The following is a 72,089-nucleotide window of genomic DNA, read 5'->3' on the forward strand; positions in this document are numbered from 1 at the left end:
ATACATTTTTAAAAGATCACACGCGCACCAGCTGTCAACGAGCTCCGCGCTACCTGCTCTTCTCTATGCCGAGCTGAGGCACCCTTCTCCTTAAGGGGGCCTGGCTACTGCAGAGCTGTCCGAGCTGCCAATAGAGGCGCAGCTAGTTTAAGAACCGTCAACGCTGGCCAATAGGAGTGTGGCTACAGAAGAGTCGTCACAGCTAGGCTTCAGGGGCGTGGCTACGGAAGAGCCGTCCAAGCAGACAAATAGGACCATGGCTACTGCTGGCCCATAGGGGTGCGACTAGAGAAGAGTCATCCGAGCTGCCAATAAGAGCGCGGCTACAGAAGAGCCGTCCGAGCTGCCAATAGAAGCGTGGCTACATAAGAGCCGTCGAAGCTGGCCAATAGGAGGGCGGCTACAGAAGAGCTGTCCAATCTGGCCAATAGGAGCATGGCTACAGAAGAGCCATCCGAGCTGAGCAGGGGATGCACAAGCCCGAGGGATTACTAGATTATGGCGTTCTTTCAGAGGCATGCACTTCTTCGGAAAGAGTTGTCTTTAAAACTGTGTAGTGTTAAGCCTGTCATCTATCTTTACACAGCTGCCAAGGTTTCAGATTGCTTATGTGTGACATTTTCATAATTACAGAGTAATTATGAGTGACATTCAACAACTAAGAGTGACATTTTCTGGTAAGCAAAATCAAGCAATGAAGACAAGGGAAACATATAAATATCGGAAATTACACCCACTTGTGCAACAAGAACGTCTGTGGAGATCTGCAAACCTCTGCAAAGCACCAGAAATGAAAGGGCACTCATAGCTGCCAAAGTTTAAGATTGCTTCTTTGTGACATTTCCATAATTTTATCGTGCTTATGAGTGGCATTAAGTGACCACATGTGTGAGACTTAAGAGTGATATTTTTTCATTTCATGAGTAGAAGGACACACTCTTTCCAAACATTAAAGATTAACTCGAAGGTACGAGTAGGACGTTAATTCAAGGGGGAGAGAAGTGGGAGAGAAGTGGTGCTTTGATTATCTTTCTGTTTCATAAAGCATTTCTAACATTATTTGTTGTTCATGTAAGAAAACAGAAGCTTTTTATTGCAAGCCTGGTAACTTCGCTGTGTGTACCACACATTTATTCTCTGTGTGTAATTGTGCATCTGAAATATTAAGAAAAAAACATTCCTCTTGGTTATCAGCGCAACTCATTGGAAGGGCGGCCTAGTAGGTTAATGCACATGCTTTAGAGATCAGACACATGAACTTCAGTGCAGAGAGAGAGAGAAAGAGAGAGTGAGAGAGAGTGAGAGAGAGAGTGTATGCACGGCTTTAAGTGGGATAAAAAAACAAACTAGGGGGTCTCTCAAAGGGGCGTGGCCATTGTAATTAAGGGCATGGCTTAAAAACATGGGGGAAGATCTGCAAGGAAGTTCCACAGCGCTGCAACGCAGGCCCTTTGGCTGCTCCACGCTGCGGCACTTCTGAAGCACACAAATGCAACATATTTACAATAATATGTTGCATTCCTGTGCTCTCCCCTGCGCTGGCGCACAAACAGCAGCCATGCACCGGCTCAGGCACCCTTGCACCCTGGTGCAAGGATGGATGCGTCATGGGGAGATTGTTTTGTGCAGGAAGGGGCACCTTTATGCACAAAACAATCACAAAAAGCATTTTCCTCTTTCAGTATATGCTGTAGAATGCAGCACGCGTTGAAAGAGGAAATAACGAGGAGAAATTAAAACATTTCACCTCGTTGCGCCTCGCTGGAGCATTGACGCACATTTCCAGATTCACAATTCCTCCTAAACCTGGAAATGTGTCGCGCTCCATGGGTGTTGCGTGGGAACACCCACAGCAACACCCATTGAACTCCCCTTCCCTGGAAAGTGCAGCGTGTGAAGGGGCCGTATTTACAAGGAAAGGAAAAGTCAGGCAGGGTGGCTTTTCCTCTCCTTTTAAATATGGAGAAGTGAAATGCGCCTCCAGTACGTCACGTTCATTAGGTGAATCAGCATGAGCCAGGTGCGCTGCTGGCAGCGTACAATGCACAAACTGTGTGCTAACTGACCACAGACTGCTGCACAGTATGGAGATATTTAACAACAAGGGGTGGTGATGGACAGAGTCTCTGAATTAAGCAGAATACTCTCACCCAGTCAAGAGATCAGGGCTAGATCCAACACCGTTTTTTTAGCTCACTGCACCATCCCAGCTCAGAACCTGGCTATATGCAAATTAGTCTGTTCCTGTCCCAGTGCATGATGGGAACAGGGCAAACCAAACTACTAGCCAATTCTTACACTGGGAAGGAAACAAGCTTCCGGGTACCAGTTTCTGGCATTTCAGCCGTCGTCGGCCCGGCTTGCTTGAATCCTGATGGTGCAATGAGCAAGGGACTCACATCTGAGTCTACCCTTCCACGCTTAGGGTGGACAAAATATTTAACAACAAGGGGTGGTGATGGACAGAGTCTCTAAATTAAGCAGAATACTCTCACCCTGTCAAGAGATCAGGGCTAGATCCAACACCGTTTTTTTAGCTCACTGCACCATCCCAGCTCAGAACCTGGCTATATGCAAATTAGTCTGTTCCTGTCCCAATGCATGATGGGAACAGGGCAAACCAAACTACCAAGCCAATTCTTACACTGGGAAGGAAACAAGCTTTCGGGCACCGGTTTCAGGCATTTCAGCCGTCGTCGGCCCGGCTTGCTTGAATCCTGATGGTGCAATGAGCAAGGGACTCACATCTGAGTATACCCTTCCACGCTTAGGGTGGACAAAATATTTAACAACAAGGGGTGGTGATGGACAGAGTCTCTGAATTAAGCAGAATACTCTCACCCAGTCAAGAGATCAGGGCTAGATCCAACACCGTTTTTTAGCTCACTGCACCATCCCAGCTAAGAACCTGGATATATGCAAATTAGTATGTTCCTGTCCCAGTGCATGATGGGAACAGGGCAAACCAAACTACCAAGCCAATTCTTACACTGGGAAGGAAACAAGCTTCCGGGTACCGGTTTCTGGCATTTCAGCCGTCGTCGGCCCGGCTTGCTTGAATCCTGATGGTGCAATGAGCAAGGGACTCACATCTGAGTATACCCTTCCACGCTTAGGGTGGACAAAATATTTAACAACAAGGGTTACTGATGGACAGAGTCTCTGAATTAAGCAGAATACTCTCACCCAGTCAAGAGATCAGGGCTAGATCCAACACCGTTTTTTAGCTCACTACACCATCCCAGCTCAGAACCTGGCTATATGCAAATTAGTCTGTTCCTGTCCCAGTGCATGATGGGAACAGGGCAAACCAAACTACCAAGCCAATGCTTACACTGGGAAGGAAACAAGCTTCCGGGTACTGGTTTCTGGCATTTCAGCCGTCGTCGGCCCGGCTTGCTTGAATCCTGATGGTGCAATGAGCAAGGGACTAACATCTGAGTATACCCTTCCACGCTTAGGGTGGACAAAATATTTAACAACAAGGGGTGGTGATGGACAGAGTCTCTGAATTAAGCAGAATACTCTCACCCAGGCAAGAGATCAGGGCTAGATCCAACACCGTTTTTTAGCTCACTGCACCATCCCAGCTCAGAACCTGGCTATATGCAAATTAGTCTGTTCCTGTCCCAGTGCATGATGGGAACAGAGCAAACCAAACTACCAAGCCAATTCTTACCCTGGGAAGGAAACAAGCTTCCGGGTACCGGTTTCTGGCATTTCAGCCGTCGTCGGCCCGGCTTGCTTGAATCCTGATGGTGCAATGAGCAAGGGACTCACATCTGAGTATACCCTTCCACGCTTAGGGTGGACAAAATATTTAACAACAAGGGGTGGTGATGGACAGAGTCTCTGAATTAAGCAGAATACTCTCACCCAGTCAAGAGATCAGGGCTAGATCCAACACCGTTTCTTAGCTCACTGCACCATCCCAGCTCAGAACCTGGCTATATGCAAATTAGTCTGTTCCTGTCCCAGTGCATGATGGGAACAGGGCAAACCAAACTACCAAGCCAATTTTTACACTGGGAAGGAAACAAGCTTCCGGGTACCGGTTTCTGGCATTTCAGCCGTCGTCGGCCCGGCTTGCTTGAATCCTGATGGTGCAATGAGCAAGGGACTCACATCTGAGTATACCCTTCCACGCTTAGGGTGAACAAAATATTTAACAACAAGGGGTGGTGATGGATAGAGTCTCTGAATTAAGCAGAACACTCTCACCCAGTCAAGAGATCAGGGCTAGATCCAACACCGTTTTTTAGCTCACTGCACCATCCCAGCTCAGAACCTGGCTATATGCAAATTAGTCTGTTCCTGTCCCAGTGCATGATGGGAACAGGGCAAACCAAACTACCAAGCCAATTCTTACACTGGGAAGGAAACAAGCTTCCGGGTACCGGTTTCTGGCATTTCAGCCGTCGTCGGCCCGGCTTGCTTGAATCCTGATGGTGCAATGAGCAAGGGACTCACATCTGAGTATACCCTTCCACGCTTAGGGTGGACAAAATATTTAACAACAAGGGGTGGTGATGGACAGAGTCTCTGAATTAAGCAGAATACTCTCACCCAGTCAAGAGATCAGGGCTAGATCCAACACCGTTTTTTAGCTCACTGCACCATCCCAGCTCAGAACCTGGCTATATGCAAATTAGTCTGTTCCTGTCCCAGTGCATGATGGGAACAGGGCAAACCAAATTACCAAGCCAATTCTTACACTGGGAAGGAAACAAGCTTCTGGGTACCGGTTTCTGGCATTTCAGCCGTCGTCGGCCCGGCTTGCTTGAATCCTGATGGTGCAATGAGCAAGAGACTCACATCTGAGTATACCCTTCCACGCTTAGGGTGGACAAAATATTTAACAACAAGGGGTGGTGATGGACAGAGTCTCTGAATTAAGCAGAATACTCTCACCCAGTCAAGAGATCAGGGCTAGATCCAACACCGTTTCTTAGCTCACTGCACCATCCCAGCTCAGAACCTGGCTATATGCAAATTAGTCTGTTCCTGTCCCAGTGCATGATGGGAACAGGGCAAACCAAACTACCAAGCCAATTTTTACACTGGGAAGGAAACAAGCTTCCGGGTACCGGTTTCTGGCATTTCAGCCGTCGTCGGCCCGGCTTGCTTGAATCCTGATGGTGCAATGAGCAAGGGACTCCCATCTGAGTATAGCCTTCCACGCTTAGGGTGGACAAAATATTTAACAACAAGGGGTGGTGATGGACAGAGTCTCTGAATTAAGCAGAATACTCTCACCCAGTCAAGAGATCAGGGCTAGATCCAACACCGTTTTTTAGCTCACTGCACCATCCCAGCTCAGAACCTGGCTATATGCAAATTAGTCTGTTACTGACCCAGTGCATGATGGGAACAGGGCAAACCAAACTACCAAGCCAATTCTTACACTGGGAAGGAAACAAGCTTCCGGGTGCCGGTTTCTGGCATTTCAGCCGTCGTCGGCCCGGCTTGCTTGAATCCTGATGGTGCAATGAGCAAGGGACTCACATCTGAGTATACCCTTCCACGCTTAGGGTGAACAAAATATTTAACAACAAGGGGTGGTGATGGATAGAGTCTCTGAATTAAGCAGAACACTCTCACCCAGTCAATAGATCAGGGCTAGATCCAACACCGTTTTTAAGCTCACTGCACCATCCCAGCTCAGAACCTGGCTATATGCAAATTAGTCTGTTCCTGTCCCAGTGCATGATGGGAACAGGGCAAACCAAACTACCAAGCCAATTCTTACACTGGGAAGGAAACAAGCTTCCGGGTACCGGTTTCTGGCATTTCAGCCGTCGTCGGCCCGGCTTGCTTGAATCCTGATGGTGCAATGAGCAAGGGACTCACATCTGAGTATACCCTTCCACGCTTAGGGTGGACAAAATATTTAACAACAAGGGGTGGTGATGGACAGAGTCTCTGAATTAAGCAGAATACTCTCACCCAGTCAAGAGATCAGGGCTAGATCCAACACCGTTTTTTAGCTCACTGCACCATCCCAGCTCAGAACCTGGCTGTATGCAAATTAGTCTGTTCCTGTCCCAGTGCATGATGGGAACAGGGCAAACCAAATTACCAAGCCAATTCTTACACTGGGAAGGAAACAAGCTTCTGGGTACCGGTTTCTGGCATTTCAGCCGTCGTCGGCCCGGCTTGCTTGAATCCTGATGGTGCAATGAGCAAGGGACTCACATCTGAGTATACCCTTCCACGCTTAGGGTGGACAAAATATTTAACAACAAGGGGTGGTGATGGACAGAGTCTCTGAATTAAGCAGAATACTCTCACCCAGTAAAGAGATCAGGGCTAGATCCAACACCGTTTTTTAGCTCACTGCACCATCCCAGCTCAGAACCTGGCTATATGCAAATTAGTCTGTTCCTGTCCCAGTGCATGATGGGAATAGGGCAAACCAAACTACCAAGCCAATTCTTACACTGGGAAGGAAACAAGCTACCGGGTACCGGTTTCTGGCATTTCAGCCGTCGTCGGCCCGGCTTGCTTGAATCCTGATGGTGCAATGAGCAAGGGACTCACATCTGAGTATACCCTTCCACGCTTAGGGTGGACAAAATATTTAACAACTGGTAAGAGTGGTCTGCTTAATTCAGACACTCTGTTCATCACCACCCCCTTTTCTGAATCGTTTTTGGCCACTATAGGTGTGGCAGGGTATACTCAGACATGAGTCCCTTTCTCACTGCACCATCAGGATTCAAGCAAGCCGGGCCGAAGACGGCTGAAATGCCAGAAACCGGTCCCCGGTAGCTTGTCTCCTTTCTGGTGAAGAATTGGCTTGGTAGTTTAGTCTGCCCTGTTCCCATGATGCACTGGGCCAGGGACAGACTGATTTGCATATAGCCAGGTTCTGAGCAGGGATGGTGCAGTGAGATAAGTAACGGTGATGGATCAAGCCCTGATCTTTGGACTGGGTAAGAGTGGTCTGCTTAATTCAGACACTCTGTTCATCACCACCCCCTTTTCTGAATCGCACAGTATGGAGAAGCATTGCAAACTAATTTATCGTTTGATCAGGATACTAATCCTTGTTGCATACTGCAATTTGCATGTGTTAGCTTTGCAAACAATTTAGCTGTGCCGTGCTGTCATTTTCAAAGTACAGGGATGCATAAAATTAACAATAGGGCTTCCAGTTTTCCGTTTTTATTTATTTTTACAGACAAATACAGACAGAAAACAATGGGGCATATGTAAAATCCCCTATTGCCATCACAACGTAAATTTTCTGATGTTGTGGTGGCGATAAGGAATTAACCTTATTTACAAGGCAGATCAACTTGAATACCAAGGGGTGCTTGAAACATGCACCTCGTCAAGGGAAACATCCTTTACAATGCAACTTTTACCACGCAGTGCTTTTACATCGCAACTTTTACAACGCAAACCGTTACAACGCATTGCGCTGGGGCGGGCGATCTAGGATAGGGAATAGATTTAATTTACTATCCAACACCTTCCCTACTATCCACGGGGACTGGAGTTGGAATAGTAAATTAAACTATTCACTATCCAGCACCCCTCAACACTATGCTTTGTAAAGGCATGCGTTGTAAAAGTTGCAATGTAAAAGCATGCGATGTAAAAGCTTGCGTTGTGATGTCATACATCCCTTCGTCAATCATCAATCCTTTGTTTCCTGTCTCCAAACCAGACAATACATATCGTCTAGTTTTGGATTACAGACATTTAAACTCTTGTTGCAAAACTTTTGCAATACCAAATGCACACAGTGCAGTACTAATGAATAACATTGTGCGTAAAAAATATAAAACCACATTAGATATTTCTAACGGTTTCTTCTGTCAAAACATTGCACCAGAAAGCAGGTACTTGACGGCTTTCTCAATTATGGGGACACAGCGTCACTTCTGTCGTCTCCCCAAGGGATTCGAGAATAGTCCAGGGTTATTTTCAGCCAGAGTAACTGAGTTACTACAAATGTATCTTATGTTGATGACATCTATCTAACAGACGATGACTTGGACAGGCACTTGAACAGAGTGAATACCATAATACTTGGCTTTGCATCTGAAGGGTACAAATTCAATTTTAAGAATTCTCAAATTGCCCACCTCAACTTCCTATTCTTAGGATACGAACTATCAAGTGAAGTATCCTAAGTGAAGTCAAAAGCCTGAAGTGAAGGCAAAAGCCTGGCAGCAAAATTTCTAAGGAAATGTGCGCTGCTCCAACCTCCAAAAACGCTGTAAAACTTACAGTCAATTCTAGGTTTCCTGAATTTCGGAAGAACTTACATTCTAAATTACAAAGAAGGGTTAAACCTCTCTACGAATTAATCAAACCTGATTTCAAGTCAACTAATTGTCCAGAGATGGCCAGCACTAATCTGCACCCACCTGGTGAAACACTCAAGACTTTCGAAGTGTACTCGCTTGTCGATCTGAACTGCATCTACTTTGATGCCCAGGGGCGACTCTGCTGGGAGGTGAAGCAGTGTGCTCCCACACCAGTTTATTACTTAAAGGCTCCCTCGAGCCGCTTTGAGCTGACGAGCTCGTGGAGAGGCACCTGCGCGCCTGGAGAGATAGCACCATGGTGCAAGGATGGCTACGTCATGGGGAGATTGTTTTGTGCAGGAAGGTGCCCCTTCCTGCACAAAAACCATCACAAAGAGCATTTTCCTCTTTCAATGTATGCTGTAGAATGCAGCACGCTTTGCAAGAGGCAATAACGAGAAGTAATGAAAACATTTCTCCTCGTTGCGCCTCGCTGGAGCATTGACGCACATTTCCAGATTTACGATTCCTCCTAATTCTGGAAATGTGTCTCGTTCCATGGGTGTTGCGTGGGAACACCCACAGCAATACGCATGGAATGCCCCATCCGTGGAAAGTGCTGCGTGTGAAGGGGCCTTATTTACAAGGAGAGGAAAAGTCACGCAGGGTGGCTTTTCCTCTCCTTGTAAATATGGAGAAATTAAATGAGCCTCCAGTACGTCATGTTCATTAGGTGAATCAGCATGAGCCTGGTGCGCTGCTGGCAGCGTACAATTCACAAACTGTGCGCTAACTGACAACAGACTGCTGCACAGTATGGAGAAGCATTGTAAACCTATTTATCGTTTGATCGGGATACTAATCCTTGTTGCATACTGCAATTTGTATGCGTTAGCTTTGCAAGCCATTTAGCTGTGCCGAGCTGGTCATTTTCAAAGCACTGGGATGGATTGTATTAACAATAAGGCTTCCGGTTTTCCGTTTTAATGATTTTTACAGACAAATACAGACAGAACACAATGGGGCATATGTAAAATCTCCTATCGCCACCACAAAGTCAATGTTCTGTTGTTGTGGTGGCGAAAGGGGCTTAGCCTTATTTACAAGGCTGCATTGAGCCACTCAATGTGGCTTAACGCTGCCTTGAAATAAGGCCCCCTTTCATGCTATGGTTAGTGTGAAAGGGGTGGACAGTGGGTGTTGCGGTGGGCTTTCCACCTCAACACCAGTTATGTTTGACGCTGCCCCCTAGGTACAAGGGGGTGTACATAGGAGGCAGTGCCAAAATTAAGACCAGGGAAAACCTGGTCTAAAACTTGGCGAAACGAGGAGACATGCATAATGTCTTCTCGTTTTTGGCTTTTTCCCCTGTGTGCTTCCTTGTGCAGCACACATTAAAAAGCAAACTGCCTTGGATTGTTTATGTACAGGAAGGTCCCCCTTCCTGTATATAAACAATCTGTAAAATAAATGCCATTTGGTGACTTTTATGTTTGCTGCATGAAGCAGTACACATAAAAGTGATTCTTTAATGCCGCCAGATACATGACTACAATATAGCCAGCCCAGTACAGACACCATTGTTAGACAGCATTAGACTTTCTACATATACTTTTAGTCCTTATTTATTTATGTATGTATTTTATGGCTTAGAGACCATACCATGCTTTGACAGTAATCTATACTACTATTATAAAGAGAGAACAGACACCTTTTGGCAAGGTAAACTCGGGAACTACAGCGCCAATCCACACACCCAATACAGCGTTGGAAAGGGCAGTTGCATCCGAAGGACATAGGCTATGCAGACGCCCACCATATACATTTAAAAGGTAAAAGAACCGTGCCAGCAAAGTAGTCCCTTGTGGGCGTGTCTGCATTGTGCTGTGGGTGTGTGCTGGGGGCGTGACAATCGCTGGGGGCATTCCGTCACGAGTGTTGTTTTTTCTTCCCAGGTTCTATACATTCCTGCTCCCTTTAAATAGTAATTCAGTGGTGGTCCTATTCTCTTAGAAGCACCCCAAGCACAGTTATGGGCAAAAATACAACTAAAAGGCCCTGCAAAGCATTATGGGATAAGCTTAGCATAATTTTTAGCATTCATGAAAGGGTTTCAATGTTTTTGAATTTTACTCATCAGGGACATATTGGGACGACAAAGTGAACTGCAGCTTGATGTATAATATTTTAAATGCGATGGCATTTGCCTCATCAGGGACATCTAGGGACGGCGAGGTGAACTGCAGCTTGATATATAATATTTTAAATGCTATTGCATTTGCATCATCAGGAACATCTAGGGACATGAGGTGAACTGCAGCTTGATGTGTAATATTTTAAATGCTATTGCAATTGCCTCATCAGGGACATCTAGGGACCATGAGGTGAACTGCAGCTTGGTGTATAATATTTTAAATGCTATTGCATTTGCCTCTTGGGGACAACTGGGGAGAGCGAGGTGAACTGCAGCTCTTTGTAGAATTATTTGGATACTATAATATTCACTTCCCACTGCTAATCTCATCCCATAATGGTTTGCAGGGGCTTGATCTCAAAATCATCCCCTCTCTCACTGCTTGCTCACTGCTTGCTGGAAGCTAATTTCACTTTTGTGAAATGACTATATGCATTTTAGCATGTAGAAATACTTGTTATTTTACCTTGAATATATGAGGTTTCTGTTTTAATAATTGGAAATCTGACGGAACGAAATATTGCGGATTTATTGTACCAAGTTCGCGCCAATTCCGCCCACCCCTACTTTAAATGCCCCTGCACCCCATAATCATAACCCACCCTTACTCTATAAAATACCCCAACACCCTTAAACACTAACCCATCTTAACCCTATAAATATACCCTGTACCCCAAAACCCAAACCTATCCCTAAACCCTAAAAATACCCCTGTACCCCAAAACCAAAACATAGCCCTGACCCCTATAAATACCCCTGTACCTCAAAACCCAAACATACCCCTGAACTCCAAAAATACCCCTGTACCCCAAAACCCAAACCTACCCCTGAACCCTAAAATACCCGTGTACCCCAAAACCCAAACCTAGCCCATAACCCTTAAAATACCCCTGTACCCCAAAACCCAAACCTACCCCTGAACCCTAAAAATACCCCTTTACCCCATAACCCAAAACTATATCTGAACCATTAAAATACCCAAACACCCCAAAACATATACCTCAGTACCCCAAAACATATACCCCTATACCCATACTTGCCTTATCCCAAAAAATGTTTAAAACATGCTTTTACCATTCATGCATTTACAACGAATTTCGTTGTAAATGTATGCGTGGTAAAAGCATATAAAAAGTAATGCCATGCGTTATAATGGCATTGCGGAGTCATGGTACTTTCGTAATGAAAGTATGCAGAGTGATGGTATGCGGAAAGAAATTTGCGGAATAATAGGTGTTTACCCTCCCCCGTAAGTACATTGGTGGCACGGTGGCCCACATCTCCAGCAGCATACTCATATTTTTTCACCACCAATTGGAAAAATGCACAGGTCTCTCTCATTGATGCCCAGCACCGACATACACTTTTAGACACACCTCCCACCACAAGTTCTAGAATTGCGAACTTTAGAGATGGGGAGCTACGTTAGAATCTCGGCATCAGCTCAACATCCTGTGATTCCAGGCAAATCGCTTTGTCTCCCCGTGCCTACCACAAATCAATGTGTTCTTCTGTAATGTAAATTGTGCTCATGCCATGTTGTCGAGTTTGCGCTATATAATATTGCAAGGAAAATAAAGTAGGGAAACTCGAGTTCACACACTACTGAACGCGCACTCTTAAGTGCATCAGCAGTGCACTGTGAATCGGAGCGTTTCACAGGCCTGTCACAGATAAGAAATGCTATCAAAATGAAATCCTACGAAACAATATACTACTGGCCGGCAGCAATTCATACCCGGACAACGTCGGGACGGGCTGCTAGTATTTTATATTTCTCTTCTTGCTGTACGTATTATACTTTGCAGCCAGTATTACAATTGTAGCAGTTCATTTCTTCTGCATGAGAAAGAAGACTGTTCAATAAATACTATTTTTTGAAAACGCCATCTCTCTATTTCTCTGCACCTCTGGTGAAACGAAGCATGCACGAATGACTGAGTAAAATATCTATCTATTGTTTCCACGACTCTGAAGATACTTTTTATCTTGGAGAAACAAAGTTGGCATGTTTATGCGGTTGTCAGAAACGAATCCCTTCTTGTTTATTCGAGAAAGTTTCTAGTGACCTCTGAGCTAGCTGGCACTCACCATTAAGTCTAAAATATTCGATAGAGACCTAGTTGACCTAAGTCCTACGTCAATTCTATAGGATATATTATTCCGATGCGCAGAGCCTATTGGGAATATAGGAACTACACTCCACTCCACTTGGTAAGCTTTCCCGCTGTCAGGTACAGAACATCTTATTTGAAAAAGGTTTTATTTCATTGAAAAATATAATAAAGGTGTTTAAAGAAATCGAGATGCTTCGACGCTGCAAATGTTTGAAGGTGTGTTGTGCTACAAAAAATCTGCACATTAGAATGTATTCCCCCGGGGGGCTTCACAGAAGCAAACCTGCAATCTGCAGAATAGGGGATTAGAGAATATATTTGGAAATGAGGACAGAAGTCTTTGGCATTTCCCTTTATGCACTAAAAAAGAAATCTCCAATTGTCAATGTCTTGCAAAAAGGTTTAAAAAAAAAATCTGTGAAGCCTTAGAATAAAGGCGTAAACAAATTACTCTTCTGAGACGCCCGGACCTCTGCTGAAATACTCGGTTATTTATCTTCTGGCGGCAGAGGTTGCAAAGTATAATCCCCGGCAGCCTAAGTTTCCCAAAGATTGAAGTGAAGGGAACTTATTGCATTGGACGGCCTGCTACTATTCAAAGACATCCTAAACAGATTTAGAGTCATTACGGATCTCGCGCAAGGTATCACTTTTGGATCGGAAGCATTTCTCAGAAAAGGCCTTTGGTAGACTTAGCAAACTATGCCTTAAAGGCCCTAAATAACCTATATTGAGAGTGTTCAAGGCAGCACTTTAGAGCTACAATGAAGTCAGGATGGCTCAGTGACTTGAACACTCCTTACTGAACAAAGATGATATTCCGATTACTTACTGATATTCGTCAATACCACTCACAGCGTCTCTTCTGTACGCGTCCTCCAGGGAACCTCACCAGAACACATCATGGCAGAGTTTTTTCTGTGGTGCTTGGTATTTTTAGACGGCACTCATTATTGTGATGAAGGGCCTCAGATTTCAAAGAGAAGAAATACTTTTCAGTATTGTGCAGAGAGAGGGAAAAAGGCATTCTACGCAGTCCTAGCGTAAAGAGTGAGTCGCACATTGCATAAGTAAGGTCTGGGACATGGACGGCAGATGAGATTGATGCCCAACAATCACCGCCCTAGCCATCCATCTGAAGTCGGTAATTTGGGAACCGTATATAGGAAATACTGCCACCATATGTAAACAAGCAGCGCCAAAAGTCAATGATGTCAAGGTTTATGTCACCCATCTTCCACGCCTTAGGCGAGGAGAACATCCATGAACTGAAGACATTCAAAATCCGATATTTCTCTTGCTCTTGCTTACTAAATATTATTGAAAGTGGCAACAATATTGTTATTATGATTTTGCGAGTAGCCGAAGAGACGCCCATCTCAAAAGCATGTTTAATTTTAAAACCAAAACAATCCATCAGCAGACCTTACACACAAGTGTAAACACGCGTAACTTCTGGGCCATTTTACACACACAGAAGGCGGACGAGCAGACTGGCCGGTCAGAAATCCTAGACTACCAGGGAATTCATGGAAATTACAGCCTAAAGAGCACACATCACACAGCTATTCCTTTTATCTAGGTCAAAGAATATTGATGACATCAGATGAGCGCTCCACTTTCTGGAGAAACACATACACTTCCCAAGTGTGAAAAAATGCAATCACTCCAGAGGTTAATTAGTGGAGAGAAAGATATGCTCCCTCAGTGGATGTTTGATCTCCTATTACCCACAGGCTATTCTATATTTAGGAATGACAGAATTGACAACGTTGGGGGAGGTGTTGCAGTCATCTTTAGAAACTCCCTTCAACTTAAGGCTTTTCCTATCAGCTCCTTCCACACTTTTGAATGCCTTTCTCTTGAGGTTTAATTGCACCACCGCTCACCCCTCAGATTCCATGCCATTTACCGCCCGCCTTGTAGCGGCCCTTCGTTTATGGAGGAACTCACTGACTTCATCAGCGAACAATACTCGCAAAGTGACAATCAGACCTTCGTGGGTGACTTCAATCTCCACTGGGGCTTACCGCAAGACTCTTCTGTGAACTCGCAGAATCAACACACTCTAAGGGCTCAATCCTGGACCTTGTTATTTCTAAAGCAGGCATGTTTTCTGTCACTACCCCAATTCATGTAGACTGGTCTGGCCACCTCCTCATCCCATTTTCTCTTCACCTATCACACTCTATAACTCTTGGCCAACCTAAGAGGGCTACCTCCTGGTTCCGAGATGTTACAAATATCGATGTTGGTTCGCTCTGTGAATCAACTTTGTTATCACTTCCAAGGCTAGACCCGAACCTAGATGTTGACGAACTCACCTCCCAATGCCTCACAGTCCTTGCAGTCAAAATCAATAACGTCGCTCCTCTCCAAAGCAAAAAGAGGAGGCCCACTCCCTCAGCTCCTTGGTTCAACAAATCCCTCCATGAAGAAAGGAAGCAGCTAAGATTCCTGGAGAAACAATGGAGGTAAGCGCCCTCCACCGAGAATTTGGCCACGCTTCGTTCAACAAGATCCAAGTACCACAAGCACATCTTCCTTGGGTAAGCGTTGAACTTCAAAACCCTCCTTGACTCAGTCAAAAATACACCCAAAAAACTATTCGATCTCATCAAGAATCTTAACTGCTCTCCCCCAACCTCCAAGTTGGAGGATTCTACAAAGAAAGCAGCAGATTTCGCTATATTCTTTGACGAAAAAGTGAAATCCCTTGTGGATCAGGTCACTCATCTTACCCCTCCAGTGGAGAGCAAATCCTTAGCCATTTGGCAGAACTTTGACCCCATCTCTGAAGATTCCCTCCTCAATTGCATCCTCAAAACAAAGCCCTCCAACCATTCTCTTGACCCCATCCCCAGTGCCATTGCCATTGCCTTCTATACCCATTCCCTTTCCTATTGGACCACTCTGGTCAACCTCTCCCTCTGTCAAGGCTCCCTTCCTATCTCCTTCGAAACTGTGCACGTCACCCCTCTGCTTAAAAAACCCACTGCTGATGCGAATGACCTCAACAACTTCCGCCCCATCACTAACCTACCCTTTCTTGCGAAGATCACAGAAAGATGTGTAGCGAAACAACTCTCTCGTCATATCAAGGACTATGATCTTCTTGACAATTGTCAGTCCGGTTTCATCCAAAACTGCAGCACTGAAAAAGCCCTACTGCAAGTGATTGATGACGTGCTGAGGATACTCGATTCGGGGAGGGGGGGAGGGGGGGTCCTGTCTTCGAACTCACTTCCGCTTCAGCTCCGGACCACCACCTCCTCCCAGGCCTTCAAACCGGACTTCAAAGTTCTCCTCCTCCAAAGACACCTCCAAATTTAATTCACACCCTCTCTATTATCTGAAGGAAGACCTCCCATTATTGAAAATTGTATTCTCCATGACTTTGGGAGTGCCTTCCCAGTGTGTTCTTGTGGTTGGAGTGTTTGCCATTTATTGCAGTATTATCCTTATACCTGTGTTTGGTACTCTTTTGTAACATGCACACGTCACTTTTCTCTTGTAACACACTGTTTGCCAACTCTCACATTTTGTTTGCTTTAGATACTTGCATAAGTGCCACCATTGTGAGAGAGCGCAATTTGAATGTAAAGTATATCGTAGCCATATCTAGACGTATATGTTATAAACGTAGGAATGAAATGCATATTGTAATGTAAAGTTGGCGATTATAGCCTAAAGGCCAACTAATGTGATAACATGGTATAGGAAATGTAAATGTATTTACGTGTTAAAATGCATTAGATTTAGAAGGCCCGTATACATGATGGGTAAACATAGGAATGTGTAGAAATGCTTAAGAAATGTAGAACGTGCACAGTAGAATTCGTGTACGTGTGTAACTTTAAATGGAGAAATGTGGAGAAATAACGTGGATAAATGTATAAGAGAACGTACATAACGATGTAACCAAGGAGAATGCATAAGTTATACTCTACGCAGTCGTATTCTATGTATTCTATATTCGATGTAAAATGTATTCAAGTATAACTAAGACTTTTTGCTAAGGTACGAGTATATAAATGTATGCCAAAGGTTATACTGTGTAGAGGGTTTCTGTAGGAATGCTGGAAGAGTTTAGGTCATTTGTGATTGTAACCTAACTGACCAAGAGTTCGCAGGAGCATAGTCAAATGTATGTAATTTAGTGGGCTTGTAAAAGTCGTAAATAGCTTGATGTGGACGTGAGAGCCAAGAAGTCTAGCACTTGTTAGATTTAAGGTGACAATGCCGGACGGAGCTTATTGCTCGAACGTGAGGAGAGACACTTTTGAGGTGAACTATGTTTTGAAAAGACCATTCACAGGATCTGGAAGGTTAAAGAGTTGCAGGTATAAGTTAAAGCCTTGTCTAAGTTCACATGACATTCGATCTGAAAGAATCAGTAAAAGTCGACGATGAGATGATGAAGATGACATCTAAGGAGAAGGGTCAACTTAACGAACGACGCAAGGAGTGGACCAATGGAAGAAGCAGGAAGTTGACATCATCGGGGAAAGTCCGTGGTGGGCGTCAAGGGGCGTTTCACCCACACTGTGATTGTGTATTTTAGGGACAGCACCCCGGGGAGGAGAGCAGAGCCATCAGCAGAGCAATTAGCATTAGGCGCATTGCTCAGAGCGAAGGCAAGGGTAGATGCCTTGAGCAGATGCGCTGAGAGATCAGAGCGCAAGGGAGCAGTAGGCCGAGGACCCTTAGAGAGCAGATGGGTAGGCAGATAGGGTACTGCTTCTGAAACTTAAGATTCCTTTAGAGGCTAAGAGAGTTTGAACTTCTTTGGAAGTCAAACTGCTGACACCTTTTTAGGGAAGAAACTTGCGAAGTAGGGATGTCACGTAGCATAGAGTAGGGACAGTTTTAAATTGATTATTTTATCTTACTGCAGATGACGCAGAAGGAACCACTTCACATCGAAGCTTAAATTTCTGATATTGTAACTGATTTTGTATTTTGTATACTTTGAGATTTCATCCCGAGTGGATTGTATTGCATTCAAAATTACTTCATATAAAACTCTTAAACTTTATCAGTTGTAAGTGGTTCTTCAGAGTGGCGTCAGTTAATGGGGTTTATCTAACCTATGTGGGGTTGTCTTTTACTCAATGACAGATATAAATCGGTCCGAAAGTGACGAATGAGATAAATTATTAAATTGATCATAATCATAAATTGATATCAAAATCTCATTCCCCGCAGTTGGTAGCAGAGTATGATGGTTATCTTCTTGAGGAAGACGACCTAGGCCAGGTTAGTTTACCCCAAGGTCCCTAGTCATCGTCGACCAGAAGAAGAATTGCAGCCGAAGACGGTGCTGACGGTGCGTCGAGAGAAAAGCAGCAGAGTCGGTCGAGAGTGAGTATAAGGGTCATGCGTTGTAAGATTGCGGTGTTTTATGTTGTTCCTGTGTTGTAATGTCAAGCGGAGTTGAATGCCTGTAGTGTGATTGGGGGAAGGTTGTGAGCGCGCGCAACCGGATGAAATCTTATGTCCAGAGGACTTAAGTGGTTCGGGTGTATCGAACACCCAGAGTAATTTGTCTACCATTGAAAGGGGGTCATGAGGTACCATTGATTTCCCGACAGACCGATGATAGGGGGAGCGTATGTGTGAGTGAATGAGTAGCGGACGCTGGTCGTACGTTTACTGTGTGTAAGTAACCTATCAGTTGAGGCAAGTGTCCGACCGTAAAGAGGAAAGACACTGTGCCAGTTGAGGTAGCAATTACAGTTAGACTGTGGCCGTACAGTCAGAGAAAAGTGATCGCTTGGACGGAAGTAGTCATTTTTCAATGTATGAATGAAAACGCATGTGAAATCGTGAGACGAGTTGAGAAACGAGAGAAGCTGCTGAAGAAGAGACAAGTGACGTCAGCGTAGAGCCGCGCTGAGATTGGTCGGTTGGTGTAGAACCGTGCTGGGATAGGCTGATTAGCGAGAGTCATACAGGGATTGGTGGTTGTTATCAAGGCGCAAACAAGGAAGTGAATTAGCAAGGAGTATCGTACGTTATCGAAAATGAAGTGTTTCAAGGGTTTAGGAAAAGTCTTTAAAAGAAAAAGGAGAAATTTATATGCCGGAGAAGAAGCTCCACCAGAAGGCACACCAGCATATCATATGGCAGTCAATGTAGGCTTACATTCGATATTATGGATTTCCGAGTGGCATAGGCTAACTGAAGGGCAAAAAGAACTGGCGTTTCCAAGATTCGGAACGTTTAAATTAGAAGTGTTGAACCAACTGAAGGCGACGATGCTTTCAATGAGACCTCTACCGAGGCCAACACAATTTGAGGCTCTTGGTGTGTGGTTTAGAACAGCACACGAAAGGGGCGTAAAGAGGCGCCAAGAAAGAGTGAGAAGATCGGTAAAGGCAGTGCAGGATGCTAAATGGGACGATGAAGCTAAGAAATGGAGGGTGCAGAAGATAGAAGCGGACAAACTGTTCACCATGATAGAGGCCACGGGAGAAAGGAAACCTCTAGAACAAGAAGATGAGGAAAGCGAGTCGGAGGAGGATCTGATAGAAAGGTTGTTAACAGATAGACCACCTCCATACAGCGGTGAACTTGCGAGTCCCATATTACCGCAAACGGACGGAGCTAGGTGGGGGGAATATAAGTCGATCCCGGTAACGGAGTGGGACGCTAATAAGACTGAGGAAATACCCCAAACTAGTTCTGAACAGAGAGTAGTGGGAAGATTTGTGGTCCAGAAGGTTCCAGAGACGCAATGCGCAAGGTCGTACCAAATGCCAGACGCCTTGCAGGTTCCGGTTACCATAGGCCCTATTGTGTCAATCTACAACCCGGAAGGGGTCCAGCGGGAGGAACAGGCACGATGGGACAGTGAAAGAGCAGAAGTGGAAAATAGGAATGCCACAATGAATCCCCAAAGGCAAATACTAGCACCGATAAGAAGGAGTACCCCATTAGATTCCGCAACAGGTCCCAGGATAGAACAGGGAGATCAAAGAGGGCCAATGGATTTGAGGGGTCCTAAACCGAAGTCCTTTAAGGAGTTAAGAGAATATTTGAAGGATTGGGAAACTGCCGAAGAGGTTCGGGGTAGGAGTTTAGAAACGGGATCCGAATGGAGAGAGCAGGACAACAGGATTCTCTCTCATTGTGGAGCTGGCGAAAGCAGCCCCGAGTGGGAGAGAGGAAGCCAAGAGAGCAGAAGAGATACTTGTCCTACCAATAGCGGCAATAGGCTAATGTGCGAAGACAGAAGTGCAGGGTGTGGCGAAGTGCCTCGCGTCACCTTCAGTGAAGGGGAACGTAGGACACAGGAGTACCGGAATACCTTTAGGTGCACACACCATGCCCCAGGTGAAGATGTGAGACATTGGAGTCGCGGAAACATGGAGAGTCGTGAAGCGTCTCGACATGCATCCGGCGATAGTGGACGGAGTCAGGAGAACATAGGAAGTCGCGAAACGTCTCGCCACCCATCCGGTGATCGCGAAAGAGATCACGGGAACATGGAGGGTCGTGACGGATCTTATCGTTTATTAAGCGACACCAGACAACAAGCAAGTTATAGTGGGTTAGAGCAGAACGGTGGATCCTATCTCACATCTGGAGAAACCGAGCCTAAAAATCGGAACGTAGGGTTGACGGACGGAGCATTATTCCACCATACCCCACGCGGAGATGGAAAGGCTTGGGATCTAGAGGGGTGGGAACGAAGAGATGGAAGGAAGACTCCTCATAACTCACCTGTGCTCAGGCGTAGGGCGCATAGTGGAGGTGAGAGGGATATGAGAGAAGGACATAGAACTGAAATGCTGAAAGCTGAAATAAAAGCAAAACGGCTTGACGTGATGAGTTTGAAGTCAGACCTGGATGAAATGATTGATGGCACAGTGGCACTAGAGAGATTAGAGTTGTATACACCAGACGAAATACTGTTCTTATCCAAGGATATTACTCGGAGGGCGAGGTCAGCTCATGAAAACTTATCTAATTTGGCAGACAGGTATATGGTAGATCTGTCACGAACCAAGGCTTTACAGAGTAACCATAGGCTAACTTGCACGGATCAGGATCTGGATGACCGTAGAACGATCGCGCTGAAGGTACACATAAGGGAATTGATCGTAAGTATCAGAATATGGAGAGATCTGGATAGATGGGAGGAAAGATGGTCCAAGAAGGGCTCCGTTAGACGGAGTGTCCTTGGAAAGCCCCAGGACGCAGATTTGATGCGAATGGAAGCCTTCCCTTTGCGAGAAATCGCGAATGGAAGCTACGTTCACGTGCCCTGGAGTAGGGGGGATTTGGCGGCATTTACCAATTCCTTCCCAAAGCTTAGAGATAATCCCGTCGAGTGGTACAAACAGGTAGAAAGATTTGTGAAGATCTCGAAGGTACTGTGGGTCGATTTGAACACGTTGTTCGATATCGTAGTACCCGGAGACTTGTGGACGGCGTGCAAGCTTAGTGTCGAATGGCCTAATTGTGAGCCTCCGAGGGATACCCGGACGAATGGTCCATCAGTTAGAGTCATGGAAAAATACGAGAGAGTGATAACATGGCTAAAAGAGAAAGTGCCAGTGCAAGACATAGACTGGGTTAAGATAGATCGAACTACTCAGGAACCGAAAGAGACAGTTCATGAGTTCTATGAGCGATTACTGAAAGCATTCAAACAGTACAGCGGGTTAGATGTGATGGATCCCAAGGACATAGGACAGTTTGTTTCAAAGTTTGTTCTCGGATTGAGACCAGAAATATGCCTAATGATCCAGCAGCATCTGATCTGTTGGCAGAACAAACCTTTAGATGAAATTCTGAGGTATGCAAGGTACTGTAGTGACGAGATAGACTCTAAGGCAAAGAAGCTTAAAGAGAAGTTAATGCTAGTGCAAATGCAAGCTGCCGGAAAAGATAAACCGCGGCAGCAGGGAACAGGAATGCAGGCAAAGAAACAGAATAATCAGAGCAGAGATGAGGAAGAAAGACCGAGACCGAGAATGGATATCACGACACTGAAAAAGACGACGAGATGCCATCAGTGTAACGAGGTGGGACACTGGCGACGCGAGTGTCCTTACAATGTTGAGTCAGGGGAATTAGAGCAGGAGGAGGAAGAGGTTCAGAACAACGTGGTCAGGGGAGCCACAGTCCCGAAGGGCAAGTTTGTCAAAGGGGGGACTCAGACTCCTCGAGCCCCGTTTCCTCAACCACCTCGCATCTCAAACGGAGGGAAAACCTACAGACAGATGCCATTGTTCATAGGAGGAGAGGAATGCTACTACGTTGATCCACTTACAGGGCAGCGGGCGAATAGGGAGGAAGATTGTACTCTAGGAGCCGCCTTGGAAGTAGATCAGAGAGGACCATACGTAGAGGCTGAAATAGCGGGATGTCCTACAACCTTTTTGGTGGATACGGGGGCCACTCGATCCACGTTGAGATCTGCGGTAGTCCCAGGTCTGCCAATATCAGGAGAAATGGTTCAGGTGGTAGGAGTCGCGAACAAAAGGATGACAAATCCTCTGACCGAACCAGTGTCAGTAAGGATAGGGAATTACAGTGACAAACATCAGTTTGTGATCTGCGATTCTAGTCCTGTGTGCTTATTAGGGAGAGATTTGCTGTGCAAACTGAACTGCACGATACATTGCACACCAGAGGGAGTAGAAGTGCAGACCAATGATGAGGATGCTGATTTTAAAGTCGTAAACTCAAAAGAATGTGTGGAACTTTATCCTACCTTAACAGTGGAGGAGCTTCCACAAGACTTGAGAGAGAAAGTCTCAGCTGAGGTATGGGATTTTACTGGGGAAGAAATAGGATTGATCAAAGGAGTAGAACCGGTAAAAATCTTGGTAAGACCCCATGCTGAGTATCCAAGAACACCACAGTATAAGCTAACGACAGAGACGATTGCAGGAATAAAGCCTGTGATCGAATCCATGATTAAGCAGGGAATACTGAAGGAGATCGTGGGTAGTCCATGTAACTCCCCGATCATGGGTTTGCAGAAGCCTAGCGGAAAATACAGAATAGTGCAGGATCTTCGAAAGATTAATAACATTGTTGTCTCATGTTGTCCAGTGGTACCGAATCCATCAGTGATATTATTTCAGATACCGTTCCAAGCTGAATGGTTTACCGTGATAGATTTGTGCCAGGCTTTCTTTTCGATACCGTTAGACGAAGAGAGCCAGTATCTTTTCGCTTTTAAGCTGGAAGATCGCGTTTTAACATGGTGTCGTATCCCTCAGGGGTATACAGAGAGCCCATCGATCTTTAACCAGCTGTTGAAGAAAAATCTTGAGAGTCTGGTACTGCCCAAGAATTCAGTTCTGGTCCAGTACATAGACGATCTCCTAGTTGCGTCAGAAACTGAGGAAGCTTGCAGAGAAGACACCATCACCTTGTTAAATCACTTGGCCGAGAACGGACACAAGGTGTCTCCAAGTAAATTGCAATATTGTAAGACTGAGGTGCAATACTTGGGCCATAGGATCGAAAAGGGAAAGCGGAAGGTGTCTCCAGACAGAATAGAGGCGATTATGAAAATGAACGCGCCTACGACACAAAGAGAAGTCAGGATGTTTCTAGGCATGGTCGGTTATTGTCGACAGTGGATAGCAAACTTTTCACTGAAGGCTAAACCGTTATTACAGCTGACGCACAAAGGAGTAAGTGATCCGGTACCATGGGACAAAGATTGTTTGATGGCATTTTTGCAGCTGAGGGAGGACTTATGTCGTGCCCCGGCTTTAGGAATGCCCGATTACACCAAACCTTTTTTGCTTTACTGCTGCGAGAGAGAGGGATGCGCTTTAGCGGTATTAGCTCAGATCCACGGAGATGCGCGCAGGCCAGTGGCGTATTTTTCGGCTACATTAGATCCAGTAGCCGCAGCGTTGCCCGGATGTCTCAAATCCGTAGCTGCAACGGGTGTCAGCATTGAGAGATCGGAGAGTGTAGTGATGGGACACCAGTTAGTGGTGTATGTACCGCATTCTGTGGAATTGTTAATGACCAGGACAAAGACTCAGCATCTGACGAATAGCAGGCTCACACGCTACGAGCAAGTCATACTGGCTGCCGAGAATGTGACCCTAAAGAGATGCTCTGTCTTGAATCCTGCAACTTTGATGCCACTTCCGAATGAAGTGGAAGATGAAAATTGTACAGATCATGACTGCCTCGATGTGACTGAACTATGTACCAAACCGAGACCTGATATCGTAGATGAGCCATTGACTGACCCAGACGAAATTTTCTTCGTTGATGGTTCATGCGTAAGAAACGATATTGGTCAGCTGAGAGCAGCTTATGCAGTATGCACGATTACCAGAGTTATAGAAGCCGCTTGCCTGGAAGGAGTACACTCCGCACAGGTAGCTGAAATTGTGGCTTTGACTCGTGCTTGCTTAGCAGGCGACAAACTTCGAGTCACCATATACACCGATAGCCAGTACGGTTTCGGGGTAGTTCATGATTATGGGCAGTTATGGTCTCAAAGAGGTTACATGACCTCCTCGGGTTCTCCTATTAGGAATGGAGAATTCGTGAGACTCCTGTTAGAGGCTTTGCAAAAACCTATGGCCATAGCTGTGGTCAAATGTGTTGCGCATACTAAAAACGTTGACTTTGTATCGCTAGGAAACAGATACGCAGATGAAGTAGCGCGTTACTGCGCAGAGCAGGGATATTCTCACACTGATGTAAAAGTGGGGGGAATCCACGAAAGAACTGAATTGACCATGTTACTAGATACTGTAGATACGTGGGATGAATTGAGAGCAGTACAGGAAAATGCACCAGATGATGAGAAAAGGAGCTGGGAAACAGCAGGTTGCGGGAAAAGTGAATTGAATTTTTGGGTTTCTGCCGACGGAAGGGCAGTTTTACCAAATGAACTTGTTAGTCCAATGGCAAGGAAATTGCATGGATCAGCACACATAGGAAGAGATGCTATGGTGAGAGTATTCAGACAGACGTGGTTCAATCCTAAGTTTAGAGTAGCGGCAGAAGCAGTGTGTCAGCGATGTGCGATTTGCCAGCAACTAAACGTGGGTAAGAGAACACCAGTTACATTGAGTCACATAGGAAGGTCTGGGGGGCCTTTCAATAGGATGCAGATTGACTTCATAGAAATGCCTCCATGCAACAGACTCACATACGTTTTAGTGATTGTCTGCATATTTTCTAGATGGGTTGAGGCTTACCCTACACGTAGGTGCGATACACTTACAGTAGCAAAATTGTTACTTAGGGAGTTGATACCGAGGTTTGGGGTGCCATCCTCTTTGGAATCGGACAGAGGAACTCATTTTAATAGCGAAGTGGTGAAGATGCTGTGTTCAGCTTTGAATATCGATCAGAAGTTACACTGCAGCTATCGACCAGAAGCTTCAGGGATTGTAGAGCAAATCAACAGTACTATCAAGTCCAGACTGGCTAAAGTTTGTTCATCGACATCCCTGAGTTGGCCAGACGCACTTCCAGTGGTTCTTATGAGCATACGTAGCACACCTGATAGAAGAACAGGTCTCTCTCCACACGAAGTACTAATGGGGAGAGCTATGAGATTGCCATCGGTTCCGACTGCAGCGCTAGTGAACATCACAGACGATTTGATCTTGGACTACTGCAAGGGACTATCTGATGCCGTTAATTCTGTGTCCCTCCAGGTCCAGGCTGCAGAGGTTCCATCAGTACAAGACTTGTGCCATGACCTGAGTCCAGGAGACTGGGTCCTGGTGAAGAAGCATGTCAGGAAGAACTGCTTAGACGTGCGTTGGCGAGGACCATTTCAAGTCATACTTGTAACGAATACCGCAGTTAAGTGTGGAGGTCTGCCAAACTGGATACATGCCTCACACACCCGAAGAGTGCCAACACCTCCAGAAGACACAGCTCCTCTCTCGGATGAGAATCCGGCGGGAAGCGGAGAAGCCATAGAGGGGGAAAGCCAAACTGTGGAGGTGATCGAAGAAACTGAAACTGTGTTGGAACAGGAAGACGAAGGTCAGGACACTAGTGGGACTGAAGTCGCCTCAGGAGAAGAAAGTAATTGGGAGTCCGACACAGATATCGAGCAAACTGAGAGTGACCAAGAGACAGGTCCTAGAACAAGGAGCGGAAAGACAAAGAGTGACGAAGCCAGTTGGCCGGAGAGAAGGAAAAGGCCAAGTTCGGAAGGAAAGAAAGAAAGAACTCTTGCTCCGATCGCTGAAGAATCGGATCAGGAGGAAGACACGACAGACTCAGGAACGGAGAGTCCACGAAGATCGAGAAGGGTACGTGTGCCCTGCAGAAGGTACGCCACCCCAGAGTGGACTTATCTAGCAGATGTATTGGGGACAGAAATCTGGGAGAGTGAAGAGCGTGAAAGTAATCGATCTCGATCCATTTGTGGCAGTGGAGATATGGATGTTAGCGCCTGGACTCGAGACTGAGGGGTTACTGACTTTCACACTTCCCATACCCCCACGTTTGAGTAAAATTCAAGATCTAGTGCTAAAAAGATTACAATTTCCAACAGTTGGTCAGCAAATGTCCGAAGAAGAAGAAAAAGTTATTCGCTTTGAATTATTGATAATTGTTGTGAAAGCTGCAGGTCCGAAAATAATTGTTGATGCATAAAAGACTTTTGTACGTATGTTATAAAGAAGAAGATAACCTAGCGCCGAGTGGAAAGAAGAATAAAATTAGGATTACATTTAGAGGACGGAGAAGGGCTAGGGTTGTCTGCTGCTAAGAAGAGAAAAGACATTGTGGTGAAAAAAAAGATACCTGTTGATAAAAAAGGCACTTTAAGGACTGTGAAAGCAAACAAGCAACCAAAGACTGGGAAGAGAATTCTCGCTAGAGAACGAGGTACGCTGTTTGATAACATGGAGAACGGCAACCCAAACAGAAAAGCTAGATGTATAGTAGGTACACTTATAGCAATAGTGATATTTCTCATAATCATAGTAGTAACGATATCTTACATGACAGGATATGAGAATGATAAAGAAATAGCGAATGTAAAAACTGTAACGACTTTGAAACCTGCTCTTGTGGGAAAGAAGGAGGAGAGCACTGTTATACGTGAAAAGGCGTTACTTGCAGATGAAGCTCGTAGATTACACGTAGACGAGTCACAGGGAAACTTTAGGTCAAATGCGTATGCTAAATTATTGTACGAATATATCGATGCCATGGAGGCCAAAGATTGCTACGTTTGTATGCAATTGCCGGCTTCTGTAGACGAAGGCATTAGATATCACCATCTCCCATTAACTTATGGGATAACATGTAGTTTACTGCTTAGTATATTTTATGGTAGAGAAGGATTTGAGTACTACTTTTCAAATTATGATTCGGTACTGCCTGAAGTTCCGAATTATAAGCAAATGAATAAGTGGGACTATTACAAAAAGGAAGATAGACTGGCTAAATTCTTTCTTCCTTGGGATACATTAGATACATCATATGCACGTAGAAATAATCTGACTTGCAAAATATCAGAGATAGAGAAAAGGTTTATAGCACAAGTAGATGATCGATGCAGACGGCAGAAGATTCTAAAAATGTCAGGACAATGGAAAATAGATTGGACAGAAGAAGAGAAGGCACATAAAAAGAAAGGTAGCAATGGTCCAATAGCATTGGATAGAACGCAGAAGGGAAAGTTATGTTTAGCTTGAAGCAAGACATATTATGAGAGTGAATTTGTAGGTGAAGTTAGTTGCGAGCACTCTTTTAAACTGGAGTACTACACGAAAGATTTTATGAAAGGGATGCAAGCTATTCCGAATGTGTATTTTGTATGTGGGAGAAATGCCTATGTAAAACTGCCTGACAATTGGTATGGTTCGTGTTACTTGGCAATTGTCTTCCCCAAAATATATCATGCAAAGGATTTGGCGATAATAGAAGGAAAGGCTTCGACGAGAACGAAAAGGGAAGTAGGAGATGCGGAAGTAGTAGGAGATGTATTTGGAGCGATGTTTCCATTGTTAGGTTTGATTCTTAACGATGTTAAAATTAGAAGGTTAGCGACAGTCGTGGATAGATTGTCTGCCAGTACTGCAAGATCATTAATGTTAGTAGAAGGTGAGATGCAGTCGATTAGAGCTATGGTTTTACAGAACAGACTTGCTTTAGATGTGATATTAGCAAAAGAAGGTGGAGTTTGTAAAGCTTTGAAAGTTCAGGAATGTTGTACTTATATTCCTGATAATTCAAAACCACTTGAGAAAGTCATACGGAACATTACACAGATTCATCAAGAAATCGAAGATTTATCAAAAATAAATGTTTGGGAAAAAGTAGGAAATGGAGTGGGAAAGGTTGGAAGTTGGTTTGCTAATCTTGGCAAAAGTATAATATGGTACATATTAAAGCCTGTATTAATAGTATTAATTTGCATAATTACGTTATTAGGATTAGTAAAATTGTATAAATGGTATAAGTCGAACCAGTTACAAAGATCGATGAGAGACCAGGAAAGGAGACTAGCTGTTCTACAAGATCAACAGTATAAAAGTCTGAGAACACTTGAATCGATAAAAAGAGGAACTGATGTAACTAGTTCTGTATAAACGATGTATTCAAATTGCTTTTAGTGATGACTCCTAAAAGTCATCAAAGGGGGGAACTGAGAGAGCGCAATTTGAATGTAAAGTATATCGTAGCCATATCTAGACGTATATGTTATAAACGTAGGAATGAAATGCATATTGTAATGTAAAGTTGGCGATTATAGCCTAAAGGCCAACTAATGTGATAACATGGTATAGGAAATGTAAATGTATTTACGTGTTAAAATGCATTAGATTTAGAAGGCCCGTATACATGATGGGTAAACATAGGAATGTGTAGAAATGCTTAAGAAATGTAGAACGTGCACAGTAGAATTTGTGTACGTGTGTAACTTTAAATGGAGAAATGTGGAGAAATAACGTGGATAAATGTATAAGAGAACTTACATAACGATGTAACCAAGGAGAATGCATAAGTTATACTCTACGCAGTCGTATTCTATGTATTCTATATTCGATGTAAAATGTATTCAAGTATAACTAAGACTTTTTGCTAAGGTACGAGTATATAAATGTATGCCAAAGGTTATACTGTGTAGAGGGTTTCTGTAGGAATGCTGGAAGAGTTTAGGTCATTTGTGATTGTAACCTAACTGACCAAGAGTTCGCAGGAGCATAGTCAAATGTATGTAATTTAGTGGGCTTGTAAAAGTCGTAAATAGCTTGATGTGGACGTGAGAGCCAAGAAGTCTAGCACTTGTTAGATTTAAGGTGACAATGCCGGACGGAGCTTATTGCTCGAACGTGAGGAGAGACACTTTTGAGGTGAACTATGTTTTGAAAAGACCATTCACAGGATCTGGAAGGTTAAAGAGTTGCAGGTATAAGTTAAAGCCTTGTCTAAGTTCACATGACATTCGATCTGAAAGAATCAGTAAAAGTCGACGATGAGATGATGAAGATGACATCTAAGGAGAAGGGTCAACTTAACGAACGACGCAAGGAGTGGACCAATGGAAGAAGCAGGAAGTTGACATCATCGGGGAAAGTCCGTGGTGGGCGTCAAGGGGCGTTTCACCCACACTGTGATTGTGTATTTTAGGGACAGCACCCCGGGGAGGAGAGCAGAGCCATCAGCAGAGCAATTAGCATTAGGCGCATTGCTCAGAGCGAAGGCAAGGGTAGATGCCTTGAGCAGATGCGCTGAGAGATCAGAGCGCAAGGGAGCAGTAGGCCGAGGACCCTTAGAGAGCAGATGGGTAGGCAGATAGGGTACTGCTTCTGAAACTTAAGATTCCTTTAGAGGCTAAGAGAGTTTGAACTTCTTTGGAAGTCAAACTGCTGACACCTTTTTAGGGAAGAAACTTGCGAAGTAGGGATGTCACGTAGCATAGAGTAGGGACAGTTTTAAATTGATTATTTTATCTTACTGCAGATGACGCAGAAGGAACCACTTCACATCGAAGCTTAAATTTCTGATATTGTAACTGATTTTGTATTTTGTATACTTTGAGATTTCATCCCGAGTGGATTGTATTGCATTCAAAATTACTTCATATAAAACTCTTAAACTTTATCAGTTGTAAGTGGTTCTTCAGAGTGGCGTCAGTTAATGGGGTTTATCTAACCTATGTGGGGTTGTCTTTTACTCAATGACAGATATAAATCGGTCCGAAAGTGACGAATGAGATAAATTATTAAATTGATCATAATCATAAATTGATATCAAAATCTCATTCCCCGCAATTGCTTACGTAACTTTTGTTGCTCACAATTGTCACCTTTGCCTCGTAACTTAACGTTTGCTTTTGTAATTTGTTCACTTGTAATTTTCTCCTCATGTATCATTATTGTTCCTATTGTGAAGTGCTCTGACATCTTCGGGTAAAGTCTGCGGCTGAGCTATATAAAAATGCATAAATAAATAAATACCAAAGACATTTCTTTCACAAAGGAAAGAGTGCAGGGCCAGGGACACCTAGCGACCGCCTGTGTTACTGCACCCTTTTCTTCGTGAAAATAATTTCTCTGTTTATGCTAATACTGGCATACTTTGAAATGAAATAAAAATGTGCATTTGTAATGTCAATAGCTTGCATTATCACTAATGCAAGTGGTTTTGCACTGCAAATGCAGTGAGCAGCCTCCTGTGTGGCTTCAGCAGTGAATATGTCATTGCACCAGGAAGCAAAGAATAAACCTTCAATTTACCCAATAAAAGTTAAAAGGTAGGACACAGTAAATGGAAACAGCAGCCACGGAGGTTAAAATAAAACTAATAAAGAGGCTAAAAGGAAGGCTGAATGTGAGGCTTCATCTAATACAATAAAGCTGCAAAGACAAGCGAGGGGAGTGGGGTTAGGCACTGCTGCCTCGGGACTACACAAATCAGTAAAACAACAGCTATACAACGAGATGAAGCCCATATAGAGATTACTTTAGAGACCTAAAAACGAGGAGATAAAAGCATTTCCCCTTTTACGCCATTTATACGCCTCCTTGTGGAGGCATAGAATTCTAGCACAGTCCCAGTTTTAGAAAATGTTGTGATTCTAAGAATGTGTCAAGTTCCATGGATGCTGCTTGGGAACACCCACAGCAACACCCATGGAATGCCCCTTTCACGCAGAGTAATGCATAAAAGGGGACCATATTTACAAGGCCATGAAAAATCACGCTGGGTGACTATATGTGGCCTTGTAAATATGGGTAGGCACACTGCGCCACTGGTGCGTCCAAAAAGGGGACGCACCAGCGGCGCAAGGAGCTTGTAAATAAGCCCCTTTGTGTTTTACACTACACATTCATTTGGTACTTTGCAAACTATACAATCTTTCAAAGCTATCAAATGCTTTTCTGGATTTAAGATAGTAAAAGGAAACAGCAGCCACGGAGGTCAGACTAGAACACAAAAAAAGGCTAAAAGGATGACTGAGTGTGAGAATTCCTGCAGTACAATAAAGCTGCAAAGACAAGCGAGGGGAGGGGGTTAGGCACTGCTGCCTCGGGAATACACAAATCAGTAAAACAACAGCAATTCAAGGAGTTGAATCAATATAGAGAATACTTTTAGTCTCGCACAAGACCTAAAAACAGATAAAAGCATTTCCCCTCTTCTGCCATTCATACGCCTCCCTTGTGGAGGAATGGAATTCTAGCACAGTCCCAGTTTTAGAAAATGTTGTGATTCTAAGAATGTGTCAAGTTCCCTGTATACTGCTTGGGAACACCCACAACAACACCCATGGAATGCCCCTTTCACGCAGAGTAATGCATAAAAGGGGACCATATTTACAAGGCCATGAAAAGCCACGCTGGGTGACTATATGTGGCCTTGTAAATATGGGTAGGCACACTGCGCCACTGGTGCGTCCAAAAAGGGGACGCACCAGCGGTGCAATGAGCTTGTAAATAAGCCCCTTTGTGTTTTACACTACACATTCATTTGGTACTTTGCAAACTATACAATCTTTCAAAGCTATCAAATGCTTTTCTGCATTTAAGATAGTAAATGGAAACAGCAGCCACGGCGGTCAGAATAAAACTACAAAAGAGGCTAAAAGGAAGGCTGAATGTGAGGCTTCATCTAATACAATAAAGCTGCAAAGACAAGCGAGGGGAGGGGGGTTAGGCACTGCTGTCTTGGGAATACACAAATCAGTAAAACAACAGCAATACAAGGAGTAGAAGCCAATATAGAGATTACTTTAAGTCTCGTATGTGCGAAACGAGAAGAACATTTCCCCTCTTGTGCCATTTTTACGCCTCCCTTGTGGAGGCAGAGGGCCTCATTTATGAGAAATGACGCATCGCGTCAATTCTCAGTCCACACTCCTTGCGACATGATTGATACGTCATATTTATAATATGACGCATCATGTCGCAAGGAGCTACAGATACGTCAGATCTGTAAGCGCAAAAGTGATGCATTGCTGGAGTGTGTCACAAAAGTGACGCAACTCCAGCAATGTGTCCTTTCACATTGGGAAAAAGGCCTGCACCAGTCTTACGCCTGCCATGAGGTAGGCGTAAGATATTGACGCATTTGCGTCCTAGAAGTGTCGCAGTGAAATCTCATGGGGCCTCATTTATGAGAAATGACGCATCTCTGCGTGAAAGCAGCAATGCGTCACTTCTCAGTGCGCACTCCTTGCAACATTCCTGATGCGTCATATTTAATGTATGACGCATCATGTCGCAAGGAGTTACAGATACGTCATTATTTCTGATGTATCTGTAAGCGCAAAAGTGACGCATTGCTGGAGTTTGTCACAAAAGTGACGCAACTCCAGCAGTGCGTCCTTTCACATGGGGCAAGCCCCATGCGAAAGGGCCTGTGTGAGTCTTACGCCTGCTGTCTCATAGATTTCACTGCATCACTTCTACAACCCTTCCTTGCGTCAATACGCCCCCCTTGCATACATTATACCTGCTGCAGGTATAATGTGACGCAGGGGTTTACAAAGTGACGTATCTACCTAGATGCGTCACTTTGTAAATATGGCGCAACAAGGCACATTTTTTACGCCACTGGTGCGTCACAAAAAGTGACGCACCAGCGGCGTTAAAGTGACACACAGCCTCATAGATGAGGCCCATAGAATTCTAGCACAGTCCCAGTTTTAGAAAATGTTGTAACTCTAAGAATGTGTCAAGTTCCATGGATGCTGCTTGGGAATACCCACAACAACACCCATGGAACGCCCCTTTCACGCAGAGTAATGCGTGAAAGGGGACCATATTTACAAGGCCATGAAAAGTCACGCTGGGTGACTATATGTGGCCATGTAAATACTAGGGGTAGGCACAATGCGCCACTGGTGCGTCCAAAAGGTGAATAAGCCCCTTTGTGTTTTACACTACACATTCATTTGGTACTTTGCAAACTATACAATCTTTCAAAGCTATCAAATGCTTTTCTGGATTTGCTGCTAGCTAATTGCCCAATCTAATACATTTTGTAAGGTTTATGTGGAATGAAAAATCTCTCCGAAAGTGCACTGACATGCAGTCAATATAAAACGGTATCTAAGAGCACCAGATTAATAGTCAGCAGATGTGGTCTGTTTAAAGAAAACGGAGAGACAAGTGGTACCTTCGTACCAATGAACACAAACTCACAGTACTCTCATCAGTCAATAGACTCCCCGTAAGAAGGCCCAATATGTTATTTACATTCACCAAACTTATAAGGGCATCAGATCCCACTGATCAGATTTTATTAAAATGGAAATCGGCACTCATTTTTTTTTGTAAACAAATTCTACTGCATTTTATATTGCAATGTGGTACAAAGAACACCGGGCCTCATTTACAGAAAAATAACAAAGCGAGGCACCGCAAGCTATTTTGCTGTGCCGAGCTGTGTCATTTTAAAAGCATACGGTGTCATGTAGTTCCTATATATCTATATGTTTTCTGCACGTTTAGACAACATAGACTATAGGATTGGTGTCAAACTGATTCTGGACACCCCTATCGGGAATGTTAGCCTGTATACCAGCTAGCTCTCAGTGCCACTAAAAACCCCTCTTACCAAGGAGAGAATAGTTCTTGGCAACTATCAGACATGACAACCCTGATCCCTTAGGACTGTGGAAGCAGTGTACTGCTTTTCCCTCAGTCACTCGTGCTCACTTGGTCTCAAAAAAATACACAGAATAAACGGTAGGGACATTTTCAATAAGGATTTATTAAACAGTCATTATTCTAATGTAAAATAGATGGGCTGAAACCATCATTAGACGGAAACAGATATAAATGACTAGAAGCACTAGTAAAGTACAAGTATGGTGGATTTTTACCATTCTGATAAAATCATGAATGCAGGCAAGCATTTAAAATACATGACAATAAAATGCCTACTTCTACGATGCAATCCCATCTAGATGTACCTAAGTGTACCTAGCTTGTGTGTAGGTGTTACGCTAAAAATCCCTTTAGGATAAAGTTGGACTCCATTACCTGAATTAAGAGACTGGTCTCTAGATGGACACCCCGCAAGGGATGTCAGACCACTGCGAGCTGAAGTATCTGCATGCAGGAACCAAAGCGTCTTGCGTCAGTTTGTCGGGCTGGAATTCCTGATCTCTTCTCTCTATTCCAGCAAGATGTAATGTTTATATACCCAAAGGTCTCCCCAGGAGTTCTACCTTTGTGTGCCACTGTCAGACTTAGGATGACGTCAGGAATGAACCTTGTTCATAGTTATTATGCAGGAGATGTTAGTCGTGCTGTGTTTCCGAGAATCTAAGGATCCTCAAGTATAATGTATGAGGCTATTGTTCAGATAAAACCCCACGTTCTGTAAGTAGTGCTGTAACTAGGTAAAGGGTCAGTCCTAGCAGCACGTTATGTATGTATTGTAGGGACGAATATAGGTGAAAGGTTGAGATGTTACCCTAGCCTATATTGGGGTACCTACAGGTAATATTACACCCACTCCTCACCCGATCGAACAACATAATTACGTTGTGACGTATTGCTACGCAATAACTATAGTAAAGACCAATACTTTTGTAAAACATTTTTTAAACTTTTAAAAGTGCTCAAAAAATAGTCACTCAAGCAATAGCTCTAATGTGTCCGTATATATAGTTCGAGCTACTATAAGCATTGGAAAGACATGCCAGTCAAAATTCTCATTAGGATTTTTGGAGTTCCAATTTATGAGTTCGTTTTTGAAAAAAAGAAAAGAAGGCCACATTTTTCCCAGCACATGACGGGTCAAATGTTTATGTGTCCTGGCTGGTAGACTCAACATTGCTTATGCCTTCCTTCGCAGACGACGATCCCTGTAACATCTCGAAGATGATGTCAATTGAGCACAGATGATCTTCCCTACTGTCTGCGGCCGATGCCCAGGCAGTCAGTGTGCCATCCAAGGCCTGGGTGTCAGAGGAAGAGCCGGTATCCATCCCAACAGGAGCCGAGACTTCCTGTGGTGGCTCTAAGAATGCTTCCAACAACATCAGAATACGAGGGAGGCACTGCAGAACATGGGCTGTTATCAGGTCCAGTAGAGCATCAACGTTCGGTGGCGCAATCGATGGAAGTGTCAGAGAGATATCCAACATGCATTTTTCTCCGCAGACCATGCATCAGAGACTGGTCTGAATGACAGAAACCTAGAAGCATTTAGTTCCCGTAGGCAAGGTGTGCCCAGATGTTGTACCATGCTATCACGGTATTTAAGCTCCAGGAGCGCTCTCTCCATTTACTTGGTGATTGGGACGTCCATTGCTTAGCAGAAAATTTACAATCAGTATAACTGCAATTAGGAGCAGGATCGGCGGAAGCCCTCCAAAAAATGCTTCAGAATATCGAATGTTTAAAGTTTGGTATAACTCCGAGAAACGTTTGAAAGATGCTTAACAGTCCAGAACCTATGCACTTAAATAGGTGGACTATACCCGTTGTATCAGACATGTTATAGATACGATTCACCATTTCCGTGAAATGGAAGGGGCAGTTTGTACATATGAGTACCTGAATCTCGGCCGAGGACCTTCCTATTTGAAGATCAAAAGCCTCCTGGGCGGAGGTTAAGGGCACGGATTTCTGAAGAAGGACGGCTTTCATTCTGCTCGAAGTATCAAACTTTATAAGAGAAACATTCAATAAGGCCATAACAACGCCTCCCTGATTGTGTGTTTCAGTGGAAACAATACTTGCATTCAGCAAGTAAACCTGGTGCTCACGGTGACTAGATATGCGAAGCTAGGAAGCATTCCGCAACAACCTTGATCGTTCAGCATCAAGTAGCTCCCATTCGAAAGCAACTCAAATACCAGGGTAATCACGGCTGCTGGGGTACCTCTCAGATGGCAGGACAAGTTTGCTACTGAACCATTGCAGGCCCCGTGTAACATAATCTCCTAGCATATGAGAGATCCACTTAAAGCGTTCTCGCAGTTTGTGCCGCTAAGAAACACTTCTCGATCCCCACTTCTGCAGCGAAATCTAATTCCCAAAATTCCTTGATGAATTTCCTACCCATTTCTTCATATCTGCAAGCCTGTTGTTGTTTTTCTAGGCAATTCTAAAACTGGAAAGTTGTGATCAGTAATGTTATATGGCCATGGATCAACCATTCTGTAGACGGTAATTCTGCTACAGTGAAAGCTAACCTATCCAGTTTTTCGATACACACCATTGTATATTTTACTCCTCTTTGTGCCATTTTCATCAGTTTTTCTGTGAGGTTGTACGCAGAAAACAAGGACGTACTGTTGATAAAACGCCAAGACACATAACAAGTGCGCAGGGATTGCAGTGTCCAGCTTAACAACGTAATCGAACGTAATTGAGATTGTCCGTGCTGTAGTATGGAAGATCTTGTTCTAGTACATCAATGGCAGAAGATGCAATGTTGCCCAGTGAAAAAATCCTGGATGTTAATGTAGTCATACCATTGTCGACTACAGCTAATGCATTTTCTAAATTGATCCTATCTATTTCTTGTAATCTCCCCACTGCTTCTTGTTGGGAGATTTTCCAGATTTCATTCTAGACAGCATAGTAGAAACATTTTTGACGTGGCATTCTGGGACCCAATCAGAAAATCTGTAGATCCACAATCGCTGTAAGTAAGGATAAGTGTTGTCTCACCTCTGTGAGTGTTGAGGTTTTTAGCCAATCAAGGCACAACTTCTCAACACTGTATGGTGTTACCACCCCCGGATGTTCTCTTTGTACATAGCGTGGGACTGGCCTATGGGTACTGAACCCTTCAACGGTACCCCTGAATCTTTCTTGACATCTGTTAGTGTCTGCGGTCCAAACCAACCATCCCTTCCAATTGGGGTCTGATCTGTTGTATTACATGATGTCATCTGAAGTAAACCCTTCTTTGGACGTATTGCTGTCCCTCTGTTTGTGATAGTGTTGGAATCTGAGGTGTGTTCAAATCCTTGTTCTTGGCTATTCCAAGACAGGAAGTCTGTTGCACAGTTTCAATCAGAAATATCAGCTGCTGTGGAATGAGGCATGCTCTAAATAGTGCTTCTGTTCCCAGGACTTGCCAATCTCTAGAACCGAGACTGATTTTAATCAATAGTGTCTTTCCATAATTCGAAACCCTGTTCAGACAGTTGGTTAATAAAGGAAGCAGAATAAATCTGTTTGGTGTTTGTCAACATATTTTTCTGTGTAGATGTAGGTGCAATATGAGGCTCGGTCAGAAGTATTAAATCCTGAAAAATATGAAACTTTTTATGCAAACGTTTTATAACTACTTTTCGGCGGTGTTGGACAATGTTCCCATTACTGATATGTGAAAACATTTCTAGGCATACAAGATTATGTAGGAAGTGATGACCAAAATGTTGATAACAATACATGCGGAATTCAAACGCTGTGAGGGGATCGGCTTGAAAGGCACTCACCAGCACCTACCAGCTCCGTCGCAGCCGATCGCGGCGCCTTAAGGGTAAGGAGGACTGCGAGTCCCAGGCACCCTTGCGCTTACTTCCCGCGCCTGGAGGCATGTTAAAAAGAGCAGCTGCCCCCGCAGCGTGGAAGGTGCGCAGGCGTGCCCGGTCACTCCCCAGGCCAAGGGCAGGCCCATCTGCGCCCATCAGAGACTGTAGGAGGCAGGGCCACCCCTCTGACAAGCATTACATCCAAAAACTGCTTAGTAGTGAGTCATCCATCTTATTATTCTCTTGTGTAAAGGACTAATACGTCATGCGGAAACGTACAACCCTACCAAGCTCTTGTTCTTCCATCTCAATAGACAACATGCTGGAAAGAGCGGTTAATATTGTTACCACCAAAATAGAGCTTACGGAGAGGAGGTTGTCATTGGGACTTACAACCCCTCAGTTTGTTCCCTCTAGCCCCCCTAACTAGCCTACCCATGCCATTGAATTTGCCATCAACTTCCATTAGTGACCCACTAATTACATGGCTGCTACAACGAAAATAGCGGGGTCAGTGAGGCTACTGGGACCATCGGCGTGGTGGACCACATGGGATGGATAGACCATAATGTCATTGCACCAAGCATCAATGTCTCCCCAGATTCAGCAGTCGCCGGGGCCAAAAGAAAAAGGAAGGCTACTAGACCAGTGAGTTGTAAAAGAAAACAATCACCTTGTTTAAACAAACAACATACTGCCTTGAGCTCATGGATTAAAGGTACTGTGCCCCTTTGGTGGCTCAGAGCCCAACTAACATTTATGCTACTGTTGACTTCACTACCTCTGTGGCATCAAATGTCCACTCACACCCAGACTGAGGTCGTTACAGGCCTTTCCTCTTGCTTCCATCTTGGCGATACTGCAAGTGACATAATAGCAGACTCTGTGTATGAGCACATTAAAACACTCGTGGATAAGAACGTCACAGCCCTCTGGAAACGCTTAGACCATTCGGAGTCATTAAAGAACAAATTAGGATCGCCTAATAACACTCACAAGCAGGACCCACAACAGGGGGAGACTCTTAAGCCCCAGGCCTCTTGTGTATCTAGTGTAATTAGGCCCAATAATCAACATCAAAGGTCGTCTTCGAAACATCCACCATCCAATAGTACTTCATGTGCACCTAGCGTTACTAATTCTAATAATCAACAGCTGAATCTGATTTCCAAACATCTGCCATCTACCAGCACCTCCAATACCTGTGCAACTTGCTTTAGGATAAGGGAATGTCTCACACCCACAACCACCATCATATAGAACGATCCTCTAACGACTGGAATCCTTAACAACACACACCAACCAGCCCATTCAGCCACCCGAGTTGCCACCGCAAATCACGTAACCAAGACTACTCTAGCTCATAACACCCAGTGCTTGAAATCCATAACTGCGTACAATACTAGTGAGTCTCTGATGGTTAACGAAGAAAAGCTTAATCTACCACCGGCTGCTTGTCCCTATGTTTTAGTCTTAGCAGGTGTTACCCCCCTAAAGAAAAACCAGACAGAGACATGGGAACAATTGCATAACAAAAGTGCTGATTGGCGTGTTTTAGGTTTTAGGATGGCAAATACCAGTGACATTATAATGGTGCGCAGGGTAGGGTGGGTTGGCTCCTCAGTAAGGAATATAGAGGGCGATTGCGTCGTTCTTAATTTTCGCCGCCCAGCTCTAGTGAGATCAATATTAATGTCACAGGAAGTCAACAGCACTATCGCCACCCTCATTTGGTCGTTACCCCTGGGTTTCTTTTACAAACCGACCCCGGGGCTACACATGCCTGCCCTTATCACGCCCACAGAGTTTAACATATTTTCTGTTTTGTCTGGTTTGGACAGCCTGGACTGACTGTCATCCATTCAAACCCCACCAGAACATATTCCTTCGAGTCCCACGCCCAATTCTTTAGTGCTTGACCACTCAGAAACACATGAACGAAAGCCCAACCGTATAATACACAACATCACAGAACCATATGACCCAAACTTGCATGTCCTTAGCTGGAACATTGCCGGCTTGTCTTCTAAAACAAGTTCTGAAGAGTGGGTAAATTTAGTCAGGAAATGTGACATTTTTATGTTTCAAGAAACTTTGGCAACCAGAGATTTATACCTAGAGGGGTTCAAATCTCTTAACATTATTGTACCTACCCCAAGCAAGGTCGTCCATCTCGTGGTCGCTCTATATGGGTCAACATCTCCTCAGGTGGTAGCGTTAAAAAGCTTGTTACAAATAATGACAATTATCAAGCCACCATCTACACACGAGGGTCCTCAATCTGTTTTATTAATTTCTATAATAATGATTTCTCTGATGTACCTAATAGGAATTATATTAATCTGTTTAATTTTATTTCAGTTTTACAGATCAGATTGAGTTTAGCAAACTTGCAGGAATTTGTCTTGGTGGGGACTTTAATGCTAGGATGGTGAGGGCAAACGAAGTAGTAACTACATCTATCTTAGACACATACGCATGTAAAAGAGGAAATAACTATTTGACCACCTGTTAAACCATAACCTACGGAATGTAATGGACGTTGCAAATGTAAATCACAAAGAGAGTCCTATTCCAACTTATAGGGGCTGGGGCTGTGCCTCGATAATAGATTACACCTTTATCTCTGCCTCGTTGGAAGACCTCGTAGTACAAGCCGAAGTCCTGCCAACCGTGCATGGAGACCACAACCCAATTTTAACAACAATTAGGTTGGTTCCCAGACCCGTCTTCACCAAAGTGCCGGGGGCTAGAAATGTAACACACTTGACGGAAAACTTGAGGATAATCTGGAAGGGGATCGATAATGGCAAATTGTTTCTCAACATGATAACAGCATAATCACCATCTATTGAGGTCTGTTTGTCGTTTCATGATCCCAATCCGGAAGTAGTTAATGCTTTTTGCCACCTATGTGCTGGTGTTAAGGGACTCATTTCAAGGCCTGTATCTAATACTAATTCGAACCCCAGATGGTTTAATAATGCTTGTTCTCGTGCGAACAGAGAGCTCTGTGCAGCACTTGCAGTGGTACCCAGGGATGCAACTCTTGTTGGAACCATGAGTCATCATTATAAACAAGCGTTAGGACAGCGCAAAGAGGAAATATTAAAATAACGCTGGGACAAGCTTGCCTGTGCTGCTAGTTTAAAAAATGGGAATACTTTTTGGGCAGCAGTTAAAAACATGAGATCCATAGGCCTCCCACTTACTTCTATAAGTTGTAATATAACAAGTGAGGCCTGGGAGGTACATTTTTCCGAAATGTATGCAGCCTTCCTCCCCAGATTGAGGTTCCTTTTGACTCTTTTGATGATTTAGCACCCATCCAGATGTCAATAACAGAAGTCGGGGACGCAATTATTCAAAGCTTGGGTAACAAGGCTCCCGGCCCTGACGGGCTTCCCATTGACCTCATCAAGTATAAACCTGGGCGCCTCTTTTACTTAATGTTTTTAATAATTTAGTAAATACTTTTATACCAAGCAAATGGTTCACGAGTATTATTGTTCCGATTTTTAAAAAAGGGGTCAGGTCTAACCCCAGCTGCTATAGACCGACCTCCATGATTGATAATACACTCAAGATACTTGGGAGGATCCTGTTTAATAAAATCAGTTCACGGGCCGAGGAGGAACACATTTTAAATATTTGTCAGTTAGGCTTTAGAAGCAAACTGGGCACAGTTGAGCAATGTTTAAATCTTAACTTGATTGTCAGTAAATACACCGTAGCCCGACAGTCACCAATCCATCTGGCTTTTATGGATCTCTCCTCGGCCTTTAATCTTGTAAATAGGTCTCGTTTATGGTCAGCACTTATAAAATACGGGTTGGACGAGGTTTTAGTTAATTTTTTAGCTTATTTGCACAGGGACTTGAAAGCACGGGTGAGAATTGGCAATGATGGGGAGGTTTCAGGGTATATTAACATCGGCAGAGGGGTCAGGCAGGGGTGTGTACTGGCCCCGCTCCTGTTCATCCTGTACATCATTGATTTACACAATGCCCTGTCGGAACTTACTTATGATGGACCACAAATCAATAGCAATGTACTCCCAGTTCTATTATATGCAGATGACGCAGTCCTAATGGGCCGCACTCCAAACGCACTTCGTACTTTAATTAGGGGCATTGTTGATTTTAGGGCGGCCTTAACCTTTGTACTAATTTTAAGAAATTTAAAAAAGTACCACATCCCCTCAGTTACCATAGGGTACGAACGCCTCCTATGCACTAGCACTTTTCCGTATTTGAGATAATGTTTTCAGACACTGGCTCCTGGGTAGCTCACTTGGCTTATACTAGGAATAAATTCTTAAGCGCGGTTAATTCAATCCTATGTCTCCTGCAACCAAAAAGAACAGAGGTAGTGCTACCAATAGTTCAAATTTACAAAGCGCAATGCATACCTACGGCTACCTATGGAGCGGAAGTTTGGGGTTACACAAAAAGTAGCATTCAAGGAGAAGAAAATCGATTTTGCTGAAAACGTCTGGGGATCCTAATTTCTTCTCCAAATTTTATTTGCCATCAGAAATTACAGTTGCTTTAATCGAAGATTATATCAGGTCTCGACCAGCCATATTTTGGTTAACGGTTTGGCAAAATCTGGCTGCATCGTTAACAGTAGCGGCTCCTGAGGGAGTGCTGCGGGGCGGTGGGGCGGGCGGGGGAGTGGCAGGGTGGGGGGTAGTAAACACCGGCATACGGCCGAACGGAGGTAAGTACATAAATAATTCAAACAAATTACATTGCGCAAGCCGCAACGCCAACTGGCCATGCAGCCTGTGAAATGTAATTCGATGTATTTCTTTATTTATGTACTTTCCTCCGTTCAGCCCCGTAGGCCAAAATTTACTAGCCCCCACCCTGCCCTTCCCCCGCCACACCCCACTGCCCCACAGCACTCCCTCCAGGAGCCGCTACTGATCGTTAACAAGAGAAATTATAACGGACTGCCTTAAATGTGACAGGGGTGGTGATATACCGTGGCTTGCTGCCGTTAGAAATAGCTTGTCTTTGGTAAACCTTGAGCACATCTTCCTAAATCCGAACAACATAGAGGGAATAACCGTGAAGACGCCACATGAGGCCCTATATGACCAATATAGCAATTCAAGGCACAACATAGAACTTGTGAAGCCGTCAGCTATAAGGTATACGTCCTTGTTTTCCACCAACTGCACCTGTACCCGTTTGCCTTCTAGCTTCCTCCTAATGAATTTAAGTCATTAGGAGAGAAGCCTTAAAATATCTACTGTGCTTCCCGATAGGCTTCAATATCAACCTTGGGCAAATGCTTTGTCCCTGTGGCAACCAAAGCAATTAATCAACTTTACACTTCTTATTTTTCAGTAATTGTTTTCTGTTATATACAAAACAGTTTTTGATTGCTTTCTTTAAAGCTAAAGCCACTAATGATTTCAGAACAGCTTACCTGGAAATCCTTAATATCAATAGCGCAGATTTAATTTTCAGAGTAACCTCCTTTCTGAAAGGGGCGGACCACTCACGTGCTTCAATGAGCATCTTCTAAAAATCATCAGATTGCACTTGTTTTTATTTAGTTGCTACTAGTATAGAATCATAATTCCTATTATTCATTGGTGCTCTTTAAAGAATTGCTGCCCTGTTCACCATGGCTTTTCAGAATTAGCGTATATCTGTACGCACTTTAATACAACATCTTGTTGTCTTTGCGCAGTTTTTTATCATACTGTGTTGCGCTGCTATTTTTTATCTTTCATTGCTCTTGTGTTTATTCAAGTTGTTATGATAACCGCTATTTGCACTTCTCTCACCATGTTGCTAATACCATAGATAACTGTGTCATCTAAGGGAGCGGTCGTTCTATATACCTAACTCCCCTTTATAATATGATTATTAATATCCCTGATTTTGCCTAACTACAAGTTCTTGTTATTTGTTATTATTTTCTGTTTTTAATATAACTATCATATGCTGATGTTTTTATTTACCTGTGCTTTTATGGATATCATGTATCCGAATGAAAAATGTTTTGAATTTGAATTTGAATAATGTTTAAATCTTATGTGTCTTCTAACATTTCATTGCTAGAAATGCGGTGGATTTTTCTAAATCAGACAACATATTATTAACACTTTCAAAATCCCAATCATCAGAAATGTACTGGAGACAATAGCATAATTTAACAACATTTTAAATAAATTAGTTATTTTTAAAACTTCTTTTGGGCCAAAACTGTCATAATCAACCTTGTCCCATACTATACCATCAGGTATAGGAGCTGCTGTAATGTTCACTGATGACAAGTCACTGTGTTCGCGGTGTGATGAAACTTTAGGTCTCAGGAGTAAGTTCACTTTTGATGATGCAGAGCTTTAGAGAAGGTAAGTTCCATTAATAAGTAAACAGAAAACAGTTACTAAGCCGAACCAGAACAGAAAGAAAAGGATCCCTGTACTTATCCACAGTTGTAACCACGGTGACACCAGGTAAGTCTTTTTAAGTAAAATGAAAAAGTCCTTGAGCTGTTGACGCGTTTTTTGGGCTGGCATTGTTTCAGGATCACTCGGATCCAATGAAAAGGTATCAAAGTCTATGAAATAGCCAGATTCAGTTCGGTCTATTTTCGGTAGCTCAGCAGGTTTTGTTGAACTTGTAAGTGGATCTTTTTGAGGTACGTTTACGTAGACATCAGTGTTTGGTCTAATTGAAATGTGCCTTTCATTTTGATTTCTGTTTGAATATCATTTCCAAGTGGAATGAGTTCCATGGCGTTATTGCATAGTCCATCATTCAGTGTAGTTGACTCCTCAAATGCGATGAGTCTCTCTATTTGTACTTCTTGTATATTAGCGAGAGGAGGACGTCGGCTACCCAGGAGTCCACAAGGTCTACTGTTCAGTATCGGCCACATAGTGTGGTTTGATCAGATCAATGGAGATTAATCTCTTTTCTTTTGCGGCAAGAGGCGTCAGAAGTACAGTTCTTGTTCCTTCGAGTGCTGGGACAGGTATGGGCTTTCTGTATGATGGTCCAAATTCTTTCTTGTCAAATATCTTTTCTCTGACCAGATCCCCGACTTTAGGACTCCAGATAGGTCTTGTTGTTACTGATTTGATTTCCCCAGTGGAGGTCTGCTTTATATGGACATTAAATTGTCATGTTCTGGATGCATTCAGATCCTGTAAAAAAGCCAAACGTTGATTGATGTCAAAATGTTTTTCATCCTTCACTGTGCCTTCCCAATCAAGATCAGGTACCCACATTCTTGTCCCAACTAGGACCTCATATGGAGTGACCCCCCCCCCCCCCCCCCACCCCCTAGAGAGCTTCTTGGCAGAGTATTGACTCCAGTGTGTGATGAACTTAGACCCTTGTGTGCAGCTAGTATTACATCTAACCTGCGATCCATGTTTGGTATTACTCTATCCCCCACTCCAGGCATCTAACTTGTAGGAGTACTTGAGTGGAAAACCTTTTAGGATTGCTGGTTTGTTTTTGCCTGAAGTAGTTACAGCTAGCATTATCTGTCCTTGAAGTGGGGCAGTGAAATCTCATAGATTTCACTGCGCCACTTAAACCAGGCTTTTTGAGGGGGAAGCCCACCCTGCAGACATTATACCTGCTGCAGGCATAATGTGGCGCAGGGGTTTACAAAGTGAAGCATCTGCCTAGATGTGTCACTTTGCAAATAGAGCGCAACGTGGTGTAAATAAGGAGATCAGTTTGAGCTTCTCCAGATCAAGCATTCTTAATCCATACCCAGTATATATGATGTATGACTCCTTTCCTACACTTCTTATGTAACATTTCCTATACACTGCTTCACACATGTATGATTCATTGGGCCTCATTTATGAGAAAAGACGCATCGCTGCGTGAAAGCAGCGATGCGTCACTTCTCAGTGCGCACTCCTTGCGACATTCCTGATCCGTCATATTTAATGTATGACGCATCATGTCGCAAGGAGTTGCAGATACGTCAGTATTTCTGACGTATCTGTAAGCGTAAAAGTGACGCATTGCTGGAGTGTGTCACAAAAGTGACGCAACTCCGAAAATGCGTCCTTTCACATGGGGCAAGCCCCATGTGAAAGGGCCTGCGTCAGTCTTACGCCTGCTGTGAGGCAGGCGCAAGATTTTGACGCAACGGCGTCCTAAAAGTGACGCAGTGAAATCTCACAGATTTCACTGCGTCACTTCTACGACCCTTCCTTGCGTCAATACACCCCCCTTGCATACATTATACCTGGCGCAGGTATAATGTGGCGCAGGAGTTTACAAAGTGACACATCTACCTAGATGCGTCACTTTGTAAATATGGCGCAACAAGGCGCATGTTTTACGCCACTGGTGCGTCACAAAAAGTGACGCACCGGCGGCGTAAAAGTGACGCACAGCCTCATAAATGAGGCCCATTGTCTCTGTGTAATGTAAAGTGCTCTGACACACTACACCGGTATGAGTAGCTCTAAAAAACAAAACAAAACCATGTGAGAGAGAGTGGTTATGGAGACTTGAAGGTCACTGTTAAAGGGTGGTAAATCGCAATCGTCTTCATTGCCTTATTTTGCTCGCAGGAAAGTATCACTCATAGTTGTTGAAATGTCACTCATAATTTCATTGAAATTATGAAAATGAAATGAAAATGTCACACATTGCAATCTGAAACCCTGGCAGCTATGCATCTAGTAAGGACCTGTCATACTGCACTTTGTACTGCTGATTCTACGGGGACATCTAGTAGCGACCTGCGGTACTGCACCTTGTGCTGCTGACGCCACAGGGACATCTAGTAACGACTTGCGGTACTGCACCCCCCTGCTGCTGACTCCACGGGGGCATCTAGTAGCGTCCTGCAGTACTGCACCCCAGTGGTGCAGACTCCACAGGGACATCTAGTAACGACCTGCGGTACTGCACCCCAGTGCTGCTGCCTCTACGGGCACATAAAGTGATGACCTCTGGTACTGCACTCTTGGCTATTCTAGTATTGAGTGGGGAAGGGCGGAGATGGCAGTATAAATAGGAAGTGAACACAAAATCTGTCTTTCCCACAATCTTCTGAGAAATAACTCCACATATTTCTCACAGTACTTGTTTTTCATACTTATAGGAATATAGAATTATTTTGATTTTCATGCCCAGTAAAATATGTGAAATGTATTTCTCTGGACTGGGGGCAAATATACTAGCATTTTGCTCTAGGTTTATGTCACAAAAGTGATGCTAACCAGCACAAAGTGTGTTTTTCCTAATTTACTTGCCAGTGCAAAACTTGTTTTGTGCCGGAAAGAACCTTGGGGCAGATTTACAAGCCCCTTGCGCCACCGGTGCGTAACTTTTTCTGACGCACCAGCAGCGCATTTTGCTGCCCCATATTTACAAGGGCAGGAAAAGCCACCCTGGGTGAATTTTCCTGTCCTTGTAAATACGGCCCCTTTACACACTGCACTTTACGTGAAAGGAGGGTTTTATGGGTGTTGTTGTGTGTGTTACCAGTCATTACCCATGGAACCATGGGGCATATTAGCAAGGAACCTCGTTAAAATTATCGCAGTTTTATCGGCAGGAAACTGCCGATAAAATGGCGATATTGGGCTTGCTAATATGCGTTATAGAATTCCTATAGAATCCCAGGGTAGATGCAGTGCACATCTAATTCTATAGCCTTGTGACTTAAAACCCTATCTACAAACAATAGCAGACAGAGTTTAGCGCCAAAGAATAAACCATTTAAAAAAAGGAGTTAAGAGGAGAAATGTTTTTATTTCTCCTTTCTTTTCTGACTTTGCATGCGTGCTGCACTGTGTAGCGCACATACAAATTAAGAAACTTTTTAAAGCATGTCTACATTTAGAGTTTTGTACTGGAACGAAATTCTTCCAGTACAAAACCTATGGCAGACTAAGGCACGCACACTGGCACTATGGTGCTAAGTTGTGTGCCTGGCGCACAATAGCCGAAAGCAGCGCTGGTGCTAGGGAAAGGAGAGAAGAGAGACATATCTTTGTAGATATCGTGCTCTCCTTCTACCTCCCTTCCACGCAACGCAGAGCAGCATTTTTGGCTACTGCCTTCTATGGGGCATATTCTCAAGAATGTGTTATAATTACCACAAAATTAGCTTAACGCAACTTCTCACATCGCAGTCCATCGCGGGAAAATAACCCTGTGATAACGTTGTATTCTCAACCCAGCGGCACCATGCGATAGTCTCACGATAATGCGACAAATTAACGCATTAAAATTAACACGTCGACAAAAAACATGCAAAACACCAACGTGAAAAAAGTGGCGATGTCCCAAATCGTGATACAAAAATCAGCTAGAACCAGCGACAGGCCTGCAATTCCCATGCGTCATGTGAGAAAATGCCCTATAAAAGCAAGAAAAAAAGACAAAACAAAATAAACTGCGTTGCACCATGGACGCACCAGTGCCAAGTGCAGAGGACGATTCGAACCCCTCAAGTCCCATGAAGGACCAGCCTTGAATCCCGGGGTCAGGGAAGGGCAAGGAGAAGAGGAAGACGGGGTGCACTTCGCAGGAAAATAGGGACATCATCACAAAGGTGATAGAACACTACCAACAACTGTTTGTCACCTCCACTGTGACATTGGCAACACAAAGAGGCGCTGGCATGATATTAACAGCCAAACCAGGCAGAAACTCGCTGCCAACAGGAAGGCAGCAACGGCGACTAGAGGAGGGAGTCCAGCGCCACAGGAGGAGCTGGATGAGCTGGAGGAAATGGTGGCCACAGTCATCAGTGAGGAGACAGTGCAAGGAGTTGGGGGTCTGGACACTGCTCCATATGACCTGACCGAACAGCAACAGGGTGAGGAAAGACCAGGGACTGGGGCTGGGAGGACGGGGGAGATGGGGGACAATAGCACACATGCACAAGTATGTGTAGCACACTGCACGCCCACAATGATCGTGGAACATGTCCCTGATACCCTTGGCACACTGCAGAACACATAGAAATAACAAGTAAGCCCCAGTCCACTATGTGCACAAAGGCAACTCCCTGATCACCGATCCGACAACCTACCCATGCACATGTGCTGAATCCAGCAAAGCAGCGGCTCTGTGTGCCACACTGACAAAGCAAGTGACACTGCATGAGCAATAGCATGGCAGCAGTTAAAATACATGACATGGTGCATGACACTACACTGAGGTGGCCCGGTGTGGATCACATACGCAAAGTAGCAGATCACACTCTGACACATCCACATGTGCATTCAATCCCCTAATGCCAACAACACATCTGCAGACAAACAAGGCACAAGAGTACACAAATCGTCCAAGTGCACAAATGACTCAAGTCACCAACATCTCTGCACCGCAAAAGCACATGAGTCAAAGGCATACGGCCTCAAAGGGATGAGAGGCCGCTAAATCAGAGCTGTAGGGGCGACTCTCCCACAATGCAGCACACACATAGCAATCACAGCACATCAATATTGACGACAATGTGGTTCAAAGTGCAACACTTTCACCACAGGACACAACTGGTGCTGCTTGTGCTTATGGATTGGCCATTCACATCTGGCATAGCAAGAAACTGAGAGATGAAAATGTACGAGTACAACCTCACATCCATTATGTAGTCAAAATGTACACTGTCTCACATCAAATATCCAGCTCCCCAAAACAGTCATAATGTACATTGTCTTGCTGTCTGTCTTGTAACGTACAATGCGTCGACATACATGGAACACACTGTTAACCTGCATCTCCCCTTCATATTGCAGAGGAACAATCAACACCTCCTGCCGAGCAGACCAGACATCCCTGCACTGATGATGAAGAGGACCCCCTGGCCATCTGCCCTGACACCCTGCAATGGCTCATGTACAGCCTCCACACCCCACCCCAAAGAGGAGGGCTGCCCAGCTGCATCAAGGTGAGCCCGCCTCCTGCACAGTCCAAACAGAAGGAAGCACCCACCACCACGGATGGCTCACACCACCTCACGGAAAGACACATGGCATTCCAACGCCATGTGCTAGACTGCCAGAAGGAGCTGTCAGAACAGGTGCGGTGGGGTTTGACCTCATGGCAGCCAAACTGGATGCCTAGCGTTGGCGCATAAGTCCCATCAGGACCACTTACACTCCCTATCGGACACACAGAGTCTGTTCCATGCTCTACAACAATTCTTGGATGACCACGCTGGAGCCATTACTCGGATACAAGAACTGTCTAGTCAGACGGGCTGCAGCAACGACAGCACAGTACAGATGCGGAGGACAATGAAGAACCGCAGCCACCACCTCCACCCCATGATGTGTCAGTGGCACACAGTGATGTAACCATAACACCATCACACACACCTGGCACACCTGACACAGAAGACATATCAGAGGACAAAGATGTGGATGTTAATGACTCTGTGTCAAAAAGGAGGTTGTAGCATTCATCCCCGCCATATGGCCTGTTCCTGCTTAGTTCGGCCATCTGCATCATGCCCTGGAACAACACCTTCAACTGTCCCCTGACACACTCTGCAACATTCACCTGGACCCCGACAAGGACTGCCATATCTGCTCTAGTTACTAATGACACAGCAATCAGCCTGTGGACTGATCTCTTCCTCGTCCGAATAATTTGTCATTCCCCAAAGGACTCTGGGCAACCATGTAATGTGTGGTGTGCATGGACATGTACTGCTCGAGCTCCTACACACCACATAATGTGAATAAAAAAATCCAAGTCACACAGATATGTCATGTCTATGCTCAATCAAGCAGAAAAGTATGGATGAATGTAGGGACATTGATTGCACAAAAAGGTACACTCTGGGAAATGGCATCAATGCGCATGTTTGACCCTGTGTCATGCCTGCCGATCTGATGGAGACGTGGTTGGCAAAAGCTTGGTTGGCGGAAATCATTAAGGTCAGGAGAGCGCATGCGCAAAGACTAGCGCATGCGCGATACCGCTATATAGTTCTCCCTTTCTGCAGATACGACGATTTGCGTTCCTTCCGGGTTATCAGCATCGCTTCCGGGTCACGGTGGTGGCGTTCGGGCTCCGTCGGATCCTCCTTGCGGTTCATTGTTAGTCTCCTGATCCTCGCGCACTCCTCCTGCCAGATAAGTATGAGTGCTAGTTTATTGATGAGTAAAACTCGGATGAGTTTACAATCCAGTGCAGAGACATCACTGGGGTTTTTGTTTATTGCGTTTTAGTTGACACACTTTACGGAGCTTATGTTGGAGTTTTACTTGCAGCAGAGGTGTCTTTTCATTTGTTTATCGGAGCATCATAGAATAGGTATTGGAGCTCCAGGATTGTTTCTAAGCCTTCTTTTGCTGACACAAGACAGGGAATTACTAAATAGATGTGGGAGTTACTTCTTGTGGAAAAACAGGGAGTCATTCTTCTCAAGGCACTTGAAACATTAGGAATCTTCTTTTTTATGTATCACACTACCTACCTTTCTGTGAAGACAACAGAAGTGAAGTCATATACAAGTAGAAGCACTGCAAGTAGTTTCCAGGTACCAAGTATTTCTGTTCATGAACTACACATTCACAGATAACTCTTAATCACTTTCTCTTTATTCACAGGAGGGGTTCTGAAGAGATAGTGAGTGTTGACCAGTTCTCTTCGCATCCTGGATTTCAGATTCCTGTGTCTTCCCCATCTTTCCTTGTTTTGTTTCCCTGTGTCCCTTGCACTGGCATCAGCTCTTATAACCAAGTATATACATATCTCATTGGTGTAGAGTGAACCGGTGTGGGGGAGGTCAGGAAAGAGCTTCAACTCCGTGGTGTTTCCGAGACATCCTCCAACAAGGCACGACACCCTGACCCACATGGCCAATACGTGACTGTGATGGTGTGATATAGCTGTGGCCTCTTTGCTCTTGAACACCAATCTCGAAATCCCCCAACGTTGCCACACGTCCATGCGCTACCCTAAACCCTAAAACACTACCCCCTGCACTACACTAAAACTAAAAAAACTTCTACTCTAAAACCCTTAAAAAAAACACACTCCCACTTACCTCTCTCCTCTTTGCACGTCCCGTCGTAGTAAAATAATGCGGAGTAATAGCGCTTCGTAGTAATGCCCACGTAGTACGGGTGTGTTACCACCCTGAAGTAGTGTTCCCCATCACATGTGACAACAGAACCTCTTTTCGCATACCTACTCACACTCAACTGTGTGGACAGAGCCTTTTTTGATGGATCACATTGATCCACGTGACAAGAATCTGGACACCATACTCACATTGCCGCAGACACCTGAGAGCACTGGTTTTCCAGCCACTATCCCACACACGATGTCTGGCTCACAGAGGTGGAGCCGTCAATGGGGACTCAACCCCCAGGTGAAATGCATCAGCCAGTGCCTCTCCGTGTACGGACAATGCTCATTGAGGCACAAGATTTGGCATTCTAATCAACACTCATCACAGTTGAACACCAGTGAAGTTGCATAGGCTTTATTGGCATGTGCGTGTCAGTACAGGCAAGAGAAGAGCCACAACATGCAGACAAATGTTTCATGCAATAACAGGCAACACAGGAGCATGTAGAGGTGCAAGAAAGGTGGAGCTAAATATAAACCCCATTTATTTAGGATGGCAACGTTCTCAGCCCAACTTGCCTAGCTGGACGAATCATGTGATGTTTGGCATCTGCTCCTTGCCCCCTGTCAGGAGACATGACTCACAAAACATGGGATCGGCATAGTGCTGTACCACCAGACTGCACCGACTGTCTGCTCTGCTGACAGTGAGCATGTGAAAGGGTCCAACAAGGTTACATGTAGCACTACTTTGCCAAGTGTGTACTCTCCCTCCAGCAGTATGTCCGATTTAGGAATGTTGCCAAACTACGCTGTGCAGCTCTGCCCATGGGACTACCTCACCTTGCACTGCTGTGTGTCAACACGCATAGGTGCACGCACATACATTCTAAGTCTAGGTGAATGCAGACATGTCCACTGTTATGGTGGGATATGTGACCATTCATCCAAGATGCAACAAGGTGTTGGGACCTGTGCTCTGGGTTATAATGAGTTGTGGCTGCAGGAACGTAGTTACTCATCCATGAATGCGAGCGCAGCTTCATGGGCAATCAGTTCCAACAATACGTTGTTGTCGAGTTCAACTAACACGAGGGCAAGCCAATCCATTAACTGGTTCAGACAGATGTGCTCCGTCCATTCCGTTTCCTCAGTCCGCAACACAGCCCAATAGGGGAGCGCCTCGATGTGGTCAATGCACACAAGGAATTGTGCAATCTCCCATGCACAACTGCCAGCACATACGCAGAATATCAAGGCATCCCATGCACGGGTATCACTGTTACACTTCTGTTCATGATCCAACAGGGGGCGCACACACAAGTCATAATCCAGTTCAGCTTCCGTAGTGTTGGATAGGCAGACATCCATGTGCCACTCGAATTTGCATGATCGACAGTGGAACCAGGGCTGGTCGTAGGTGACGTACACAAGACAGAAGCTCAGACGGTTACTGATGCGCAACACTGCCAGTGGCAGTGCTCCCAACAAATGCAGCATACATGCACGCTACTGTTCCACGTGACGGGGGTTGTGCATGTGCCTGGGATGGCCTGCCATAGAGTTGGTGCGTCTTGTAGAACCGGCACTCTTCTGACCTGCGGCGTTATGTGGATGATATGCCACAGCTCTGAGCAATGAGTCGTATGTGTGTGCAACATTGGGAAGAATGGGTTGTTTTGTATGTGAGTGTCAAGGTCATCCCATGTAGAGATACCTCAAGCAGGGACTTCCGAGTGTGGGGTGTGGATACGTTGGACTTTCATTAGCGCAGTTCGTGGTGCGGGAGTCGTCATCTGCATTGGTATCTCTCTCAGGGTGGGCCAGCCGCATTCAAGACCAAGGTCGGCGGTGCAGATGTCCTTCCGCCCTATGTATTGGAACAAAGGAGCTTTCATCCCTAATGTTTGTCTGACTACTACTTGCATTTTCGAAATGTGATGTGGCTTTGGAGCTGCAATTGAGGCCAGGCCTTAGGCTTATGGTGCACCAATACACACACACACCAGTTGGCATATAGAGCCACAAGCCCGAGTGGCCTTGCGCTCCTTGTACAATCTCTCTCCCTCTCGCTTTCTCGCTCTCCTTCTCTTTCTCTCTGTCCTTTGATGAGCGCATGACACACCTCCTTCTCTTTAATTTTATCTTCCAGGCTATGACCTACAGATTGTCCAGGGAAGACCCACTTTGGCTCTTCCGAATAGTTGTTTTGAGTTATTTTGAATGAAATTTTGTGTTGGGAATTGCAATTATGAATGTATGATTTTCCATTTTCTGACCACACATGAATGTTCTAATTGTGCGACATCAGGCGAATTGTTTGGTTCATGATTCCATAAGGTTGATGTGACATATCTTTGTCTGGGGGGGTGCCCGGGGTAGGTCCAGGAAGGGGGGGTGGGGTGTTGTGGCCCTGTTAGGTGTCTGAGCTACATGATCAGTAGCTCCTTGGCATCAGTTGTTCTGCAGGTGTGGCTGTGGGCTGGGATCCCTTTCATGGTGCAGGTTGTCGTCTGACTTTACACCTGGTCAGGGCAGGTGTTAAATCCCTGATGCTAGCGTGCCTTATCGCCTGTTTTGGGATCTTATCGCGAATCTGGCTGGTCGTTGAGACAAAGTGGTGTTTTCGCTGCTTTTTGCAGGGAAACGCCTTCTCTGCATCTCATTAGCATTAGTTGCCGGTGCCATCCGCGGCAATGTTTTTTGCGGCTGCCATTGCAGGTAAACTGGTGCTATCTGCTGTTGTGAATGGTGCAATAAATTCACCACCACTTTTGCTGCGATAAACTGCTGCCAACTGAGCGATAAGTCCTTGAGAATATGCCCCTATGACATTTTGTAAATCAGGACCAATGTGTTGTACATTTTAACAAATTATGGCCCCTCCTTAATATTATATGGTGATTATAATGTTTGGTATGCTCATCCTCCAACGTTTTCTTTTTTGTGTTACGTTTCGACCTATGCGTTTTTTTTTTTATTTGTACTTTGAGCGTCAATGATTGTCCGTTATGGAGGAATATTTGGAAAACGTTTTAAGAAAAAACATCTTGTGAACTTGTATGTAAAACTGTTTTTACTTTGATTTGGTGATGGATTGTTATTCTGAGAACATGATAGTTTGTGACGTATACTTGAAAGCACAACTTTTAGTTGAGATTTCTGTATTATTTGCTTATTTTTCAGTTCATAAATGTGCTTCTAGGTTAAGCTGCAGGCTTCAAAGATGGCACCTCAACAACCTGCTTTAAAAAAGTGTGAGCCGATGTATTTATTTATTTATTTAAGTGCTTGTATAACGCAGGATTCGACCCCCGTAGGGGTATCTCCGCACCTGGTTCACCAGATGTACATCAAAACAGAGCTTTAGGAAGGCAAATGAAATTATGCTGTCAGAAACAAATGTGTCTTGAGTGTTCTCCTAAATTTGAGATAATTGGTAGTTTGTCTCAGGCCAAGGGGAAGTTTGTTCCAAAGGGTAGGGACCATATAAGGTAGAGCTAGACCACCCTGCCTTACCTTCCTAACCGAAGGGATCTGTAGCAATAGTTGTCCGCTGGAGCGAAGGAAACGTCCAGGATTACAGATGTAAACTTTTTCAGGCAAATATTGAGGGCCTGAGCCAAACAAACTTTTATGTACAACACAGCAGATCTTGAACTAAACCCGTTGACGAATGGGCAGCCAATGGAGTCTTTCCAGGAGAGGGGGAGAGGGTGTTCTAGGCGGGACATTTAAGATCAGTCTCGCCGCGGTATTTTGGGCCACTTGCAGTCTGCTGAGTACCTCTTCATTAGCAGATAAGAAGAGGCCATTACAGTAATCTAACCGGCTGACTACGAATGCCTGGACAAGGGTCTTTCTAAAAGTGTCCGACAAGAACGGAAATACACGCCTCACAAGCCCAATCATCCGAAAACAGGACCCTGTCACCTGTTTCGCATGCTCTTTTAGCAGTAGTCCCTGGTCCAATCGTACACCTAAGTTCTTCACTGTCTGTTTAGGGCAAGGGACAGGGCCCAAATCCAATGGCCGCCAGTCCGGAGACCCGAGGAGAGGAGCCTTCCCGCAAAGCATGACCTCTGTCTAGCCCACATTACATTGGAGGCAGTGAGAGGCCATCCAGTCAGACACCGCTCTCATTCCTTCCGCAAAAGAATGTCTAATTGCAGGAGTGAGGGTCTGGAATGGAAACAGAAGCTGAGTGTCGTCAGCATACGACACTGGAGTGAATCCATATGCTTTCACAATGTCAGCTAAAGGGGCCACATACAGATTAAATAGTGTGGGGCTTAGGCATGAGCCCTGTGGAACTCCCTTGGTGAGCTCCCCAGAGATGGAATGGTAGGAGCCCAAGCTGACACTTTGTGAGCGGCCTGAGAGAAAACTCTCAAACCAAGACAGAGCCAAACCTCCTATCCCCACCTTCTGCAGACGGCCGAGGAGAATATCACGTGAAACCGTGTCGAAGGCTGCGGACAGAACAGCACCAGAATCATGGAGACCCCTCTATCCTGTGCCATCCTGATGTTATCTGTCACAGAGAGGAACGCTGATTCGGTGCTGTAGTTGGGTCTGAAACCTGATTGTGTATGGCCAAGCCCTCCTGATGCCTCGATGAATTTGGACAACTGGGTATTCACATGTTTCTCGGTCAGCTTGCTTAAATATGGCAGAAGGGAAATTGGGCGGAGGTTAGATAAATCTGTCCATGGTGAGGCCGAGTTCTTACGAATAGGGTTAACTACAGCTCTTTTCCATTCTTGAGGTACCCGGCCTTCCCTAAGAGAAAGGTTTATTGTTGTTTGAATCATAGGGCCAAGTAGGTTGCCTAAAAAGAAACCATTTTGGCAGGCAGGAAATCCAAAGGAGACCCTGTTTTAATATGACTTGTCAGCAAATTGATGTCATCTCGACTAATCTACGGAAAACCAGTGAATGTGTGAATATGTAAGTCAATATTATGTGAGCTTGATAGTGGAAGAGTACTAGTGGCATTAATCACAAAGAAACCTAGGGGTCTCATGCCGAGGAATATACGAAAACCTCAATCCATTCTGAAATGAGTGGATATAACAAACATTAGGAGCGAGATAAACAATGTCTGAACAGGAAGATATGTCAGTGATTGTGAGTAGAACCCGCTCAGTTCTTTAGGATACCCATCAAACTATTGCATGATCAATTTTATCATCTGGTCCTCCCACAGGGGTAATAAGTCTCTAGATCATTGAGACCAGGTCTTACCCTGCTTGAGAACGGGGTCACTGCCCACAAGCACTTAGTGACCAGTTGAATATAAGTAGATGGGTAGAAGTGCAGTGCAAAAATAAGAAAGTGTGGTGAGTTTAAAATAGGATAGAGGACAAAAAAGTAAGTAATTTTATTAGGAATATGACCTCTTCCTAATTAAAAACAAATAGAACAGTGCAAGAATGCAGTGTGGAACAAATTACTGCATTGTAGCCAACATGTTTCAGCCTCAATGGGGAAGACCCAAGGCTTTCTTCAGGACCTCTGTTCATAACATTGCTACTGCAAAGTGTAAAATCAAATTCTAAATATTAGAGAAATATGATGTATACAATTGAAAGGATACGATATATTAGTTACTGCTCCTCCGTGTGAGTGGATCCTTAACGTGATCTATAAAAACACAAACACAAACATACAACCACTGTTCAAATAAAAAGGGGAAAAATCAATCTACCACTCCATGTTTTGAACATAAATGGAATAACTCACTCACCCAGCAATACCGGGGAAAAAACCTCACCTCGCCTGGACTCGAACTCAGGGATAAATGAGGCCCAGCTTTAGAGGAAACACGGGAAACACATGCTAGAATGCCAGCGAGTGGACAAATCTATTCTCCTATAACTAGCATTCTATGAAATAGCATTCCTGTGATCCTTATTTCAATTATCCTTCTTATACGTGCAATCTCCAATCACAGCCAACTCTACCTTAAGAGACAATCTCATCTAAACTACTCCTTTTGTAATATGGCAAAGAATACGAGCGTTTATGTTTGACAGCAAAAACTTTTACTTGGTGCTGAGCATCAGGGATTTTAACAAATGTTATTAGCAAAAGCAGACTGTTTAATTGCTGAATCTTACGTCTCCGTCGTTGCCTTGAGCAATACCCGAGTAAGGGGGAGGCAACGATCGGGGAGGAAGAGGAGTTTAATAACCCAGACTAAGACCCGCCTCTCAAAACGTCACAACCCCAAACTTAAGAGGGGTGTATCCCGCGAAAGTACTGCGTGTTACTACTTGGATGTTATTCAATGTACCGATAGCTACTTTAAATAAGATCACACCTATATGTGTTTGCAACATGGCGTCTGATGAAACTTACCTTGCACAAAACATGGTAATGTATTAATACAGTATGTGGGCCTTCCTATAAAGTGGCCCTTGTGGGCTATAAGTTATACACACATGTCGTTTAAATGTCACACGAGCACACAGAAAACATGTTGACATAAAGCCCAATGCAAAACTGGGCAGCTAGGTTGATGCCAATGTCAGCAGATGGCCTGAGCTTTTGGAGTACAATTTTGGGTGGCTCCGAGGAGGACCATTTTAAGTAACTTCTTTTAAGTGTATTCACCCAGCACCTCTGTAACTCCAATAAGACTTTTGGAAAAAATTAGGGATGCAAGAGAGCATTAGCGACCCATAGACCACAGAAGAAAGTAGCAAACGCAAAAATGTGAAAAGCAAGTAACACCTCAAGTCATCTGGAATGTACGAATACACCCCAGAGAGGCTGTCTAAGTACTCTCCCACTAAAGCTGCACTTCTAGAAAAGTAATTTGCTCTTGTTTTGTTGTATATCATTTTAGGACCCTAGCGTAATTTTCCAGATTCATGCCCTTATATAGGTACCATTCACCATATCCTTATATAGGCATAGAAATCATAACCATACTTAGACATAGCTCATGCAGTCCAAATACGGCATGGCTACTTCCACTAGTTCCGAAAATTCACAACGATTTCTTGGAAAACTCACCTTCAGCAGTCAAGGACTTCCCGTTGCTTGAATATTGATTTATCCAAGAACTCATAGAGTTTTCAAAGAACTAAGACCCTTTGATGACGTTATTATGTCCAACCTTACGTCAAACTCAGCACCTTCAAGGTATAAATATGCCCACACTTGCCAAAGCAAACACACAGTGGTTTGGAGCAGTTTGACTATCTACTTGCCCGACGCAGCTCACTACAGCATGTGCCGATGAAAGCCGACCCTCTAGCAGACGCACTGGGAGAGACGCTGTATTTTCTCCTGCCGAGAAATCCAGCATTAGTGTTTCCAAGCTCCCCTTGTGGGGTGTTGGGAAATCGAGTCCTGAGAGTGAGATACCAGACCTCCTTCATTCTAAACCAAGGTACGGAGCTGGTTAGACCCTAATCGAAATCTTGTATAGATTCTTGGTAAAAGAATACTAAAACTAAGCTACACCTCACCTACTTCTTCCCTCGCACTAGACCTAGGTTAGACACATCAGGGTTGGCGTATTTTAGAAGCACCAGTTGAGTACTTTTTACTATTTATGTAGTTTTGTATGTTACTTTATATGGCTTAGAAAGCATACCATGCTTTTACAGTATTATTTTATAATACTATTCTTACTGTACGCTTTGTACTTTGCAACCAGTATCACGATTGTAGCAGTTCATTTCTTCTGCATGAGAAAGAAGACTGTTCCATAAATACTTTTATTAAAAACGCCTGTCTCTCTATTTCTCTGCACCTCTGGTGAAACGAAGCATGCACGATTGACTGAGTGAAATAACTATCTATTGTTTCCGCCACTCTAAAGATATATTTCCTATTCTTGAGAAACAAAGTTGTCATGTTTATGCAGTTGTCAGAAAATAATCCCTTCTTGTTTATTCAAGAAAGTTTCTAGTGACCTCTGAGCTAGCTGGCACTCACAATTAAGTCCAATATATCCGATAGAGACCTAGTCAACCTCAGTCCTAAATCTAATCTATAGGATATTTTATTCCAATTCGCAGAGCCTAATGGGAATATAGGAACTACACTACATGGCGCCCAAAGTATGGTAAGGCACTAATTTAACGCTATATACTAGAGTAAATCAGTTGTGCTTTTCACACAGACCCCTTTTTTCCCGTAAAAACTCCAATAGACGTCTGGAGTGGGTAAAAGGATATAATATCCGCCATAATTGAGTAGGACGAAAATCCTATGTATTAGTTTTTGGTTTGTTCAAAGTTGAAGGATACAGTGTTCCAAAATATTGTGCACCTTATCTTTGTTTCCTTGAAACTAGCTCTGCAAACCTTCATAAAAATGACGGATAGTGATGAGGAAAGAGCTGCTGAAGCAGCAGCAATTGAACAAAAGCTAGACACTACAGGTTGGAATGAAAATGACCCGGGTGCTATACACATCCCGGCAAATGTAAGAAAAATTATAACTTACAAACTTATAAATAATGGAGTATCATAGAGAGGTGGTAAAGTAATCTTTGTAATAGAGGCACATGAATATCGGCAGACAGAGGTATTCTATTCATGGATTCTGTTTCCTACAGCAAATCCAGTAACACATGAGTTCCACTACTACAAAGTAGAGGAACCTTCAGCGGAATACGTTACTTTTGAGGACGTTGGAATTCCATTTACTTACCAAGAGCATCAGCTCTGGTTTAAAGGCAACCTACAACATCAAAATCACATTACCAGGCTCGGTCCACTAGGTAGACCAGGAGCAACATGGCTGGTACTAACCAGCTATACACCACATCCTGACATTGAAAGAATGACATGTCCAGAACTGTTAGCTCAGCTGAAACATTTATTCAAAATACATAGACAGTTGGTTCAATATGTCATGCGGACTTTGTAAATTACCCACAAAACGAGAACAAATTCCGTTCTGGTTAGCTCAAAAAATTACGAGGCAATATTTCCCGATAGTACACCTCATGAGAAACACAGGATTTTAACAATCTGTTTACCAATAGGGACTGCACCACATGTGGAGGACTGCAACACTTGGGAATAGTCTTTGCTTCAATCTGCACAAAAACACATGGTGTTCCATCTATGGCGGTAATACCACGTGTCCTAAGACAGATTGAATACAGACCAGAACCTGCTTTGAATCTTGATATGAAATTACTAAAAGATTTCAAACAGGTTTCGACTATACTATTAGGTAACATTAAAGGTGAAGCAGCATCTGTGGCAATCCGCCAAAAGCTAAAAGAAATAGATATAACTGAGCAACCATATGACCTTTCTAGAATTATTGAAAAATCCTATGTAGAACTAGATAGAGGTAGTTTGGGTGGGAAACCAGTAAAACCCAAACTAACAGAAAATCCTGAAAAGGTCTTTATTAAAAATAATCTTACTACTCCTAAAAAGAAGTGAGAAAACACAAAACAGACACATCCTAAAGAGAAGCGTTCTCAGTCAAGAGGAAGGTCTCCTCAACAGAAGCCCTCTGAAAAGAGGTATAACCTCAGAAATAGGAATAATTGAGAAAACCTGATAGATATCAAGATACTGATACACGTTCCTTTCGTACCTTTCAGACTTCCTCGCAGAAATCAGAAAGAAGAGGACGGTCAGAAGAAAAGGAAGAACACGTGAAGTCCAAAGACGATCAACACGTTCAGAAAAATAAGAAAACCCAATTCACCAAAAAGAAGGTAGCAAGTCTAAAAATCAGACATGCCGAGGATCTTGAGGACACAATTCAAGAACGGGGAGTGGGCCCAGACAATGCTGGACAGCGCAGCATAGGTTACCATAGCTCGCAAGATCCTGAACGATCATCTGGAGACAGTAGACTTGATTGAATGCATTCAAGTTGAAACTGCCGACACCAGGGTTAGTGTACCCCTTAAGTTATATGAAGTAACGCTCCGGATGGAGGGGGACATACCCAGAAAAGTAAATGTGCTCTTTTGTGAGAAGCTTTCTAAGGGTTATGACATTCTTCTAGCTGAAAAAAGACTGGCCACCTGAATTTGTCAGGGAGTGCCCACATGGTGAGGACATCATTATGCCAGCCTTCTCAAATCATATTCTAATTCATAAAAAATACACCAATGCCAGAAACTGGGCAGTAGCCCAGGCTCCAGCATTATATAAAAATCATGTAGGATGGGATGAGGACTCTCCTCACCATAAAATCCAGTTAAAAAATCAACCTACTACACAGAGGCAGTATCCAGTTAAGCAAGAAGCTAAAAAACAGGTAAGGGGAATCTTAGATCAACTTGAATACCAAGGGGTGATTGAAACATGCACCTAGTCTATGAATAATCCTTTGTTTCCTGTCTCCAAACCAGACAATACATATTGTCTAGTTTTGGACTACAGTCACTTAAACTCTTGTTGCAAAACTTTTGCAGTACAAAATGCACACAGTTCAGCACTGATGAATAACATCGTTCGCAAGAAATATAAAACTACATTAGATATTTCAAACAGTTTCTTCTGTCAAAACATTGTACTAGAAAGCAGGTATTTGACCGCTTTCTCAATATTGGAGACACAGGGACAATTTTGCCGTCTCCCTCAGGGATTCAAGAATAGTCCAGGGTTATTCTCAGCCAGAGTAACAGAGGGGCATATTATCAAAGGGGTTTATCTCCGCTTTTTTGGCTTTAAAGGCCAAGAAAGCGGAGATAAAATTATCTCCCTATTACCTAGCTGTCTCTAACACCAGTTAGCGACAGCTAGTAGGAGATAGCGACCATCTTGGGCCCCACTTTGCATGTCAGTGATATTTATCACTAATGACATGCAAAGTGGGCGTGCCAAGATGTTAGCGACTGGAAACAGTTGCTAACATCGCTATCTCCTATTACCAACTTTTGGAGATATTCGTGCTAATCGCGAATATCTCCAAATGCTAACACCTGCCCTGAGCAGTTCTTAGCCATGTTATCCAATGGGAGGTGGATAACATGGCTAAGAGCATTAGCTCGGTAATGCATGAATATCGCTGACTTTTCAGCAATATTCATGCATTGCGGCCGTTTTTTATCGCATTTGCGATAAACCTTGGTAATACCAAGGTTTATCTGCGATAAAAATCGCCGCAGCTCAGCGGTAAATTTTTGTCTCTAACCAAGCAGTAGCGATAATTATCGCTATTGCTTGGTAATATGCCCCAGAGTTACTACAAACGTATGATGAGGTAGCCGGAGGTGTTTGTAACTCGCTCATTTTTAAAATTGTCACTGAATAATTTGTATCACTGCTCTTTTTTAAAGCACACAAACGCTCTGTCATACCTTACTGGAAGCGCTGCTGACACGCGCTAATCCAGCTCCACAGCCTCGGGGAATCGCCATTACCGAGAGCGCGCCAAAGGCGGAGCCACGCCCCCTGCGAGGCCACGCCCACCGACCGACCCTATAAACGCTCTCCTAGCGCACCGTCCTCATTCACCTGAAAGCCTCTGAGGCGGAAGCCGGAGGTGTTTGTAACTCGCTCATTTTTAAAATTGTCACTGAATAATTTGTATCACTGCTCTTTTTTAAAGCACACAAACGCTCTGTCTTACCTTACTGGAAGCGCTGCTGACACGCGCTAATCCAGCTCCACAGCCTCGGGGAATCGCCATTACCGAGAGCGCGCCAAAGGCGGAGCCACGCCCCCTGCGAGGCCACGCCCACCGACCGACCCTATAAACGCTCTCCTAGCGCACCGTCCTCATTCACCTGAAAGCCTCTGAGGCGGAAGCCGGAGGTGTTTGTAACTCGCTCATTTTTAAAATTGTCACTGAATAATTTGTATCACTGCTCTTTTTTAAAGCACACAAACGCTCTGTCTTACCTTACTGGAAGCGCTGCTGACACGCGCTAATCCAGCTCCACAGCCTCGGGGAATCGCCATTACCGAGAGCGCGCCAAAGGTGGAGCCACGCCCCCTGCGAGGCCACGCCCACCGACCGACCCTATAAACGCTCTCCTAGCGCACCGTCCTCATTCACCTGAAAGCCTCTGAGGCGGAAGCCGGAGGTGTTTGTAACTCGCTCATTTTTAAAATTGTCACTGAATAATTTGTATCACTGCTCTTTTTTAAAGCACACAAACGCTCTGTCTTACCTTACTGGAAGCGCTGCTGACACGCGCTAATCCAGCTCCACAGCCTCGGGGAATCGCCATTACCGAGAGCGCGCCAAAGGCGGAGCCACGCCCCCTGCGAGGCCACGCCCACCGACCGACCCTATAAACGCTCTCCTAGCGCACCGTCCTCATTCACCTGAAAGCCTCTGAGGCGGAAGCCGGAGGTGTTTGTAACTCGCTCATTTTTAAAATTGTCACTGAATATTTTGTATCACTGCTCTTTTTTAAAGCACACAAACGCTCTGTCTTACCTTACTGGAAGCGCTGCTGACACGCGCTAATCCAGCTCCACAGCCTCGGGGAATCGCCATTACCGAGAGCGCGCCAAAGGCGGAGCCACGCCCCCTGCGAGGCCACGCCCACTAACTTCTAGCACAAATGTGTCGACCCCCCCAGCGCAGCGGACGAGCGCAGCGGGAGCGCCTAAGGCAAGCCCGTCTGCGCCCGTCCGCGCACGACCGGGCCTAGGGCCAGACCCCCTGGCTCCCAGAGCCTCCGCCAAAACCACATATTCCCGTCGTGACCTCTTAAGCCTCAGACCTTCTACCGCCCCCTCATGCAGATATATCCATGATATGGATGGACCCTTTGTCAGCTGCACGGACTGCCAGCCAGCCCAGCTCCAAATCTCGACACGAGTACCGAAGCCTGCAACCCTCAAACTTGCCTCACTTAACTGTCGCTCTCTCCCTAAACATGCGACACCAATCCACCACTTAATAGAAGACTACGAGATTGATATTCTTTTCCTAACGGAAACGTGGCTCACCCCACACTCTGACTCGGACATAGTGTCAGCCATACCTCAGGGATTCCTCATCCAGTCTCTCCCTCGACCACTAGGCAGAGGGGGAGGCATCGCTATTATTTACCGAGACTCTTTCATCTGTAACGCCAGCGACGCACAAATCCCAGACTCGGAAAGCCTTCAATTCTCAATCAAACTTGACCCTACGAATTCCCTCTCAGGGGTTCTAGTCTACCATCCCCCCGGCCACCCCGGCTCCTTTCCCAATGCCCTCCTAGACACGGTAGCAACACAGGCTCACTCCGTCACTAATTTCATTTTAGTGGGAGACCTGAACATCCACTTCGAAGACACTTCAGATTCTGGAGTAGTCGACCTGATCACTGAACTAGCGGCCTCGGACCTCCGTCTCATCAACTCAGGAGCCACTCACATCAAAGGCCACCTGCTGGACCCAGTGTTCACCAGCACCCCCGCGATGCAAGAAATAGACTCCATCCCCCTTCCCTGGACGGACCACTTCCTGGTCCTATTCCAACTTCCAGGACCCCTCAAGAAACCTCAGAAACCACCCTCCTTCACTAAAGGCAGGACTTGGTCCAAACTTCCTATCGAAGAATGGGCCAACACCCTGACATCAACCACCCCGATTCACGACGATATCCCGGACAACGCCGATAGTAACTTCAGAAATTGGATTACGACCTCCCTGGATTCTGTGCTCCCACTCAGAATGCGCGAAGATAAAACCAACAACACCGGCTCTGCCCCGTGGTACACCCCAGAACTCCGCCAGCTCCGCAAAAACTGTAAAAGAGCCGAACGGCTTTGGAGAAAAGACTGGCACAATGCCAGCAAAGAGGCATACCATTCCTCAGTCAAAACCTATAAAACTGCAATCAAGCTCTCCAAAGCCTCCCACTATGACACCCGGATAAAGGAAGCCTCTAACTCCTCTAGGGAATCCTACCTCATTGTGAAAGAGCTATTGAAAGTTCCCGTCTCTTCTGCGCCCACCACCCCCCAGGTAGACAGAAGTAATGACCTAGCCTCATACTTCAACAATAAAATCGCCCGCATCCTTACATCCCTCCCTCCCCCCAGCTCCCCTACCCACAGAAACATTACCCAGCCCCCCGATCAGACGGGAATACGTCCCCAACTCGAGACATTCAAGCCAGTAACGCCTATCGAGGTGGAAACTACCCTGAATAAAATAAAAAGTGGATCTCCTCTAGACCCTGCACCCCTGAGATTCCTCAAAAACGTGGCCCCCGCCATCACCCCCACAATCACGGAGCTTATCAACTGCTCACTTGCTCAAGGTTCAGTCCCCGACAGCTGGAAAAATGCAGTGGTGAAGGCACTCCTTAAAAAACCTCAGCTCAATCCAACTGATATGGCTAACTACCGGCCCATATCACTCCTCCCGGGGATTAGCAAGATCACCGAGAAACTGGTGAATAGTCAACTCTCCCGATTTCTCGAGACTAATAACATCCTGCGGCAATCCCAAACCGGGTTCTGTCCGGGACACGGTACAGACACCGCCCTGCTTGCCGTCATCGAGGAAGCAAGGCGCATTCTAGACTCAGGAGGATCAGTGGCAGTGATCCTCCTGGATCTGAGTGCCGCCTTCGACACGGTCAATCACCGTGTCCTCCTTCATCGATTGGCGACAGCAGGGCTCACCGGGATGGCACTCAGATGGATAGAGTCCTTTCTTACCGGACGCACGTTCCAGGTTTGGGACGGCGAATACCACTCGTCCACACTTCCACTTACCAGCGGGGTTCCTCAGGGCTCCTCCCTGAGCCCCACACTTTTTAATGTGTACATGGCCCCCTTGGAAGACGTGGTAACACCATTCGGGATAAAAATCGTGAGTTACGCTGACGACACACAACTGGTCGTCTCCCTCTCCCAACTAGACGACCACCCAGACAAATTACCAAACTGTCTCACCGAAATTCACCGGTGGATGTGTGAATCGTCACTGAAACTCAACGGTTCCAAAACCGAGGTGATGCTCATGGGCAAACAATGGGCGTCCATCCCCCCGGCAATTTGGCCAGACGTGTTCGGGGAAATCCCCACCCCGAAACACGAAATCAAGACCCTCGGAGTCTGGCTAGAACCCGACCTCTCAATGAAGACCCAAGCGGCCAAAACCGCCGGAACCTGTCTTGGGCTTCTGCGAACTATTCGCAAAATTCTCCCCCTCCTACCGCCCGGATCCAGGAAACTACTAGTACAGGGCCTCATATTGTCACGGTTAGACTACAGCAATTTGGTCTACCTAGGTGCGCCGGAAGCCACCTTAGCAAGACTGCAAAGAACCCAGAACGCTGCAGCTCGCCTAATCATGAGCGTACCTCCTAGAGTATCCGCCAAACCCGCCATTAAGGCTCTGCACTGGCTGCCAGTCCGCCAAAGGGTGGAGTTTAAGGCCATGTGCACGGCCCATAAACTAATCAATGGATCGGGACCTGCGATTCTTAGCGGTTTGGTCACCCCCTACATTGCACCAAGGGCTCTACGGTCTGAGAACGAGCACCTGGCCAACATCCCTAAATTCAAGAGAACACGTACTGGAGGCCGACGTTTCTCTGTCAAAGCGTCCGCTGGTTGGAACTCGCTCCCACGCTCCCTTAGACTGGAGCCCAACCACCTGACATTCAGGAAAAAACTTAAAACCCTTTTGTTCCCTAAATAAACCCTTCACCTCTCTCCCCCTCAGTAGGACTCAATGTTAACAGCGCGGGGATGCCCTCGGGTCACCAGGTGCTATACAAATTGCTAAATAAATAAAAATAATAAATATTATTTTATGTTGATGACATCTATCTTCCAGACGATGATTTGGACGTACACTTGGAAAGAGTGAACACCATAATGCTCGCGTTCGCTTCCGAAGGGTACAAATTCAATTTTAAGAAATCACAAATTGCCCACCTCAACGTCCTATTCTTGGGATCTGAACTTTCAAGTGAAGGCAAAAGCCTGGCAGCAAACTTTCTAGAGAAATGTGCACTGCTCCAACCTCCAAAGACGCTGAAAAACTTACAGTCAATTCTAGGTTTCCTGAATTTTGGAAGAACTTACATTCTAAATTACGCAGAAAGGGTTAAACCAATCTACGAACTAATCAAACCTGATTTCAAACTAACTGATTGGACTCAAAAACACACAGAAATTTAACGTTCAGTGCAATTAGATATGTTAGCAAAAATACAGTTACAAACACGCGACAACGTACGCAATCTTGTAATCCCAGGGAGATGCGGATTCACATACCTAACTTTTAATGAAGGTGAAAAGTTACCAATTGCATATAAATCAGACTTGCACACACAAGCTGAAATTAAATTCACTTCAACAGAAAAAATTCTGACAGCGGTACAAACTGCAGTAGCAAAAGAAAGAGGCCTCGCACAGGGAAAACACATAATGGTCATTACGCCTGTACCTGCCTTAGAGGCAGTGACAAAAGCAAGCATTCCGAAAGCTAAAGCTTTACATACGAGATGGATACAATGGGTTAATTCTATTGCTGCAACAGACGTTGAATACGTTTTTGACCCCTACTTGAAAACTCAAGAATTTCTACAATACGAACACGAATGTTCGCTGCCCGCTGAGATCTTGCCTCTAGAACATTACAGCTGTATAATTTATACAGACGGATCAGCACACCCTGCAATTGGGGGTAAACAAGCTTACAGTGCTGCGTGCGCGATTGCTAAAGGTCGCTGGCACGATGGTAAATTCCGACCCATGGTCACAAAAACTCAATCACTAGGAGATTGTACAGCTCAGCGAGCTGAACTACAGGCATTCAAAATGGCGCATGAAAATACCGATCGCGAATTCCCCACACTAGTGTGCGATTTGTATTACTGCGTCCAATCTTACAATGAATACTTGCAGAACTGGGTTCAAAATGGGTTCAAAGACGCAAAAGGTCACACAATTAAGCATACATTCTTTGGGAACAAGTAGGTCTATTACAGAAAGAACTACAAAAGACTCACGTGATCCATATACTGAGTCATCAGCGGGATGGCGTTCGCATTGAAGTCAATTGATTGGCTGATGAAGCCGCGAAGGCAGCTGTACAAAGGCTTCTATAGTGACAATCACTCGTTCAAAAACAGAAATAGACGGTGAAACAATGCTAGCTGTCATTTCCACTAGCAAAGGCAGCAGTGCAATGTTACCCCTAAACTATCCACTCGAATATTCATACATAGTTGATGCAAACTGCGTTCCTTTTGCTCGAATCCCTGGAGTGGGGGACAGAGTAATTCCAAGCAGGAAACACAGAGGTGCTCTGATACAAGAAGCCCATATGGGAGAGGGTCTGACACATCAACGGATCTCAAAATCTCTACTAGAACTAAAAGAGATGTACTGGTGGCCAGGGATAAATGCCCATATTTAGGAATTCCGAATCAATTGTGATGTCTGTTACAGAGATCATAGCTTTGAATGCCACAAGTTACCTGACTACAGTGTAGCCAGCCCAGTCCAGACACCTTTGTTAGACAGCATTGGACTTTCTACACGCAGACGTCACTACCGACGAATGCGCTCCCACAACTATTAGGACAGATTCATTTGGATGTGGCCTCGAACTGTTATAAAAGATTTGCGAGTCTTTATCGGCACATTCGCAATCGGCACGCTACATTCTGACCAGGGTCCTGCGTTTAGCTCTCGAGCTTACAAGGAGGCCATGGCCAGTTTGGGCATTGCATTGCGGTACTCAAGTCCATTCCATCCTGAGGGGAATACGGTAGTGGAAAGAAAAAACCGATACACAAAGCAATCAATAACAGCTAGGGTATTAGGCTCGGGTGATGGGTGGGTCAAACAACTAATATGTGTCCAACGTAGTCTTAACAATCTGCCAAGAACTTCTCTGGGTGGAATCACTCCATACGAAATACTGTTTGGTACTAGAATGCTCATCCAGGATCTTGATCATCGTACTTCAGTGGTGGAACAAAAACACTTTGATATCAAAGAACGTTTGGCTGTTTTACAGGACTTAAATGAAACAAGAAGTCTGAGCAATACAGCACAAAAGCCAACGACCACTGAAGAAAAACCACCTGTCCCAGCAAGACCTCTCTGGATTCCAAAGATTGGGGATGTAGTCAGGGAAAATATCGCGATCAAGAAGGAATTTGGGCCTTCTCAGAAAATCAGTACCTGTCTTAGCAATCCACGGAACAAGATCAGTGTTAATGCTGCCCCTTGCTGGAAGAAAGGAGAACAGAGTTGTGTCAATCGACCTGCTCAAACCACATCATGTGGCCGATAATAAGTAGTAGGCCCAGTGGACTCCAAAGATGTAGCAGACAGCCAAATCTTGCTACAATCGAAGAGGTTCAAACTGAGTGACTCATCACCTTTGATAAGCCTGCAGTGAGAAAAGAAGGACTATGCAACAAAGCCATGGAACTTGTGCCTCTTGAGACCCAAATAACAGTTCGTCAAGAAACACCTGTCTACAATGGTATAGCCTCTGACTATACTAATATGACAAAGGAAGAAACAGCTCCAGCGATTTCAAGTAATCCGGATGCAATTCCGACAATTGACAGAACTGCCTCTGGCTATTTTATCAACTTTGATACGTTTTCCAAGGGTCCCAGTGAGCCTGAAACAACAACAGCAAATAAAACTTCCCAATAAAAATAACAGAACTCTTTCATAAACTTGAGAAGACATATCTGGTTTCACCATGGGTTGAATTTTGGATTGTGTTTGGTGTACTTTTTCTCCTACTTTGGCTCAACCTTTTTTTAAGTTTGGGAAAGCTGATAGATGGACAATATAGTAAAATGGACACAGCAAGTAAGAACATCAACTTGCTCCTGAAACCTCACAAATGTCATTGTGAACAAACAGACCTGTCATCAGTGAACATCACAGCCGTTCCTATACCTGGTGGTATAGCGTGTGACACAACTGATTATGAGATCTATGTCCCAGTGGAGTTGTTGAAGATTCCACACTAATTTAAGGTTTCTTTGAGTGATTTTGTTTCACCTAGCACATTCTCTGATGATTGGGACTTTGAGACTGTTAATAACATGATGACAGATTTAGAAATGTCAGCTAAATTCACAAAACATGAATACTTAGAAGGTTCATCAGATTATGAACAAATGTATTGTTTTAATCATTATGGTCATCGTTATTTGCATACATCTGTAAACCCTAGAAATGTTTTAACTTATAATCAATGGGAACATTGTCCAACGCCGCCAAAGGGTAGCTCGAAAACACTTTATGCAAAGTTTCCATACTTTTCAGGCTTCAATGTAACAAATCCGGAATCTTTTTACTTTAAAAATGTTAATAAGACAGGAATGAAAAGTATGTTGACCAATACTAAGCAAATTTATTCTACTGCTTTTTATGCTCAGATGTCTACATTAGGCATTAACTTTTGGAAAGACAACATTGAGATAAAAACTGTGTGGGGCACAAAAGACTGCCAAGTGCAAGGTTTAGAAGCCTTGTTTAGTGCCTGCATCATCCCAGAACAAATTATGTTTTTAAATGACACTATTCAACAGACATCTTATCTTGACCTAGCTAAGATAAAATATTTAAACAAAACATCCATACCTAGATCCACAACTGACAGTACTAGAACTACAGATGAGGAGGTAGACGTAATCTATATTTTACAACAGAACAGAACTAATTCTGATTGGAAAAAATGGTTAATCTGGCCAACAGACACGAATAACTGTCAAGATAGGTTCCTAAAAAAGACACAAGGGTTCACAGTAACCAGGCCAGATCCAAGATATACCCAGAGACAACATCCAGGGATAATAACAACGTACAATGTACGAAAAGTATGCCTTGAGTGGCTACAGAAATCCACACTTCCAGAAATTAAACAACACTTAACTTTACTTAAAGATGGCGTTGATTTGAGAGATTTCTTACTAGGACCTCATAAACGTTTCATATACGCTGGTATATACGCTGCTTATAATGAATTTTTGAAAGTCACGCAAATAGAAACTGCAGAAAGAATACGAGAAATTGATTGTATTCATTTAGACAAAGCTCTCTCTGTAGTGGACAATGGGTTAACGATTCTGTCCTCCAGAATGTATTCTTTGAACCGCATAGTATCCTCTGCCGTAGACATAATGGAACAAGACTTGCTAATGTTACAACATGGCCAGTCTCAATTACGTTCTATAATGCTGCTAGGCTGGAAGTTACAAAACCTTCGTTCAGGCTACTTGCCTTGGCGTCTAATCAACACCACATCATTGTTTTCTGCATTTAACCTTATAGATAAACAAATCTCTTTGGCACAGAGGGGAGCAGACTATACGTTGCTGAGCATTGAAAAACTGGAAAGGTAACCATTAACCGTTTCTGAGCAAACAGACATTGAATGGATACTACATGGCACCATCACAATACCAGTGACGATTTTCCAGTTTCAATGGGGCCAGATGTAGGTCGGTCGGTAACGGCCGAAAATCGGTATTTTCGGCCGTTACCGACCGGTATACATGATTTGGCATGTAGGGGCACAATTTTACAGAATCGGTAACTTTACCGATTCGGTAAAGTTACCGATTCTGTAAAATACCGAATTGGTATTTTTACCGATTCGGTA

This window comes from Lissotriton vulgaris, chromosome 3_1, assembly GCF_964263255.1.
Source record: "Lissotriton vulgaris chromosome 3_1, aLisVul1.2, whole genome shotgun sequence".
Lineage (NCBI taxonomy): Eukaryota > Metazoa > Chordata > Amphibia > Caudata > Salamandridae > Lissotriton > Lissotriton vulgaris.